At 35.1% G+C, this 55,589-nt stretch overlaps 4 protein-coding genes and 2 pseudogenes across 24 annotated transcripts; 4 read left to right on the forward strand and 2 right to left on the reverse strand.

The window, feature by feature from the left end:
• Window positions 1–2,536: 2,536 nt before the first annotated feature.
• Window positions 2,537–4,501, reverse strand: LOC142642989 (uncharacterized). 2 transcript variants are annotated; one of them, XM_075817461.1, is made up of 4 exons: window positions 4,387–4,501; window positions 3,752–3,920; window positions 2,889–3,100; window positions 2,638–2,777 (listed from the first exon to the last, which is right to left on the reverse strand). In XM_075817461.1, the coding sequence occupies exons 2-3, from the start codon at window positions 3,873–3,875 to the stop codon at window positions 2,889–2,891; spliced, it is 336 nt and encodes a 111-aa protein (XP_075673576.1). In that variant the 5' UTR covers window positions 3,876–3,920; window positions 4,387–4,501; the 3' UTR covers window positions 2,638–2,777. The 2 variants fall into 2 exon arrangements, with proteins under 2 accessions (XP_075673575.1, XP_075673576.1); XM_075817460.1 differs by having other exon boundaries at window positions 2,537–2,777; window positions 3,752–4,417.
• Window positions 4,502–14,685: 10,184 nt separating this feature from the next.
• Window positions 14,686–17,668, forward strand: LOC142643317 (large ribosomal subunit protein mL102 (rPPR5)-like). The gene has a single exon (XM_075817886.1). The coding sequence runs from the start codon at window positions 14,966–14,968 to the stop codon at window positions 17,252–17,254; it is 2,289 nt and encodes a 762-aa protein (XP_075674001.1). The 5' UTR covers window positions 14,686–14,965; the 3' UTR covers window positions 17,255–17,668.
• A 269-nt stretch (window positions 17,669–17,937) lies between these two features.
• On the forward strand, window positions 17,938–30,362 carry LOC142644488 (30 kDa ribonucleoprotein, chloroplastic-like; annotated as a pseudogene).
• On the forward strand, window positions 27,546–30,240 carry LOC142643318 (protein CNGC15a-like; annotated as a pseudogene).
• A 1,786-nt stretch (window positions 30,363–32,148) lies between the features above and the next one.
• On the reverse strand, window positions 32,149–36,837 carry LOC142642990 (uncharacterized). The gene is made up of 6 exons (XM_075817462.1): window positions 36,587–36,837; window positions 34,724–34,892; window positions 33,836–34,029; window positions 33,463–33,703; window positions 32,795–32,931; window positions 32,149–32,702 (listed from the first exon to the last, which is right to left on the reverse strand). The coding sequence occupies exons 2-6, from the start codon at window positions 34,845–34,847 to the stop codon at window positions 32,475–32,477; spliced, it is 924 nt and encodes a 307-aa protein (XP_075673577.1). The 5' UTR covers window positions 34,848–34,892; window positions 36,587–36,837; the 3' UTR covers window positions 32,149–32,474.
• A 5,683-nt stretch (window positions 36,838–42,520) lies between these two features.
• Window positions 42,521–51,059, forward strand: LOC142642991 (disease resistance protein RGA2-like). Of its 20 annotated transcripts, XM_075817471.1 has the most exons (13): window positions 42,780–46,074; window positions 46,451–46,570; window positions 46,918–47,000; window positions 47,227–47,318; window positions 47,451–47,540; window positions 47,628–47,689; window positions 48,313–48,366; window positions 48,503–48,577; window positions 48,999–49,084; window positions 49,472–49,584; window positions 49,688–49,794; window positions 50,022–50,125; window positions 50,250–51,059. In XM_075817471.1, exons 1-2 carry the CDS (start codon window positions 42,796–42,798, stop codon window positions 46,475–46,477), a joined length of 3,306 nt encoding a protein of 1,101 aa, XP_075673586.1. In that variant the 5' UTR covers window positions 42,780–42,795; the 3' UTR covers window positions 46,478–46,570; window positions 46,918–47,000; window positions 47,227–47,318; window positions 47,451–47,540; window positions 47,628–47,689; window positions 48,313–48,366; window positions 48,503–48,577; window positions 48,999–49,084; window positions 49,472–49,584; window positions 49,688–49,794; window positions 50,022–50,125; window positions 50,250–51,059. The 20 variants fall into 20 exon arrangements, with proteins under 20 accessions (XP_075673598.1, XP_075673586.1, XP_075673591.1 ...); XM_075817476.1 differs by having other exon boundaries at window positions 47,227–47,358; window positions 48,999–49,584; XM_075817466.1 differs by having other exon boundaries at window positions 47,451–47,689; window positions 48,999–49,110.
• The last annotated feature ends 4,530 nt before the right edge of the window (window positions 51,060–55,589 follow it).

Genomic DNA, 55,589 nt, shown 5'->3' on the forward strand with positions numbered 1-55,589 from the left:
TTCTTTCTTGGCCACTTCAATAGTTTACCATAAAGATTTTCTTCCTATGCTAAGATATAAATCCTATAGTTAGGAATTATAACACCACTTTACTTGTGTATTATTCAACTACTAATTCTAACTTTTACTTTTTAAAATTTATTTATCCATTTTTAAACTATATGGTTCAATTTTGTTACATTTTTTAACTATATAATTTCAATAGTAAGTTTCCTTGAAGTACTATCAGTAAATTGTCAATACCAAACTTTGAGAGCTACCATTCAACCCAACTTGTTTGTAGGGCAATTGCAGTGCCCTTTTGCTTCAATAAATTCTTTCACGAGGGTAAGCAAGAACCATGTCTTAGCAATAAAGGCATAGGCAGTAGACAATACGGCTATGATAGCTTCTGAAATAATTTGTATTTTGAAGTAGATGCTTCTAAAATCATCTCATTTCCTGTCACATTGGCAAATCACGGCCCCTCTTTTGCCTGGATTCTGAAACCATTCTAAAGCACACTGCTTGAATAACAACATTTTAGGGATCAATCCTTCGCTTAATTCAGGATTGGACGTTGATCTTTCTTCTAAATTGACCAAAAATTGATAATGTTTTTGTTATTAGATATTACTATACCGTAATTTTCCACATAGAAATAGGTGCATTGGACTTGGTCAATGACGAGGCCTCGTATTAAAATTTGCAAATTTGGCATTATGTAGGCACAATAATTACCTCAAATATCCGGCAAATATGACATCTTTTTTACATGAGGACCTATAAAATTGAAGCTCACATAGTACGAGATAGATGATACGTATATTATATATGTAAGTTACCTTCTCAGGGAGGATGTTGCAACTTGCAACAACTAAGAATAAAACTTAAAAATTGAACTAGTCCTCTAGCTGTTCCCTCGTCAACAAGTAACTTACATAAATTTAAATTTGAAAGTTTTGCACAATCACTTTACTTCCACACTAATGCATATCAATTTATCATGCTCTGACAACAGGCTAGGGGAAGAATGATAATGGTCATTACCATCCAACCTACATTAGTAAATTTTGGAGAATCAAATTTTATACATTTCAGTCAAGGGCATTAACTCCATTTGATAGATGGGTTGTCCAAGTAGACAATATCGTCACAACACAGTTCATTACTCTTTGGGTTCCTTCACCATCCTAACAATCTTTTCCTCTGAGGTCTATGGTGCCTTTGGAGATGAAAACTCACAACTTAAGGCCCCTGATATAAACCAGATACACCACAGGAAGCATTGCATTTCTTCAATAGCACTGTTCCTTCCCATATTGGAGACTTGAAGCATCACGGTAGAACTCAGGATCGGCTTCTTTCATTCTGTTTAGGGTGTGGAACCAACCCGCCAAAACTGACTCGACTCAACTCAACCCGCTGGGTTGGGTAAGTTTTTAGGGCTTGATGGGTTGGATTGGGTTACAATTTTTTTTTTTTTGCAAGCGGGTCAGGTTGGGTTTGAGTTATAAAATTTCAAACCCGCCAAAGCTGACTCGACCCACCTATATATTTTATATATATTTAAAATATATTATATAATTTATAATTGTTAAAAAATAACTAACTCTTCCTATCCTCTATAAAAGTCAATTAATTCACACAAACTCTAATAAATTACTATTGTTGTTTAGTCATTAGTGTTATTTGTCTTTAAGGGGTTACATTAATACTAATGTTTGGGTTTTTCAAATATATTTATATTTTTTTTCTACTCAATTTAATAATAATAATAATAATAATTTGTCCAATCTATGGATTCAACCTAACCCAACCCGACTCATGTGGGTTGGGTTGGGTTGAATTTTTTTTGACTCACCATGATGAGTTAGGTCAAAAATTTTCCTTAACCCGACCCAACCCGACCTATACATGCCCCTAATTCTGTTATATTCTTCTAAGTCAACCTCAACATTCTTTGTCCATTTTATGTACGAATCATACAAAGTTTTCTGATTGAAAACTGTTAAAGAAGATAAATGTTAGTAAACCTTAAGTTAGGTATTGTAGAGAAGAAAAATGGAGATTAAGATGGATGATTTTGAAATCATTATACTACAACAAAATAAAAGCGGTCTAAACATTCATGTAGAGAAACAAGAAGTAATGTCCTCATCTGATATTACACTGTTGTAGAAATATATTTCCAATGAATTGTCAATTTGCTTAAAGCTCCTAGCATGAGCAGCAGAACTTGAATGATTTCCTAAATCTATGGCCTAGACATGGCGCATCCATTTTCACTACTTCACTAGTGAAGTATTGTCATACGTGTAATATTGCTAAAGCCCATTTTAAGTATAAAGCACAAAAGGTGAGCAGATGAAACTTGATCATAACACACATTTATTAATTATGTTCACAGCATGTTATATTTTCCAAGATACAGACTTGTATGAGATCAATAAAGGAAAATGGAATTTGTGCATGTCAGTATGAACATAGCATAATTTAAAAGCGTAATCAACATGATGATCATGAAATAAATTAATAAGAACATACATAAGCATACCATCCCAACCATATGGAGCAGGATCCTTCTCCCATTTCTTATATTTTCCCTCTGCTGACTCTTGTGTATCTAGCATATAAGCCTTTGTCATATCCAAACCATTTGCATCTAAAAGTTTTCCAATTTTTTTCTACCTATCGTCAAGCTATTTTTGTTTAGAAATGCTCCTTGACTCAGTGGGAGCTTCCATTCTTTTCTTTAGAGCAGCTATTTCTTTTTGATTGTCACCTTTGGTCTTCATCTGCAATCATATAGCCATAAGCCAATTAGTTTTATAGATTATTACAAAATTTGAAAGGATAGAATTAAATTTTTGCAAATCAATGAATTTCAGAACAAGACGCTTATTTACTTAAGTTAAAGATACACTCATAATATTTTTCAACTCCCACAATTTCTGCTTTCTGCCAGTGAGATTTGTGACATCTACACTCTCCACAACAGGATATTCTCTATCACCATCAGCATGATCATCATAATCTTGTCTGTCATCATGTAAATCTTCATTTTGCTCTAGAGCACCAGAACTGGCCTGACCAATCCCACCACCAGCTTGCACTAGTGCTGATAGAAGTAAATAAAGTGGTAAGTATGGAAAATAGAATTAAAGGCAACATAATAGTGTAACAGAACATTATGGTGAAAAGTAAAAGTGTAGAATTTTCCATGACATGTACAAACCCATTTATCATAAAATAACCTACTGTGCATATTTGAAAAAATAAGAGAACGTTTTAGGCTAAGCAGGGCAGAGCTCTAGGTAAAAATAAAATAAAAACATAGGCATACCAACAAAATACTTACCAAATGTAAGTCCCTAATCAGCTTTTCATAAAGATAAGAATTCAAATACTTCCAATGACCCAAAGCATATCTCCGATAAGGACTAGATCATGATGAACACAACTTCCATAGACCAGTTTTACAGCATCAAGTGCAGCCCTCAACGATAATAGAGAAGTAAATGTATAATTTTTCAAAAAATCTTAGACAGTGAATTCCAAGAAACTGTTGAAGCCTATGGCAAACTTCAAAATCCAAACAATAATAATAAACAAAGGTAGCACTTAAAAGTTAAAACTCTTAACAAAGTTGAGGTTTGTTAAGGGGAATTCCATAAACCTAGATACAAATATGATAATATTTAAGCTAATAACAAACACAGTTACTTCAATTGATGCAAAAGGCAACAGACATAAAGAGAAGACAGACAACCTGATCCCCTTTGCTCCATCCGAGCCTTGGCTTCAGCGATGATCTGGAAACAATACTCGCTGCATTCATGGTAAGGATTTGATGCATTTCTGCAATCTGGGTGCACACCTCTTTCATCAGTCATTTTTTCACCTTATGTTCACCTCTTACTATCTACCACTTCAGTTACCTGAATAATACAACCCAATAATTAAACCTTTATTCCTCATTCCAATAACCAAACCCACTACATAAAAAATAAATATTTCCTAAAGCAATTAAGCAAATAAAACCCAAAGCCCCCTATTTTCACATTTTTTATATTGAAATTTGAAAACTAAGCAAGGTTCTAGTACTTAGTTTTGTTTCTTCTAATTCATCCTGGAATTGCAAAGGGAGTTCCAATTGCTATACATACATACTGATTAAGATATCCCCTAGAGTTCTTTGGGTAACTCCACCATGGAGTTTCTAAAATCCTACACATCAATTTTGAAATGAGTGCATTGGATTTTGCTATGTCGCCAATAATATTCTTTGATAAATAACTAATTTTATTCCGAACGAACTACCTAGCAAACATACAAAGTATTGTATCCAAAGAATTACAATAAAATCATATTGAATTAGCGAACTCAGTGAGACAGTGATAGTACCACTGTCACTTAGAGTTAGAGGCTTAGAGCCAAGACAATTGACCATTCACAAAGTAATCTAAGAAAAGAAAAAACCCTATTTTTTCGTAAAATTCCACACCCTCAAGACTCAAAAGTACAGGAATTCCACTCCCACCACAAAAGGCATATCATCAATAATTTAAATAGATAGTAGGTGCTGAATTGGTGATAGTCAACATTTGTTTAAATTTATTTTTTTTGGATAATGCAAGGAACCTTACTAAAGAAGAGGACCTTTGGAGTCGCCTCTAACCAATAAAATCTAAGGGAAACTAACCCACCTGCTAGAACCAATTACCATGTAATTCAAGAGCATTCACCCTTGATGGGCTAAGCAGGTAATTCAAGCTGACAAGGGTCCCCTCTTGAGCCTTTGATCTCAAGTGTATGGTTCAAAGTTTTGTTTATCAAAGTGCTTCTTTCTTGACCACTTCAATATTTTACCAAAAGATTTTCTTCCTATGCTAAGGTTTAAATCCTATAGTTAGGAATTATAAGTTTATAACCCCACTTAACTTGTGTCTTGTAAATTTTAATTCAATTACTAATTCTAACTTTTACTTTTTAAAATTTATTTATCCACTTTAAATTATAAGGTTCAATTTTGTCACATCTTTGAACCATATAATTTCAGTGGTAAGTTTCCTTGAAGTACTATGAGTAAATTGTCAATACCAAACTTTGAGAGCTACCATTCAACCCCGCTTGTTTGTAGGGCAATTGCAGTGCTCTTTGCTTCAATAAATGTGTTTTATTTTTAAGAGAGTAAGGTGATTTTATTAATTCAAATCAATCAAGTACAAAGGAATAAAGATCCACAAGTTTTAAATCTTGAGCTTCTTTAAAGCTCTAGAAATTATAAGATTCTCATGTTAAACCACGTCACTTATCTACTATTTTACTAAAAGACTCCTATTTGTTTAAAATTGCTAAATCAGAAGAAAAAAAAAATATAAACTGACTATTGACTTAGCAATTTTAAACAGGTGAGAGTGTTTTAGTAAAATGGTGAAAAAATGACATAGTCCACCATGAGAACCGTATAATGTTTCTCCTAGCTAATGAATGTGATAAGCGTCTATTTGGCATTCCGTAATTTCAGTAGTTTATTTATTAAATATAATAAAAAATTATATATTTTTAGTAATTTTTATACTAAATATGTGACAAAAACCTAAACGTTAAATTTTTTTAAAGCTATTTTTGTTATAAACAAATTAAGACAAAAGGCAAATGCTAAAAATTAAAAGTATTTTACATGAAAAAATAAATGAGTCCAGAAAAATTGAGCCAATATCTAAGATTCAGTGATGAAGTTGTCGTAAAGAGTCAACCATGGTGAATGGTGATCGCTTCTTCAAAATATGTTTGTAAGGTCACAATTTGCACCCAAATCTAACAGTGTGAAGGGGACAGGCCCAAAAAGCCAATACATTGAAATTTGTAGAGAGTGAGCTTGAAATCTAGGTTCTAAGGATGTTGGATAACAAAAATGATGGGCTAGATTACTAAGTCACATGCAATGAACTCTTTATGTAATAGAATTTCACATAAGCCGAGGACAATTTGTATTATCTTTCCTTCTTCCACAGATAAATCACAATTAAGGGTGGTGGTGTATACAGTGTTTTTCCTCTTTCTTCCCCCTCCCCTGAATGCCTTTCTTTTCCTTTTATATCATCCTCCTTCTTCTCTCCATCCTCCACGTGTGGATCAGATCACCGATCAAGATACTTATCACATCCACTCCCTCTTGAAGTTTTCAAATAATAGCTGTAAGGTTGATCACCACTATTCAGATGTCACTTCTTCATTAATGCGGTCAGAGAGGTTGGTGCAGAATCTTTAATGCGGTGGTAGCAGTTTTCTCTAAGATATTTCTCATTCGTTCTTCCTCTCTGTTCCCTTGTGAAACACATCTTCATCTGCAAGACCTTCTAGAATATCATTCTTATCACCATGGCATACCATCTGACCTTCACTTCACTTAGTCAAGGAGTTGCCCCTCCTTGAACTATTTCCATCAGCCTCTTTCTCAACAGTTTGCTTGTGGGCTTTTAAGTTTGATATCGTTACTACCACTAACCCTCCTCGGATCAAGCCCAAGGCCCAAGGCCCAAGAACATGCCCTGGACCTTTTGTCCTCACAATGTCAATCAATATAATTTCTAAATTCAATAGGACTTTAATACATATGTTATATCTAGATCATTTTTTTTTTTGTTATCTTATTATATCTAGATCATTTTTTTTAGGAAATAGATCATTCTTATTTCATTGTACATGCCATGTTTTCTATTTATACAAAAATAAAATCATCTATCTTCCCATAAAAATAAACCATCTATCTTGTTTTAAAATTTGATTTCTTACTAAAATATATCTTTGTTTGTAGGGTAAATTGCAAAGTACATTCCTAACGTTTAGGGGTGATTGGATTTTACACTCCAACGTTTCAGATATTTGATTTTACACCCCAACGTTTGGTCCCGTTAGCAAATCACCCCCCGGTTAGTTTCTGGTGTTAACTGCCATGTCATCTTGCTGAGGTTTTTTTTTTGCCAAATAAGCTTAAAACGACACTGTTGCAAAGGAAATGAAGTGATGAATTGGCAATTGCTAAACGGCACCGTTTTGCCCACCCAATGAGAAAAGAATCAAAATTTTGTTACGACACCGTTATGAACTCAAAATCCTAAAAACTAAACCCACGAACCTAGGCCTTAGCTCCCTAACCCTTATGAACTCAGACCACCACATCAGCTCTGCAACCAGCTCTTGCATCGTGAACCTAGGCGTGAGTAAGTTCATTGAAGGCTCCAGGTCAGCTCTAAGGCGGCAACATCAACGATGACGGGTACGGCCAAGCCAACAGTTAGGGTATTTCTCTTCTCAATGGCTCTCTTTCTCTCTCTGTCTTTGGATTTTTTCTTGCCATTGTTGTATTGGAATTTTGGGTTTTTTATTGGGTTTGTTGGGGCTTTTGTTGTTTGGGTTTGTTGAGATTTTTGTTCAATTTTTTTTTTTTTTTGGGATTTTGTGTTAGGAATAGTGCCCTTAATCCTATTGTATGATACTATGTATGATATTATATATGACATTATGTATAACATGATGTAAAACTTAATATTGTGATTGATAAAGTTATTTTATTATTATCTAAAATAATGGTAACATGAATATGGGACATTATCATATAGTCCATAAGATGCATTGTATGTGATTTATGTGAAAAGTCACAGAAGATGTAAATCACAAGTTCTTTGTAAACTCAGAATTTATAGTTCGTAGTCGGTGATGAAATTGGGCATTTCATCTGCGAAGACTATAATGTGTCAACTAAGATGATTTGCCTTGATCATGGAAGTAGAGAATTCTAGTTAATATGTTTAAGAGTTAAAACATATTGAACAGGACCGCTGTAAGATTTATTATTCTCCTAATGACTGTCAAATGAATAATAAATCTTACGACTTCTATTTACATGAACTCTTAATCCTGAGAGAATAATGGACCTGATCATGAAGTGTAGATTGCTTTGATATATCAGGAGTGAGATCTGAAGTGATGGTCAAAACCTCAGTATGTTGGGCAGCCACATTTAGTGTTGATGGAACATATATTTTCAAGATGGAATTTGTGGGGAGTAAAAGGACCCAAGTGGGCATGTGGGCCTTTGGGCTCTAGCAAGGAGGGCTGATCTGTTCATAAGCTAGGAATTTGTTAGTACTATGAATCAGCCCATATGCCGAAGGTCCGAGGATACAGCCGAGGGTGAGTTCCTCCTCGGACCGTTCCAAGAGAACTCGGAGATTCATTACAAAGGTCAAGGCAGAATTCTGGAAAGACTGTTGGTTAAAAGGGGGAGACCCTGAACCTTCTAGATGCACCAGTGTTAAAGAAAATATCAAGAGCAAAGGCTACCACCTCTGCATTAAAGACTCTGCACCTACCTCCCTGACCGCATTAATGGGGAAGTGACCCCTGAACAGTAGGGCTGAAACTTCTAGTCACTATCCAAAAAGCAAGAGGGAATGAAGTATTTAAGGGGGGTGAAGGCCAAAGAGAGGGGAAAGTCTATAACTAAGAAAGAAATTAAGAATTGTAATCTTTAAGGAAGAAAGAGAAATAGTAAAGAAATAGTCCTCGGCTCAAGTCCGAGGAGATCCATTTGCAATTATCATTCATTATTTACAAGTGTTTGCGTATAAAAGCCTGTTATCAAGTTCTCAGTACCTTTAATCTAGAGTTCAAACCCACACTCTACAAATTTCATTGTTTAAGGCTCATTGGGCCTGAGCCCATAATCTTCTTTGGGTCCAGGTGCAATTGTGTACTTACAGAATTCATAGTTTCTTGATGGAGATATAAAATATTCCCTTGAGATAAGTTTAATGGTTCAGTTATTCAATGAGTTAGGCCTAACCACTTTAGTAAGAAATTACTAAAGTATATATTTATGAAATTGGATTTCATAAATATATAATGAATAACTTTAAAGGATTAAACCGGGTACTCAAGGATAAGATGTAGTAATTTACAAAGTAACAGTCTATATTTATGACTTTGTGTTACTATGAATATTTTATGAAGGGGTTACGTGTATAATAAAGTCTTGGGATATAATTTATTAATAAGACCTAGAGTGCAATTATATTTATATAGTGGTATTAAATATAATTAATGGTAACTTTGGACTTGTCAAGAGTTGACGGAAAAGCCCAAGGCCCATTGGAGCTAGTGTCTTATTGGTCCCTTTTGGTCCCACTTCAAGCCACACATTAAAGCCCAATTGGAAAGACCCAATAGGCCAGACCAATTAGATAACCAATTATTTATAAAAGGAGAAACATACAGAATTTTTATGAGTAAAATAAGAAACGGTGTGTGAAAGAGTGTGAGACACACTTTCATTCTCCCTTTGAAAAACTGATTGAGAGACCACACATCTTGGACGTAAAGTGGAATTGGAGTGAAGATTAAAAGTGTTCCCAAGTGCTTCTAATCTTTGTTTTGAATTTCTCCACACCAAGGTATGCTATCTTGTTCTTAAATTCTAAAATTTACATAGTGCACGTTATCAATCATAAATGAAATAGATCCTTATTTGTTGCTTCCGCTATGTGTTTTGTATGAGATACAAAACCAAAATTTTTCCTTCATTTTGTTGCTGGATGCATAGAATGCTTAGGGTTTTTGTTAAATTTTTTGCATCCCATGAAGTATAAATATACCACTCACAATTCTCACATTTGTAACTCATCTTGCGAGACTCATTCTTAACAATTAACAATGGATATCCGTGCTTGATTCTATAAGACTGCACAGCCCTCTTAAACTCTTTGTGGTTGCTAAACAACATCCCTTTCTCAAAAACGAGGTCGGGCATATCCACCTTAGCTCTAAATTCAATGTACTTGGGGTGTTTTTCATCATCCTCAAAGCTGATAGGTGTGCACAAAATGTCAGAGTATCCATAATCACTTTTCTCACTTTTTATATTATGCCCCTCATCACTAAAGAAAGTGGGTACCCAATTTGATGTGTTTTGCTTATAAGGGTTTACGTTTGATTGGTCATAGGCAGTGGTTTGGACAATGTGAATGGATGGAGCAATGTAAGTGGATGGGTTAATGGGGGAGGATGATCTTTCATATCTATCAAATTCACTGTCACCTACCAAATCAGCATAGTCCTCATCAAAAAAATTGTCATCTACTCCAGCTCCTTCATCAACTTCTTTATGAAACTCATGCTCATCATCACCTTCATTACCTTGATCCTCATCAACTTTTTCCTTAATAGCTTGTTCAACATGCTCCACATGTATGTGTACTAACCTTTCAGGTGCAAATTCTAACCAGTCACGTACAGCCCTAACATCATCATCTTTTTTCAATGGAAATAGGCCAATATGAAGTTCCATATGAGGAATTTGGTAAAAAAAAAATTTGCTACATTCGTAATACCAAGATCTTTGGCATACTTAGGCATATCAAAAATAACAAAAGTGTCAGGATCAACATCTGAGACCCTTGATAGTCCCTCTAGCATATTCAACATGTGTATCACTATGTGTAATGAATACCCCTCCATGATGTATAGACATATCAAATGGTTGATCCATATTCAAAGTCCTGCACACACATATAAATGCATTACTAAAATATTACATTTAATTAATAAATTAATAAAATATTACATCACCATCTTCTTTCAATGGACATAAGCCATTATTAAAATAAATATAATACTATATGCAAACAAGAGCTATAAAGCAAAACACATGGACCACTCAGTTGGACCACAACCATCCCACTTAGTCAATTTACCAAGTAAAAATGTGCATTATTTTACATGTCACCCACCATAGAGTTCCAACAAACCCCACCACCACCCAAAAAATTTAACAAAAACCCCAAACATTTTGTGCATCCAACAACAAAATGCCAAAAAAAAAAATTGAACAAAAACCTCAACAAACCCAAACAACAAAAGTCCCAGCAAACCCAATAAAAAACCCAAAATTCCAATCCAGCAATGGCAAGAAAAAATCCAAAAACAGAGAGAGAAAGAGAGCCATAGAGAAGAGAAATACCCTAACTGTTGGCTTGGTCGTACCCGTCACTGCCGTTGTTGCCACCTTGGAGTTGACCTGGAGCCTTCAATGAACTTACACATGTCTAGGTTCACGATGCAGAGCCAATGCGGTGGTTTGAGTTCATAAGGGTTAGGGAGCTAAGGGCTGGGTTCATGAGTTTAGTTTTTAGGATTTTGAGTTCATAACGGTGTCGTAACAAAATTTTGATTGTTTTCTCATTGGGCAAAACAACGCTGTTTAGCAATTGCCAATTCATCACTTCATTTCCTTTGCATCTGTGTCGTTTTGAGCTTATTTGGCAAAAAAAAAAAAAATACCTTAGCAAGATGACATGGCAGTTAACGCCAAAACTAACCGAGGGGGTGATTTGCTAACGGGACCAAACATTGGGGTGTAAAATCAAAGATTCGAAACGTTGGGGTGTAAAATCCAATCATCCCCAAACGTTAAGGGTATACTTTGCAATTTACCTTTGTTTGTAAGATATCCTAATCATTTTTATCATGTTTAGAGTTAAACTCGAAAAGTATATATCAACAGTATCTTAATTCATATAGCACACGGTATTCACATATTTCTGCAAAGAATATGAATCATTTTTATTTGGAAATAATTTTCCTCTAAATTAGTTTAGATGAAAATTATTTTAACTCACTATGTAATGAGTATTTACATGTATTTTTAAGTCATTTATCTATACTATTAATAACAGGATTTTGGTTTGGTTTTCAACTTTTTGCATATCAAAATACTCTCACACAAATTTTTAAACTCTCTAAAATACCCCTATCATTTAGCTAAATAATTATAAATTAAAAAACACAAACTAGTTAAAAGAGTAATTTACTTTTCCTAAGTTTTAAGTTTTTTCATTTGTCTTCTTCATTCAGCTTAAAACTTAAAACCTAAAACTTAGGAGATTATCTCCATCTTATTTTTAAACATTATTCCATGTTACCTTATCTCTTTCTTTAAAAAAAAAAATACACACGTTTATTTATATATTACTTTTAAACATTATAACACTAAACCAAATAAATAAAAAAGAAAATTTTTGCACAAAGCACGTGTAATGAATCTAGTATTATACATTTAAAAGTAATATGACTTAGTTAATATTACCTAATGAGTTCTTTAAATAAAATATAGGCGAAAACCACATTTTCGTCTCTACATTTTCAGGCGATTCTCACTTTGATCTCTAAATTTGATTTTTACAACATTTAGGCCCTAAAATAAAAAAAAAAAAAGATCTCGTTTTTGTCCCTACTGTCATCTTACGAATGAAAATAGTCTACGTGGCAAATGGAGTGCATCACTGACACACTAAATGCTGATGTCAGTATTAAAATAATAATATAATATTCTATTTAGCATTTTAAAAATGCCACGTCATCTTTTAAAATCAAAAAATTAATTTATGAAATTTAACTAAATGAAAAAAAAGAAAAGAAAAAAACGGAAATGAAAACAAAAAATCATATAAATTGGGATCTAGTTTTATCTTGAGGAAGAACAGGCAAGAACAAAAACCCAAAAAATTCAAAATCCAAAAACATCTAGTGGACTTTAGAATCGTTTGATCTTAATCAATTATTTGTTAATCTAATTGAAGAACACAAAAGTAAGAAAAGAAGAAAAAAAAAAGTGGTAGCTAAATTCTAAAACACACAGATTCAAACACACATAAGAGACAACTTGCAATATCAAACACAAACACAAATGATTAGCCAAAACCCAAAAATACCATTGATTGGTTAAAAAAATATTTTTTGAAAATCTAATGTGAGATGAGAGAAAAAACCCAGATTGAGCAGAAAAATAAAAACCAAATTGGTATTTTGAACAAACCCACTTCTGAACAACAAACTTATTTTTGTTTAGTCCAAACTTAATAAGGAGTGAAACCGGATGACTTTTGAGGATTTGGATAGCTCTAGTGATCAGTTGCTTGTTTTTTTTAGTGGAACTCTCTTTGATTGGTCTCGCACGTGGGGACTCACGTCTAGTGATTTCCTCCCTTCTTTTCTTTGCTCCCTTTTTCTTTTGTAATTTACGTGTTGTCTTTGTTTCTCTTTGTTTTCTTCTTCTTGTATCTCCTAGGTTGCTCTCTGTTTTTTTAGGCATAGAGTAACATTTCGTTTATATATCATTCTTACTTATCAAAAAAAAAAAAAGGAGTGAAACTCTATATATAGAATCGAATCATTTGAAACTCCCACAATTTTTTACGTTAGCACAATATTTAAATAAAATTATTTTTGTTTAGTTCAAATTTAACTAGGAGTGAAACTCTATTTCTCTAACAAATCCAACTTAAACTTAAACTCATCATTTTTTTTAAACAAAATTATTTTTGTTTAGTCCAAACTTAATAAAGAGTGAAACTTTATCTCTCTGACAAGTCTAATTTAAAGTCAAACTCATTATTTTTTTTAAACAAAATTATTTTTGTTTAATCTAAACTTAACAAGGAGTGAAACTTTATATCTCTAACAAGTCCAACTTAAAGTTAAACTCAAATGTTGATAATCTCATATCAACAACATCATGGCAAATTAACGGCTCCCATGAGTAAACCTACAATTTCCAAGCATGTATGTGATGTTTAACAATACCCTCTTCATACAATATCATTAAACTACATGACAGTGACATTCCAAATCTTCAAACTATCTTCCAACCAGAAAATAGGGTCCTTGATTGCTTCTTTGATTAATGGATTTTATGTTGTATTTGTTTATATTGTTATTATTAATGAATTTCAATTCAACATATGTGGATATTTTTTTTATATTGTTATTAATGAGTTTTATCTTTTATGTCGAATTTTTTATTTGCTTTCATATGTGCCTGTAATTTTTTTTCTATCTTATTCTTTTGTTATGTTAGAATTGATTTTCTTTTGAGTATTTGAGTTAATCTTCATATTTATATTGACATTGTTTTTGTGGATTTAGTTTTGGGTTAAAATGTCTACTAATTATTTCATATTGTATATGACAGATGAAACATTTTTATTTTTATTTTTTGGAGAAAAATCAAAACTATAGCCAATGTTTTCCAACCTAGGGAACGATAAAATTTATTTGGTATGTTATATATAAATTTGTTTAATTTGAAGGGTTTTATTTGGTTTTGACGTAGAATTTGAAGATTTTATAATTTTGAAGTTTTAAATCTTGGGATTTTTGGTATTTACACCTCAGTAGGTTGATCTTAATTCTTTACCTTAAATACTTTTTATTTGGATTCATGTGATTTTTTGTTTTTTTAATTAAAGTTATGTTTTTTGGTTGATTGATTATTTGTTTAGTTTCAACATAAAAGATAATGGAATTAGGTGTTATAATTTTGATATTGTTTCATGTTTTAATATTTCTTCATTTTTTTAAAATACTAACTAACAAAATGTCTATAATATGCATATTATTAGCCCAATTTTCTAAATTGCTAAAATTTTATTATAAATAATTTTTTCATGCATAAACAACATTCTACAACTACCCATCAAAATTGTAGCAAAAAAAATTGTAAATTTAAATTCTTTACCCATTGTTGGATTTTTTTCATAATCAATAGATTTCATAATCAATAGTTGTGGCAAAAAAAAAAAAAAACATAACCTCAAAAAAACTATTCACGCAACATAAAACTTTTCTAAAACCCCATAAACCCAAAACCCCCGATCTCTGCCTTCTCCTTCCTCAATCAAAACCCACCATACCCGTTCCCCTTCTCCTTTCCCGTTTCACCCACAACCACCACAACTCAGCAGGCAGCAGTAGCAGCGGCACCACCGCCCACAACAACCGCAACACACAAACCACCATAATCAGACCATATCACTGCTGAACTTCGTTCCTATAACTCCAGAACACCACCGTGTACCACAGAAACACCACCAACGGCAACGGTTCAAAACCCATTTCAGACTCACTTCTCAAAATCCTTTCAATGGCTTACATTTCTGTATCTAAACCCTACCAATGGTCTCCCAGGGTTTTTCCCACCATACCCAGAACCTTAAACCCTTCCTCCACCTTCAATCTCCTCCGCTTCTTCACTACCACCGACGACTCTGCCTCCTCCGTGGATCAAAACCCAAACCCAGTTCCGGGTCCTGAAGCTCCACGGCCCTCAAACCCGAACCCGGAAAATGTGGAGCCAAGGGTGATTCAGAGAACCCCACGAGGTAATTTTCGAAACCCAGAAAAGATAGAGGATGTTATATGTAGAATGATGGCGAGTCGGGCTTGGACGACCCGGTTACAGAACTCGATTCGGGCATTGGTGCCCGAGTTCGATAATTCATTGGTTTGGAATGTGTTGCATAGTGCTAAGAACTCGGAGCATGCGCTCCAGTTCTTCAGGTGGGTCGAGCGGGCCGGGTTGGTCCGCCATGACCGTGATACCCATTTGAAAATGATTGAGATTTTGGGCAGAGCTTCGAAGCTCAACCATGCTAGGTGCATACTGTTTGATATGCCAGAAAAAGGGGTGGAATGGGATGAGGAATTGTTTGTTTTGATGATTGAGAGCTATGGTAAAGCTGGGATTGTTCAGGAGGCTGTTAAGATTTTTCAGAAAATGAAGGAATTGGGTGTGGAGAGGACTGTGGAGTCGTATGATGCTTTGTTTAAGGTGATTTTGAGGAGTGGGCGGTATATGATGGCGACGAGGTACTTTAATGCCATGTTGAATGAAGGGATTGAGCCAACTCGTCATACTTACAATTTGATGATTTGGGGGTTCTTTTTGTCGTTGAGGTTGGAGACGGCAAAAAGGTTTTATGAGGATATGAAGAGTAGAGGGATTTCGCTGGATGTGGTCACTTATAATACTATGATTAATGGGTATAATCGGTTTAAGATGATGGATGAGGCAGAGAAGTTGTTTACGGAGATGAAGGGGAGGAACATACGTCCTACGGTTATAAGTTATACTACCATGGTAAAGGGGTATGTTTCGGTTGGGCGAGTTGATGATGGGTTGAGATTGTTTGATGAGATGAAGTCTTTTGGTATTAAGCCTAATGATGTTACGTACACCACCTTGTTGCCTGGGCTTTGTGATGCAGAGAAAATGCCTGAGGCTCGAAGTATATTGAAGGAGATGGTTGAGAAGCATATTGCTCCTAAGGATAATTCCATCTTTATGAAATTGTTAACTTGCCAATGCAAGTCCAGTAACTTGGATGCGGCTACAGATGTGCTAAAGGCGATGATTCGGTTGAGCATACCCACAGAGGCTGGTCATTATGGTGTCTTAATTGAGAATTTTTGCAAGGCTGAGGACTATGATCAGGCCATTAATTTGTTGGATAAGCTTATTGAGAAGGAAATCATCTTGAGGCCACAGAGTTCTTTGGATATGGAGCCTAGTGCTTATAACCCAATGATTCAATATTTGTGCAAGCATGGGCAGACAGGGAAAGCGGAAATCTTTTTCCGGCAATTGATGAAAAAGGGTGTTCTGGATTCAGTTGCTTTTAACAATTTGCTCTGTGGTCATTCTAAAGAAGGGAATCCTGATTTTGCTTTTGAAATTCTAAAGATCATGGATAGGAGAGGGGTCTCTAGAGATGCGGATTCATACAAATTGCTTATCAAGAGCTCCTTGAGCAAAGGTGAACCGGCTAACGCCAAAATGGCTTTGGATAGTATGATTGAAGCTGGGCATCTTCCAGATTCATCACTATTCAGGTCAGTCATGGAGAGCTTATTTGAAGATGGGAGGGTGCAAACTGCAAGCCGGGTGATGAAGAGTATGGTGGAGAAGGGGGTGAAGGAAAATATGGATTTGGTTGCTAAAATCTTGGAAGCCCTCCTCATGAGAGGTCATGTTGAAGAAGTCCTGGGACGCATTGATCTATTTATGCATAACGGGTGCTCACTTGATTTTGACAGACTTTTGTCTGTTCTTTGTGAGAAAGGGAAGACAATTGCTGCTCTTAAGCTGTTAGATTTTGCTTTGGAGAGAGACTATACCATAGACTTTTCAAGTTATGACAAGGTTTTGGATGCTCTTTTGGCAGCAGGGAAGACACTCAATGCATATTCAATATTGTGTAAAATAATGGAGAAAGGAGGGGCCTCTGATTGGAGTAGTTGTGCTGATCTGATCAAGAGTCTTAATCAGGAGGGAAACACAAAGCAAGCAGATATTCTCTCTAGAATGATTAAGGGTGAAGAGAAGTCCCATGTGAGCAAAAAAGGGAAAAAACATGCTACTGTTGCTGCCTAATGTCCTGTCTCTTCACTTTTCTTCTGCTGTTTTGAGTTGAGAATTCACACATGAACTTTTTTTAAATGATGAGAAAAGTTTCATTCTTAGGGGAATAATTCGTTAGAATTGAAATGTAATCTGTTAGTGGCTTTGTTTCAGTTCTGGGGTTGTAATTCCTCTTGGCAAATTTCATGTTTTCCTCTTCAAATTACTGTTGAAGTCTTACAAGAAAGAGAGTAACTGACCTTTTTTGCAAAATTTGGATATTAGTTACATCAATCTTCTTGAGGGTTTTTTTCCCTCCTAATTTGTTTATTTGATGGGTCTAGTGCCATCACATACAATCCCTTGGTCTTTTGCAGTCATAATTTTGGTCAAGATTACTAGCTGCTTACTCAGCTTGCTAGAGTTTGCACAATATCAGTGGGAAGACTAGGCCTGGAACTTGGTTCAAGCTAGGCCTGGAACTTGGTTCAAATTAAAAGTTTTATGCTAAAAAATCTGACCAAGCTTTGCTTTGATCGCTAACTATGCAATAAATCTGGAAGGCATCAGCTGTTGCTAAATAATTCGGCTGCAAGCTGAAGTCTTTGAGCTCATTTTGGCAGACTTGGACCTAAATAAGCAGCAAACCGTGATGCCCCGAAGCCATAGGCCCATACCCCCTGATCCTTTTCCTTTCCATAAGATGTTAATCCATAAATCCTTTGTCAGTAGAATATCTCAATGGTTTTGTCCATTATCTCTTCCACCCTCTCCCTCTACTCTTGAGTGATGAAGACGTGCCTGGCTTTGCACCTGATCTCAAACTCGTGGGTAATCTTCCTTTCAGTGTGAACAGTGCTCAACTCACCAACTTGTTTGAAGGTGCTGGAAATGTTGAAATGGTTGAGGTGCTATACTAATGTAAATTCCCAACTTTTCTTTTTTACACTATCTGTGTATATGTGGTGAAAAAGAAATATGGGTTTTCTTTTTTATTTTGTTAACCCCCCAAAAAAAACAAAAAGAGAATGTTTGAAAGTAAAGAAACCCAATTGGTTAAATGTGCTGTTGTTGTTGTTGTTGGTAGGTGATTTATGACAAGACAACTGGAAGAAGCAGAGGGTTTGGATTTGTGACCATGTCTTCGGTTGAGGAAGTTGAAGCTGCTGCTTAACAGTTCAATGGCTATGTTAGTAAATCATATTCTATTTACTTGAGTTGGTAATGAGTTCTATTTCTTTATGGTATTGTTACTACGGTTTTTAAAGTAAAAAAGACAAATTTATGGCTTTCTTATTCCATTATGTTCCTTTTTTTCGGGGGTAGATCAACTCCTCTTTGTTTAATTGTTTTACTGAGTTCAAGCTCAAAAACATGCTTGTGGCCCCAAATTAATTATCTAGAGAGTTTGGTGTGATGGCAAGAGCCTCTCACCAAAAGCAATAGGTCACATGTTTGAGTACTGGTTTCAGCCTCTCCAAACATTAATTGGGGGTAAGGTGGTCTACCAATCACCTCTCCTAGACCTCGCAAAATTGGGACCTTTGTGCACTAGTTACAATTTTTATTTGTTAGAAAGTTTAATCAGAGCTAGAAATTAGGCCAATTTTGGTTAAAGTTGAATAATATTCGGTTTTGAAGCTTTTTTGGTGTGAGGCAGGTGTTGCATCCGGATTTTGATTGTAGTAATTGCTTAATGGACAATTTTTTAGTGTACTTATATTATGGTTTATTCTTCTTGAGCATGTGACTGATATGGTTACTGCATCTGATCATAATTTCATAACATTTGGCAGGAACTTGAGGGAAGGGGCACTACGGGTGAATGCTGGACCTCCTCCACCTAGGAGGGAGGATTCCTCTTTTAGAGGTGATTCTTCTTTTAGAGGTAACAGAGGTGGGGGAAGTTTTGGTTCTGCCAATCGTGTTCATGTGGGTAACCTTGCATGGGGCGTTGATGATTTAGCACTTGAGAATTTGTTTAGCGAGCAAGGAAAGGTTATGGAAGCAAGGGTGGTTTTTGACTGGGAGAGTGGTAGATCAAGAGGTTTTGGTTTTGTAACCTACAGTTCTGCTGAAGAGGTCAACAGTGCTATTGAATACTTGAATGGTGTTGTAAGTACAGTATCACTCCTATCTCTCTCTCTCTCTCTGAGGATGTCATTTTGTGGGCAGATATGTTGTTACATAAATGTATGTGGGTTTCTTTTATTTGAGTTGCTTGATACAACCAGAAGTCTCATAGAAATAATTAATTATCACAATGTCCCATATTGCTAATTAGCAATATTATTTAGTTTCTTTTCTTTCTTTTTGGTCCATTGTTCAACAACATTTACCACATTACGAGTCTTAGTGTATAATTAAAATTATTTGGTAGCCAGTATTTGCTTTATGATAATTTACCTGTTTGTCATCTGAATGATGGTTATGCAGGGCACTTGATTAGTTGATGTTCACTGAAATAGTAATTTTACAACCAAAATTTTTGTCAACATTTTCTGAATTTCATTCATGTTCAGTCCACGAGTGGGGTTGTAAGATTCATTAAATTCATGCTCTATGCTTGTGTGTGTGTATATATATTAATTATGAATTATTTGATTGTATCTTGTTACTAACCAGATATTAGCAATCTGATACATATATCCAGGCTAGGTTAATGAGAACTCTTGATATATCAATATAGATAGTCACTAATGTTGATGGGCATATAACTCTGAGGATGCAAACTAGTTTGTTTGATATGTGGTAGGCTATTTTAAAAAATGTTTCAATTGAACTGATACTAATATACGATATGTTTGTAGATGAGTGATATATTTAAATAATGTGCATTCTCAGATTCTAGTGTGTCATTCATTCTGCAAAACTGAAACTCTCTTAGAGTTTGGAAGTTATTTTTGACATAACATTGAAATATTTTAAGATATGGTAGATAGTAAATACGTGTTACATGTCTGATCTCATTTCTTACTGCTGAATCGAATCACCATTCATAGACTGGATTTGATTTTGGTGACTGCAGCTATGCGATGTCACAATAACTTGTTTATATCTTGTTTCCAAACTTATTTACATTTTGCTCTTTGAAAATTTGTTGGTGTAGGACTTGAAAGGCAGACCACTACGAGTCAGTCAGGCAGACGCTAAGCCCCCAAGACGTCAATTTTGAGTTTTGACTCATTCGAATGTCCTTGACCATCACATGGGGTATAACTCTTAACCTACTGTAAATTAAATTGGGTTTAGGAGTTATTTATTTCAAGAAATCATTGTGTTCTAGCCCCTCCGTTCTCAATCCTGTGATTGTGTTTACTTTGATATGTGTAAAAGAGAGAGAAAAAGGAAAAGGAAAAAAAAAAGCTGCTGTAGATCTTTTATTTTGTTTTTGTTCTTTCTTTAGCTGCTCAGGTTCTGAGGTACTAACCGTTTATTTTCTAAATGGTTATGAACTTACCTGCTTGCCTTGGTGCTGCAATTTTGCACCCAATGGGTCTTGAATTCACAACCCACAATTCACCTTGAACTTACATGGGGAAGAGTTGCCAATTGAGCTAGAACTCATTGGCATTTTTTTTTTCTTTTCAAAACTATAAAATATGCTTATCTTTGTTACAGAGACTTGAAGTTGTGCAAGCTGGAACCTACTGATGTCCATCAAGAATGTACAGAAAATGGTCCTCGCACTACTGTAGTTTCTGGGCCTACAGATGGACGAGCTGATAAATGTGTTTTTTGAAAGATGATTATGTAAGTTCTGAGTATCATAATCCTGATAAGAAACTGATATGTTGCCTATCTGTTTGACTTTTGGCTGATCCAGTACATGCGTATTTTAATTGTTTGTCTTTCCCAAATATGTTTTAGATGATTTTGTAATTGTAGGATGAATGAAAGAAATGAGTTTGTTAATTTCTTGGATGAGTTTTCTAGTCTTCTAGCTCTGGTCAACCATGAAACTCTGAATCTTGTGAGAAAAAGTACCATGCTTTCTTTTCATGGTGAGCCCACTGGAAGGCCTTATTGATTTCACTGCCAGTTTCTAGGCCTTGGCCTGAAGAAATGACCTAAAGATATATATAGGGAAGAAAAGGAGTGTAGCGTTCTATTTTTGGTTTTTGGAAGCTAAGAGGAGTGGAGCTTTAATGGTAGGGTATTGGGGTTGCATAGTTTTAATAAGGTCTTCAGGTTTCATTTATATATTTTTCTCTCCTCTCCTTTGTGAATAGTAGGCTGTTGTGTTGAACTAAAGAATTCCTTAGAGAACGAGAGATACTAGCTGGCTATAGAAGAACGCTTAATAAACTGTAATAGTGAGTGGCTCACAATCCATGTGATTGTTAGTGTGGATGACTTTGGCATGAATGTCTTAATTTCTTGTTGGTTAGATTAATATCTATATTCTTTGGCAACTTGGGTGCCTATGGATTGTCTTTTATGGATGTTATGGTTTTGGGTGTAACTGTCTAGATGATGACTTAAATGGACTTGAGATGATATCAGTTTGCACAAGCCCTTTGGTTAAACCCAATTCAGCCCATCTGGGGGTTCCACCCAAAAAAAAAAAAAAATTTACATTTGGAAGTTGAATTGTCAGTCAACAATTGGTCAGCGATAATCAATATTGAAGGAGTTTATTATTGTGAAACTGGTTTGTGGTGATTTCTTAAGGTGTGATATTCTGAAGAAAAAAAACCTAATTAAACTGTTTTCTATTGTACTAAACTCTAGCAAATGCGAAAAATGTTTTCTGATCGAAACAAAATGGAACTTACAGTCACAAATTGAGTTTATCAACAAATAAATTAAAAAAAACTTACAGTTACAAATTGTTTCTTTGTTATGCAAGCACGATTTACATGTTACTTTGGTTAAAACATATACACATTATGTCATTATCTGTGTTTTGGTATAGTTTTATTGACGCCTCCATTTTTTAAGTTCTCAATTTTCCTAATCATACACTTTCTTTGGCACCAATTGTTTGTTCTGATCAATTACTTTCTTCTACTTCGTCAAAATTGTTCTATATCCTGCTCTATCTGCTAGCTGGAAGAAAATAAAAAATGTTGTTTATTGATGGAAATTAAAAAGAAGCTATTGCCTACTGGTGCTTCACTAGGCCTGTTGGGAATTAATACTAGTACTTTTGTTTCTCCATTCTCGAATTAAATTTGGGCAGTTAAGCTTTGATGCATGGCCACCTCTGTCTTCAGTGCAGGTCGGTCACAGTTGTGCAGTCACTCATCTGCCTTATACTGATTCCCCTACTCCCTTTCATATCACATTTACAATATTTTTCTTCTTCTATATATAGCCATAGAATTAGAAACCAAAAAGTGGCTTTTCAAAGAGCAATGAAACTACTTGTATTTATTAGTTTGTGCATACAAGAACATTGATTGGTGATCTCAGACTTCTAGAATTTCAAGTTTTAGTGTCGTTTGGCATGATTAATTTTGCTAACTTATTTTACTATTATCTTATTTTTGCTATTATTTATGGGTTCCATTGCACTTTTTGGTACTATCCATAGATTCCACTATACTATTTTAGTTAATTTTTACCTTTATTTACAGTACTTTCAGCAAAAAGTTTTTAGTTTCAGCAAAATATGTGGATTCCAAATAGATTCTTAGTGTTGATTTTTACTCATACAGCAGGACTGCAAAATTGTCGTTTATTGTTTATTTAAAGCAAGCCTAAGTTCAAAAATTGGAACTCTGACTAACTAGATTATTGTCTTGGATTCCTACACTGTATACCATGACAGTGATCTAACTCTCCAAGGCTATAGTACACAAGCTATAAAATCATGCAGGTTTATAACAAGAAGATTATTAAGTCAAACCCAATTACAGCAGGGTTTAAAGTAAAGCTAAATAACTCTTGCACACACTAACATACACATTACACACACCGTACATACAGCCTTTTTTTTAACTGAAACTGTGAAGTCATGATTTCAATTAAAAACAAAGATGTGTGTAATAACCATTGCTCATAAGTAAAATTCTGTCTAAACATTGGACCCGAGCTTAGTAAACGTTGGTAATGATAGTAAATGATGGATGGAGATACACAGCTGTAAAATGACTTTGGAAGATACTCCGTGTGACCATGTTATTGTCATTTTACTGTCAAAACCATAGTCCTTCTAATAATTATGACATCCCAAGCAATTCTTAGTACCTCACTTTCTATTAGAATTTTAGAACTTAATTGTCCTCTTCAATAATTTTTCCACTGGGGACTAGTAAACTGTTTTAGAATGCTAATCTCCCAGTGGCTAATATTCGATCTCCCGAATCAAAGTGTCATTTTAAAACGACACAAGTTTGACTCAAACGCCCACGTGAGAAGAAGATAGATACTATATAATCTAATAAATGGCAGCTGACTTTAGTCTTTACCATGTCTTTATGAAGAATCTTTCATCTTTCTTACATTTTTGCTTAATAGCAAATCTATAGCTTCATGATGAAGTTATGTACGTAGCTTTTGCAAATTACTTTATTCTGTACAACCTTTATTCCCTACCACCATAAAAAATATATGTATGAAACTAATCTTACTCAAGATTATATTGAGTTTTACAGTAAAATGACATTATCTAAAATACAGTAACTATATTTGTGACCAGAAAAGCCAATAAATTTTAGCTTTTCCAATATATATTATCTAACAGGTTATGATCAAATAGAAATGGCAGATTGTAAGCTTTAAGGGGAAGCATATCAGCATGGCTTGGACTTTGGTGTGGAAGTCAACGAGCAGTGACCTCACAACTCTTTTTTTCATTTATTTATATTTTTTCAAAAATTCGATTCCCTCCTCTGTCAGTAAGGAAATAGTGAAAAATGAAGTCCCAACTCAACAACAAGTGGGTCCTCTACTTCTTATTAAATCCGCGTGCTTCCCATTTTTTGGCTGGAACCTGAAGCTAAGTTTTAACTCTTTCATTCACCTAAATTAAGGTATCTTCTGTGTCCCTGACCACTGGTTTTAGTACTTGGGTACACATTTCCATTGCCAAATGTTGTACAGTTTTAGAATAATTCACTTTCACACATTCTTTGCCACAATTATCTTACGCGATAGATTGTAATTTGTTGTAATATGTATGAAAGTATGTGATACTTGAATTATTCATAGTTTTTATGTTATTTTTCAATGGCCAAGATGCTAAAAAATAGATAATTTTGAAACCCAAAAGTCCAAAACAAGTTGGCGTCGACAAAAACAAGAGTGGTTACTAAAAAAAGTAAGAAAATTACAAACTAAAATGAGTTATACGTTGTAGTTATGTGAACTGCCCCATAATCCTATATGCCTTCACCTGTTTTATTTTTTATTTTTGTGGGTTTCTTTATACATGGTTATAAGTTCCATGAGCTTCACACTCCCTTATAAAGGTTCCCACTGAAATGGTGAAAACCCATAGATGAAGATATAGAGAGAATATTCAGCATTCCTTAATTGTAAGTTTTCATGTCTGTCCTTTTGAATTGTTCAGTGGACTCTGTGCCTGCTTCATTCTTAACTTCATGGGTTTTGTTTTGTCTAATTAATAGATTGTTTTTTCTTCTTCTAATTTTCTGCTTTATTATTGTTATTTTGAGAGACCCTTTTCTCCTTTAAGCTGGCATGTTAATGCAAGAATTAGCAATGACCACTTTACATTGTTCAAGATTTTTGTGGTTCTGGATTGCATCTGGTGTTACTTTACACTTCATCTGAACATGAAACAATGTTATGAAACAAACTAACACATTTATTTTGTTGCAACTTGCTAAGAGCTAATGTGACGAAACTCACAGGTTAACTTCACTTTCTACATGAAAATGAGATAGTACTTTTGGCTTATAAAAAATGAAATTATTCCAGTCTTGTTGGAGTGTTTTGAAAAATGAAATTATGGCTGTATTCCACAACTTCCATTCTCAGGCGGTGTTTGAGAAGAGTCTTAATGCTTCATTCCTAGCCCTTATTCCTAAGAAAGTGGATGCTGTGGAGGTCAAGGATTATCGGCCTATTAGCTTAGTTGGTGGGATGTATAAGATTATTTCTAAGGTGTTGGCTAATCGGCTTCGTAGGGTGGCGCATGGACTTATTTCGGATTCACAAAATGCTTTTGTGAAGGGCAGACAGATTTTGGATTCCGTCTTGATTGCTTCTGAATGTATTGATAGTAGATTGAAGTCAGGAGTTCCGGGGGTGTTATGTAAGTTGGATGTGGAGAAGGCGTATGATCATGTGAGTTGGGATTTTTTAATGTATATGCTGCGGCGTTGTGGTTTCTCAGAAAAATGGAGAAAATGGATAAGGTATTGCATTTCAACTGTGAAGTTTTCCATTCTGATCAATGGTAGCCCATCTGATTTCTTTGGAAGTTCTAGGGGGCTTCGGCAAGGGGATCCCTTATCTCCATTGTTGTTTGATATTGTGATGGAGGCGTTGAGTCGTATGTTGGATGTGGCTATATCCACTGGGCAATTCTCAGGCTTTTTTGTGGGCCGTATGACTGGTTCTTCAGTAATGGTATCTCACCTTTTATTTGCAGATGACACGTTGATTTTTTGTGATGCTGAACCTTCTCAGATTGCTAATTTGAGGGCGATTCTTGCTAGATTTGAGGAGGTGTCAGGGCTTCGTATTAATTTAGGGAAATCTGAGTTGGTACCTGTTGGAGGGGTACCCAATTTGGAGGCTTTGGTGGGTTTGTTGGGGTGTGGACTGTCTTCTCTGCCCTTGAAATATTTGGGCCTTCCTTTAGGTGCAAAATTCAAGGACTTATCTGTTTGGAACCCTATTCTTGAGAGAATGGAGAGGAGATTAGCAGGTTGGAAGAGAATGTATTTATCTAAAGGAGGTAAGGTGACACTCATTAAAAGCTCACTATCGTCCTTACCTACATACTTCCTTTCCCTTCTTCCTTTACCGGGTAAGGTGGCTAAGCGTATGGAGAAGTTACAAAGAGATTTTTTATGGGATGGGATTGGTGGTGAACCTAAATTTCATTTAGTTGATTGGGCCAAGGTTTGTAGGCATTTGCAGGATGGGGGGGTTGGGTATAAGACAGTTGAGTAATTTTAATTCTGCCTTATTAGGTAAATGGTTGTGGAGGTATGGTACCGAGACTGATGCTTTATGGAGGAGGGTTATAGAGGCAAAATATGGGAACATGTGGGGTGGTTGGTGTACGAAGAAGGTGACAAGTCCTTATGGGGTCAGCTTGTGGAGATATATTAGAAGTGGCTGGTTGAACTTCTCTAAACTTCTTGTTTATGATGTGGGGGATGGTACTAGAGTAAAATTTTGGAAGCATGTGTGGTGTGGGGATTGTACTCTCCAAGAGGCCTTTCCGGAGCTATATTCTCTTAGTAGGTCCAAGGACTCCTCAGTAGCTGAAGTTATGGGTTGGTCTGCTGGGAGGTTTCATTGGAATGTGCAATTTCGTCGTCCACCACAAGATTGGGAAGAGGAAGCCTTTGACCGGTTTATGGGGCTAGTCTATTCCTCGTCAGTGAGAGGGTTTGGTCCAGATAAGGTTTGTTGGAAGTCTGCAAGGAATACAAGATTTGAGGTTAGAAGTTATTACAGTTCCTTCTACCCTCATAATCGTGTTTCCTTTCCATGGAAAATGATATGGCAATCGAAGGCACCTCCAAGGGTAGCCTTCTTTTCTTGGTTTGCTTCCTTAGGTAAGATCTTAACAACAGACAACCTTCGTAAAAGACGAGTGATAGTTCTTGACTGGTGCTTTATGTGTAAGAGGTGTGGGGAGTCGGTGGATCATCTTCTACTTCATTGCACCATAGCTTGGGAGTTGTGGTCTTTGGTTTTCTGTTTGTTTGGCATTCAGTGGGTTATGCCTCGTACTGTTATTGAGGTGTTTGAGGCTTGGCAAGGAAAGTTTGCGCGACATCGTCACATTGATGTTTGGAGATTAGTACCTCATTGCTTGATTTGGTGCATTTGGCGAGAAAGGAATGCTAGAAGTTTTGAGGGTTGTGAACGATCTTTGCTGGAGATTAAGTCTTTTTTCTTACACACACTCTTTGAATGAAGTGTGGTTTTTTCTCATTTTTCTTGTTCTTCCCTTTCTATTTTTCTTGACCGTTGTTCTTTTGTTTCTTGATTTTTGTACCCATAGTACATCCCCAATGTACTCGTCTTGGCTTTGTCTTTATTATCATTAATAATATTCTTACGTTATTTATCAAAAAAAATTTGGTATACTTTTCCTTTCACATGATTCGTAACAAGTCTATGTACGGAAAAAGTTGCTTGACTCATGTGTCTTGAGCGTTCTTGTGGTGGTTAATAAATTTGGTGCTGCGGTATATTTTCATGGTAGATCAAATCCACTGATTGAAGACACATGACATCTCCGCTTTTTCTCAAACGCTATGGCTACTGGTAGATCAAGATCTGTGAGGTATGTTTGCTCTAGCAAGGATCATGACATAAAGCTGATAATATTTTAGTTATAGCATGCGCTGATAATCACCTTGAGCATTGATCATCAAAAGTGTAGAGAATTTGGTACTCACAATTCCCTATTCAATATTGTACTGAAATTCTTAATATTTTGAACTTTCAGATTTCGAGATGATCTTGAAACTGCAAACTGTACACCACCCAATGATAGTCATTTGTTAATGCCAACTCATAACATCAATGATAAACAGGCACCTGATATGTGCCTTAAGAGTACTGAGGAAGATGCAATAGGCAAGTACTCTCTCGGAAGAGAACTTTCCAATGTCTTCTCTGAGGATTATGATGTGGTGGAGAAGATAATATTGGATCCTCGGGGACCTGTTTTAAACAGATGGAACAAAATCTTCCTGTTGGCACGTTTGCTTTCTCTTTTCGTGGACCCCTTGTTTTTTTACTTACCAGTGGCTAAGGAAGAGGCGTGCATTGAAAATATGGAGTCCCTTGAAGTAGCCCTTACTATCATTCGGTCAATAATTGATGCGTTTTACATTGTTCAGATTTTTGTTAGATTTCGAATGGCTTATGTCTTCCTCTCGAGTATTTGGGAGAGGAGAGCTTGTTATTGACCCTTCAAAGATTGCTTCAGGATACCTTCGCAAAGACTTTTGGCTAGACCTTGTGACTACCCTACCCCTTTCACAGGTATGTAGCTAGTTTCTGTACATTTATGCTTTGAATATACCAAGATTGGAATTCTACTTCTTCTTGGGCTCTTGTGCACACATTGCCTCGAAAGAATTCATTCTTCTGCGTTCCTTTGCATTCAGAAAGTGCATAAAGGCCTGTTTGTAGGTATTCTTGGATACTATCCAATTATACTGTCAAAAAAGGACATGATTGACTCAACAAAAAAAAGGGGGACACTATTAATTGATTAGTCCTCTTCTGATTTTCTAATATATGTTTTGAGAATTTATATTTTTTGCCCTTTGCTAAATTAAACTTGCAATGCCACCATTACAGAGAATGCTAAGTAGGTTCACTAGACACAGTTGTAAACTTGTAATATATATATATATATATATATATATATATATATATATATATATATATATATATTTTAAATTTTTATTTGGATGAATGTAAACTTGTAATTATAAACATCATAGCCTCATATGTTTAAGCTTCCATATTATGGTAGATATTGATTTCGGCTGCAATCCCAAATTTAAGAGGTTCAGAAATTACCCCAACAAGTACTGTTGTTCGCTTCCTTATCATTTTCCAGTACCTCCTGAGAATATATCATATCTATCCGCTCACATCTGAAATTGTCAAGGCCAATGGGGTTATGATGGAAACAGCATTGGCTGGAGCTGTATACAATCTGATGCTCTGTAAGTTGGCAAGTCATGTAAGTTACAATTAAAAATGACTTTCTTGACTGAGACTTGTGATGCAGTCAATAAGTACCTGTAAATGCTAAAGTATTTTCAGACAGTCTGCATTGTCTAAAAGATTTTATACTGTTTAATGTTTGTGAATGTGGGATTTCTTATGAGCTTAATTGGTTTCTGTGACTAGTTCAGAATTATGTAAATTTGACTCCACTTGTTCTTTCTTTTTTGTTGAAAAGGTTTTAGGATCCTGTTGGTACCTCTTATCCATTCTACGACAAGAAGAATGTTGGATGAAAGTTTGCAGTCTTGAACAACATGATTGCAAATATTGGTTTTTATATTGCAGTGATGCAGATAACCCTATAAGAGCTGCTTGATTCAAATCCAGCAATATCTCAAGTCTATGTGATGGAACTAGTGACTTCTTTCAGTTTGGCATTTATGGTGAGGCAGTGACTTCTGGAACGACAGCCTCAAGGTTCTTCAATAAGTACTACTTCTGTCTTTGGTGGGGCCTGAGGAATCTGAGGTAACTATCTCTTTGGCTGGACTAGACATTACAGGATGAAAACTGCCAACTGTTTCATTACGTTACTCATTAGTTGAAGGAAATATCCATCCTTAAAAATGGTACTATTACAAGAGAGAGGATCAATATCAATCCCAATAATAAATTTGCAAAAACCTCATCCTTTTGAAATTATGAGAGTGAATTGAAATTTGTTAAGTAATAGTTTCATCTCAAATGCTATTAGAAACAAGATGCATTCATCCTTATGTTTTATTCAATGCAATATAGAATGGTTTATATCAAATCTGATCTCTCCCCCCCCCCCCCCCCTGCTCTCAGAAAATGAAATTCACTCTCCCATGTTTCTTATTCTAACCAAATCTATCAATTTTGCAGCAGTTTGCGACAGAATCTCGTCACAAGCGCTTATATTGGAGAAATAAGTTTTGCTTTTGTCATTGTGATCCTTGGATTGGTGCTTTTTGCACTGCTTATAGGGAATATGCAGGTAGGTCTAGCTGTTAGAGAACATCTTTTCAGGTCCTAGAAATTCATCTTCAGAATGTATGGCTCTGTGCTGCTAGTGTTAGGCCTCATAAAAGGTTCACACCTAGATAAATATATATGTTTTTATGCAAGGTTCATGCTAGTTCTTAGTTGATGCTACATTCAATTAATTTCAAGTTTCTTTGGTGTTCTGTAAAATCATTCCATTATGACAAAGAAATAGATGTTAAAACAGAATTGTTAATTAGAAATTGGAAGATTGCTACTTTCAGCACTGCTCTGTTAAATTTTTCAGTTAAGTTTCTAACTTAAGCTGCTGGATCTTGGATTTTTTTTTTCCAGCTGACAGAGTTCATTTTCCTTTGAGTTTTGGATTTTCATGTTGATTTACTTTTCAATACTTTTAAACTGTTTAAAAGTTAAAAACTGGTCTTTGACTACATTAAACTAGGCCAAAATAAATTATTAGTACCAGTCTATCAGCCACATGAAGCTTTTTAGTACTATCAACAACTTTTGCCATGTGTATGAAGGCATGCAATTAGGACACTTTTGGAAAAATTGAGCCCGTATGATTATGCTTAAATGACTTGATTGGTAGTTACAGTTATGCTTTAATTTGTTGGTAATCAAGTCAAAAAGAAGCAAATGACCAATCAGACATTATAGGTTTTTGTTGGTATGAGAACCCTCTGAGACAGGTCTGCTTTACATTTGGTATTTTGGTTTGACACACAGACCCTTCTCTTGCTCCATCTTTCTTGGACCAAGCCAAGGAAAAGATAAAAAGAGTTGCAATTTTTTTAAATAAGCACACTTGGATAAAGGTGACACATGTCACTTCTTGTTGGGGCAAGAAACAAAAAAACCCCCAACAAAATTATATGCAAATATGCAACTTCCTTCCATGTCATTTGCCAACATAATTAGTGAAAAACATCTTTTTTTATTTATTTTTAATAGATATGATAGAGTTTTAACCTATGATATATGCTCTGCGATGATCATTTTTTATCATTAGACAAAAACATTAATTAATTTTTTTTATATAAGTGGGATTCGAACTTGGAATTTCTTATTCGACGACATAGAAATTTACCAGCTGAGCTAATTAAAACCTGCAATTAGTGGACGTCTTAAGCATGACCACTTTTCAAGCAAGAACTAAGTAATTATGCGATGGACGATTATCATGGCCAGCCTTCAAGACAAACATGACTGCATTGCAATATGGTAAGGTTATAATATATGGCTGTCTCTAGATCTTTGAGTGAGTGGCCCAAGGAAAAGTGTCCAAGAGTATAATTGCTGCTGCTAATTGCGACCTATTAAAAAAGAACAAAAAAACATGGATCCCTTAAAAAAAAAACTACATTGTCAACTTGTAAAGAAACTCACAATTTACACTTATTATAGTGTTGGCTCAGAGAGATCCCAACACTCGAATTCATCAGTTTTCAAATAATTGACTGTATTATTAATTTATTATATGAGAATTCAATTCAAATTAATAAAAAAAAAATACCGCAATTCCTAGCTCCTTCCCTTTTATTAAGAACTATGTCTTAGCAATAAAGGCATAGGCATTAGGCAATATGACTATGAGTCTATGATAGCTTTTGAAATAATTTGTATATTGAAGTAGATGCTTCTAAAATCATCTATTTTCCTGTCACATTGGCAAATCGCTGCCCCTCTTTTGCCTGGATTCTATTCTGAAACCATTCTAAAGATTACTGCTTGAATAACAACATTTTAGGTATCAACCCTTTGGTTAATTCAGGATTGGACGTTAATCTTTCTTCTATATTAGTTACTACTATACCATCAATTTTCCACATAGAAATAGGTGCATTAGACTAGGTCAATGACGAGGCCTTGTGTTAAAATTTGCAAATTTGGCATTATATAGGGGATAATAATTATCTCATGTATCCGGCGAATGTCTGGCAAATATGACATCTTTCTCACTTGAGGACCCTGTACAATTGAGAAGCTCACATAGTATGAGATATACGATACATATAAATAAGTTACCTGCTCAGGGAGGATGTTACAACTTGCAACAACAAAGGATAAAACTTAAAAATTTAACTAGATCTGTAGCTGTTTCCTCATCAAGAAGTAACTTACATAAAAATTTAAAAATTCATTTGAAAATTTTGCACAATCACTTTACTTCCACACTAATGCATATCAATATATCATGCTCTGGCAACAGGCTAGCGGAAGAATGATAATGGTCATTACCATCCAACCTACATTAGTAAATTTTGGAGGATCAAATTTTCCACATTTCAGTCAAGGGCATTAACTCCATTTGATAGATGGGTTGTACAATTAGACAACATCATCAAAACACAGTTCATTACTCTAGGCAATCAACTTAGTCGGGCAACGCAGTTCCTCTCTCAAGATTGTTCTTGATCTCCAGCGTGTATCTACCAAAGGCTCGTTCAATCTTCTTGTTGAAATGCTCATTACGGTCATTGATTGAGTCAATATCCTTCTCTTCATGGAATTTTCTCCTCCTGCTAAATGACTTGCGCTTCTCGTCCCGATCTTTGAGTTCCTTCACCATCCTATCAATCTTTTCCTCTGAGGTCTTTGGTGCCTGTGGAGATAAAAGAAAACTCATAAGTTAAGGCCCCTGATATAAACCAGATACACCACAGGAAGCATTGCATTTCTTCAATGGTACTGTACCTTCCCATATTGGAGACTTGAAGCATCACGGTAGAACTCAGGATCGGCTTCTTTCATTCTGTTATATTCTTCTAAGTCAACCTCAACATTCTTTGTCCGCTTTTTGTACGCATCGTACAAAGTTTTCTGATTGAAAACTGTTAAAGAAGATGAATGTTAGTAAAACTTAATTTAGGTATTGTAGAGAAGAAAAATGTAGATTAAGATGGATGATTTTGAAATCATTATACTACAACAAAATAAAAGCTGTCTAAACATTCATGTCCTCATCTGATATTATACAGCTGTAGAAATATATTTCCGATGAATTTTCAATTTGCTTAAAGCTCCTAGCATGAGCAGCAGAACTTGAATAATTTCCTAAATCTATGGCCTAGACATGGTGCATCCATTGTCACTACTTCATTAGTGAAGTATTCTCATACATGTAATATTGCTAAAGCCCATTTTAAGTATAAAGCACAAATGGTGAGCAGATGAAACTTGATCATAACACACGCATTTATTACTTATGTTCACAGCTTGTTATATGTTCCAAGATACAGACATGTATGACATCAATAAAGGAAAATGAAATTTGTGCATGTCAGTATGAACATGGCATAATTTAAAAGCATAATCAACATGATGATAATGAAATAAATTATTAAGAACATACATAAACATACCATCCCAACCATATGGAGCAGGATCCTTCTCCCATTTCTTATATTTTCCCTCTGCTGACTCTTGTGTATCTAGCATATAAGCCTTTGTCATATCCAAACCATTTGCATCTAAAAGTTTTCCAATTTTTTTCTTCCTATCGTCAAGCCATTTTTGTTTAGAAATGCCCCTTGACTCAGTGGGAGCTTCCATTCTTTTCTTTTCAGCAGCTATTTCTTTTTGATTGTCACTTTTGGCCTTCATCTGCAATCATATAGCAATAAGCCAATTAGTTTTATAGATTATTACAAAATTCAACAGCAGAGAATTAATTTTTTGCAAATCAATGAATTTCAGAACATGACGCTTGTTTACTTAAGTTAAAGATACACTCACCATCATATTTCTCAACTCCCACAATTTCTTCTTTCTCCCAGTGAGATTTGTGACATCTACACTCTCCACAACAGGATATTCTCTATCACCATCAGTATGATCATCAGAATCTTGTCTGTCATCATGTAAATCTTCATCCTGCTCTTGAGCACCAGAACTGGACTGACTAATCCTACCACCAGCTTGCACTAGTGCTGATAGATGTAAATAAAGTGGTAAGTATGGAAAATAGAATTAAAGGAAACATAATAGGGTAACAGAACATTATGGTGAAAAGTAGAAGTGTAGAATTTTCCATGACATGTACAAAATCATTTATCATAAAGTAAGCTACTGTGCATATTTGAAAGAATAAGAGAACGTTTTAGGCTAGGCAGGGCAGAGCTCTAGATAAAAATAAAATAAAAACATAGGCATACCAACAAAATAGATACCATATGTAAGTCCCTAATCAGCTTTGCATAAATATAAGAATTCAAATACTTCCAATGACCTAAAGCATAGCTCCCATAAGGACCAGATCATGATGAACACAACTTCCATATACAAGTGTTACAGCATCAAGTGCAGCCCTTAAAGATCATAGAGAAGTAAATGTCTAATTTTTCAAAAAGTCTTAGACAGTGAATTCCAAGTAACTGTTGAACCCTATGGCAAACTTCAAAATCTAAACAATAATAATAAACAAAGGCAGCACTTAAAAGTTAAAACTCTTAACGAAGCTGAGGTTTGTTTAGGGGAATTCCATAAACCTAGATACAAATATGATAAGAGGTTTTAACTAGAATACGAACAAGATATGAGGATGCCCCAATATTTAAGCTAATACCAAACACAGTTACTTCAAATGATGCAAAAGGCAACAGACATAAAGAGAAGACAGACAACCTGGTCCCCTTTGCTCCATCCGAGCCTTGGCTTCAGCAATGATCTGGAAACAATATTCACTGCATTCATGGTAAGGATTTGATGCATTTCTGCAATCTGGGTGTACTCCTCTTTCATCAGTCATTTTTTCACCCTATGTTCACCTCTTACTATATATCACTTCAGTTACCTGAATAATACAACCCAATAATTAAACCTTTATTTCTCATTCCAATAACCAAACCCACTACATAAAAAAAAAAAAAAAAAAAAAAATTCCTAAAGCAATTAAGCAAATAAAACCCAAAGCCCCCTATTTGCACATTTTTATATTGAAATTTGAAAACAAAGCAAGGTTCTAGTACTTAGTTTTGTTTCTTCTAATTCATCCTGGAATTGCAAAGGGAGTTCCAAACTTCCAATCACTATACATACACACATACTGATTAAGATCCCCTAGAGTTCTTTGGGTAACTCCACCATGGAGTTTCTAAAATCCTATACATCAATTTCGAAATTGAATTTTGCTATGTCACCAATAATATTCTCTGATAAATAACTAATTTTATTCTGAACGACCTACCTAGCAAACATACAAAGTATTGTATCCAAAGAATTACAATAAAATCATATTGAATTAGCGAACTCAGTGAGACAGTGATAGTACCACTGTCACTTAGAGTTAGAGGCTTAAAGCCAAGACAAATGACCATTCACAAAGTAATCTAAGACAAGAAAAAACCCTATTTTTTTGGTAAAATTCCACACCCTCAAAACTCAAAAGTACAGGAATTCCACTCCCGCCACAATAGCCACGTCATCAATAATTTAAATAGATAGTAGGTGCTGAATTGGTGATAGTCAACATTTGTTTAAATTTATTTATTTAGGATAATGAAGGGAACCTTACTAAAGAAGAGGACCTTTGGACTTGCCTCTAACCAATAAAATCTAAGGGAAACTCACCCACCTACTAGAACCAATTTCCAGGTAATCCAAGGGCATTCACCCTTGATGGGCTAAGCAGTTTATGCTCATGCCCAGGGGCAAACGTTTGTTTAAATGTTGATGACATCAAAAACACAGGGTAAAACTTAGACACATAACCTTAGGTGCAGTACATTAGGTTCCCGAATTGAATTCTAATACTTGGGTGAATTGACCAATAAGATAAGAACAGTTTTATCCTTTTCCAAGAATAATTACAAGCAACATAAATTACAACCACATGGTTATTCCAAAGTTTACAACAACTAAAGCATTTTAGGCCATACATAGCGGTGAGCTTGGTATGACCTGGTTAGGGGAAGAATTTCACACCGAACTGAGCCCTCAGTTTTATGCACCCCTGCACTGAAACTGACCCAATACCAATATGTATTTAAACAACAATTGTGGGAGCTGGGTGCGGTCAGTTTGGGCATGAGCTAAAAATTTTAGCCAGAGATAAAAAAAAAACTAAATGAAGAATCTAATACAAAATACAAAACAAAAAGCATTGAATTTCCATAAAAATTTGCAAGAAGCTTTCAATTTACAAAGATTAGGTCAGAAACCCAAAACAAAAACGAGAAAAACAAAAACAAAAACAATAATATATGAGAGAGAAAAATCTCAACCATTCCCACAAGCACACCATATTGTTGAATTCATCACAGTGGAGTGTCAAAAGTAAAAAAAAAAATTGGTGCCAATCAATCAAAAACCCTAAACTTCAAGCTCGTAATTCCTATCTTTTCCTACGCCCTACGGTTTCTCAGCAAAATCAGATTTTTGCAGAGAATCAAAACCCTAAAAACAAAACCCAACTAAAAAAATCGAATATTTCACACAATTAATTGCTACAACTCAAATTCAACAATACATAAATATAATTTCAATTACCAGTTTGAAATTGGACTTGTTGAAACGAAGAATCGGAATCTGATTCACAGCGAAAAGAGAGCTGAGGCTTCGAAGCTATACGATTTGGTGAAGAAAGCTAGAGAGAGATTGAAATATTAGGGTTTTGTATATGAGAGCCTACAACTACGTCGTTTTGGTTTACCAAAGCTAATTAAGAAAAAGCAAACGCAGAGAGAGAGTGAAAGAGATGGGTTTGTGAGGATAAGAAGATGAATCGGAACTGTGGGCCGGGTTAACCGTCAAGCCCAGAGAGACGAGTGAAGAGGCTCTGGGTCACTCTTGTAAGGCCCATGGTTTTTCAATTCTGTCAGCCGACAATGTAGTAATGCACACACACACTAGACAACAAGGGCATACGGCAGTCCGGAGCTCGAGAAATTATAAGGTTTACATAGTAGATAAGTGACGTAAAAAACTTATATTTGTTTAAAATTGCTGAGTTAGAAAAATTTTTAAAATAAAAAATGATTATTGATTTAGTAATTTTAAACAAGTGGAAGTTTTTTAGTGGAATGGTAGACAAGTGATATGGTTTATCAGAGAACTGTATAATTTTTCCTGTAGCTCTAGGATTTTGAGCCATAGGCTCTGAGTTGAGCAAGGGAAAAAAGTCAAAAAACTTTAATAAGTGAAAAACTAATTGTTGTTACTAAGTAAAGATGAAAACTAGAATCTGAGTAGTATGCATGATGCATTAATTGTAAATTTAATATTTCTCAATTTATAGATTTACTAGTATTCGATTATAAATTATCTAATTTAAAAGAAATTAAATTTTGTAAGGATGTGGTGTAAAACTTATGTTTTACCTTTCCAATTTTAACATGTCACATTATTTGATCATATATTTAAGAATAAACACAATTACGTCCAATCAGTTTTAATATCCATATATAAATCTAACCAAATTGTGAGTTTATTGAGATATTATTAGGTGTGGTAAGATGTACTGAATTTTTAGTAAAATACTGATTTGGAGATTTTTTTTATTGGGTAGTGTAAAACATGAATTTTACGCCTCATCCTTACCGAATGCGAACTCAATTTAAAAATATTAGTTATAGCATTATGAATTAGCAATGTGGGCAAGTCTCCAATTTTATATTGTTAAATTTGTGTGACATTTTAATTATATTATGTTTTTGTCTCTTTATTTTTGTCACTTACCCACTGCCCCAAACACACATATTACAGATTCTCAAATATATGTTAGATTTTAAAGTTTAAGGAGAGAAAAAATACGTGATGGAGGCTGGAGGCAGCAGCAACTGGTGTCGAAGGCGTGTGTGAACTCTCTCTCTCTCTCTCTCTCTCCAATTTGGTTTAGGTTGTAACCATAGGGTGGGTTATTTGGGTTTTTAATTTTTTTTGGGTTGGGCTGTTATGGAGGGGCTAAAGTTTTTGAAGAGAGGGCCCAATTCTAAAAAATTTAAAATATACTTAATAAAAAAAATTGGGCCTTCTTCTCAAAAAAGAAAAAGAAAAGAAAAGAAAAAGAAAGGGTCTCCACACTTGTCAAAGATAATGGAACCAAGGCTTCCTTTTAAATGATACTTTCTCACAGATGCATGAATTAGAATGCACTCAAGAACAAACATTTAGTATATGCATTGTGGTTCTCTGAAATGATCAAGCATTTCAAAAGTCACCAATAAAGGTCCTTGCTAGTATCAAGCTATTTGGATATTTACCTTATAGGGCTACAAAACCAAGAAACTAATATTCACTTTACAAGCACAGTTCTTCGGATTGATTTTGTACCTGTTGCAGTATCCAAATTAGTACTTCACACAACAAGCTAAAATGATAAAAGAATATTTATGAATGAGATAAAAAAAAAATCACATATCTACTGTTTAGATTTCACTGGGCATTTTAATCAATAAAACCATGATTGCACACCATCTTATTAAAATAGCAGAGCCCAACAGGAAATTCACCGGATTTAAATTGCACCTAAGATCTTAATGAACAATTAACTTAAGCTGTTCAGGTTAAAAAATAATGGGCATAGAAATATCCTCTCAATGATTTGAAACGACTATGACTACAATTTTTCTCAACTATAAAATCACAGCTTACATGTCATAGACCTCACTCAATGCTCTACCTGATGGCAAGCTTATTTTTTAGCATCAAAAGGGGCTAAAACTTTTTCATTGGCAATTGTAAATGGTATATGAAGGGAAAATTTAGCATAAAGGCACAAAAAAGAGCCTAGCAACCGGATTTGTAAAATCTTACAATTGCAAATTTTTTTGCAATTGTGCTACAGTGCCATCCTAAATGTAAGACGACACTGTAGAACTTTAGTAAAAATTATAATATATTTTAATTGATAAAGTGGAAGAGAGATGGGGGAAAAGAAAGATAGAGAGTTGTATTTAAATATATTATATTATTTTAGTGGGTAATATATATTATTTTAATGAGTAGAATAGGAAAATAAAAGTTGAGATGTTGGGTGTATTGTAAAATGGTATGATATAATTTGATAAAGTAACTTTTTAGGATGGTAAAATAGAATATGATGACATTTTTCATTATGAATGCTCTACTGTACACTAAAGTATCAACACATAGCTTTGAATCCTCTTAGGCTGTAGAGAACCTTTTGTAGGTGCCAATCTCTAATTCTCTTGCAAGATGAAGTGCCTAGAAGAATGCTTTAGCCTAAGCAACTTTTAGGGTTGCATCTTGGGATTTGTTTTACCTACTCCTTGATAAGTTACCATTCCAATCATGCAACACAACTAAAATATCATCCCTTACGAAGGGTTCATAATAGGGATTACAACAAGATGAGATGAGTTAGGATTACAAATGTCTCATTTCCGTCTTGTCCCAAAGAGTAGCCAAAACTCATGTAAAACGAGAGCATGGTAGGTGATCAAAGAGGGGCATAGGGTCGAGACATTTTGTGGCCAGGGTAGATTGTTGTTTAGGAGTAATGTTATTATTTGTGCTCTAACATTCTAGAGTGCAAATAGATTGAAAATATTTAATTTATTGGTAAGTTACACACGTGACCATAGATCTTGAGTCTCTCAACTCTTAAATGAGCAGGCTCATGCTATAGTTTATTGGCTAAAGGATTGAAAATATGCTCTTCTCATCCTCATATAATCTAGGCAAGGTTGTGATCCTTGACCTTGTCTCTAAAGCTTGAATGCTTGATGTTGAGATTTATGAAGAGGAAATATGGAGTGAAATCACAAAAAGGTAGTTGAAGGAATTGACTATTACTTGATTAAAATAAAAGGCTCCTATTCAATTGAAACCTTATATTGAAGGAGTTTTATGACTAAATTGGATTTTGGAGCTGACTAGCATGATTTTATCAAGTGGGTTAGTAAGTTCTCATTCGTTAGGGCATTGTGACTCTAGAAACTGCACATAAATATTTTTTAAAGATCAGAATATTCCATTTACTCTCAACCAAGGTTTATGGCATTAATTTTAGGAAGTGTCATTGGTGAGATTTGACGTATATCCTATTCAGCTTTAATTGCTAGTCTAAAGTTTGAATCCATTTGCTTCTTCCTTGGCCTAAAACGATCCAAACCAGTACCTTGGGTTCAAAACAATCCAACCATGATCTCTATAACTCAATCCTCAGATAAAAAAAAAAAAAAATGATCTCTATAACTCACCTGCAAAGATCATCATGTAATCTCCACGAACCATTCATTGCAACCATTTGCGATAACCTTGACCCAAATTGGTGCAACCAAACAAAACCATGGGTTGCCATCATATTGGGGCCATATATTTTTCGCTGGAAAGCTTGTTTTGCTCTAGTTGCCATCTTCTTCATGGGCTTGGGAGGAACAAAAGTGGAAGAGTGATGAGTTTCGTCGGAGGCGTTAGGCTTGGTGGCAATGGTTGGCCATGACAGTAGTGGCTTTCGTCGAAAGTGGTCGTGGGGCAATAGGAATATGGTGGGTTATTTATTTATTTTAGGTAACTGAAATAATAAAAGACATAAAATTAGTATTTAATAAAATAAATGAACATAAGTATATTTTTATTTGTGAAGTATAGAGCGAAGCAATAAGAATAAGACTAAGGACTTGGACTGGGGATGTTTTACACTGAAGTGTTACGAAGTCAAATCATTTTCAAATGGATTTGGTCCAAGTCCTTAGTAGCAAGCCCATAAAAATAAGAGCCCAACAGTCTGACGCTGGTGACTTTATTTTAGTATAGGGCTCGAGACTAACGAAGTCCAAGAGGTTTAGGGGCATTCGGCTCTAGATGGCCCAAGATTTTTTAACTCTATTTCTGACCATAGAGAAAAAAATTATATAAAAAATGACAAGAGTTTAAACCATGTATAATTTTTTTTAAAAATAAAATCAATATTCAACACACAAAACTCCTTTTTAATTCTAAAAAAAAAAAACTCTCTTTTTGTAGCGTTTAGAAAAAGTTATAGTTACTTTTTTTAAAAAAAAAGAGAGGTTATAGTAAGCAGTCTTAACCATTTTTTAGATAAAGTAAAAAAAAAGTTTTATCAATTAAAAATTCAAATTTATGAAATTGTTTCAATTTGATTCTCTAACATCCAAGGATGATACAAGCACCTCCATAAAATCTAAGCCACAACATCCTCAAGTCCATATATTGCATGATCCAATCAAGAGTTTTCTAGTGTGTTTGTTATTAATCAACATTGATGATGCAATTCAGGGAAAAAAAATTATTATTATTATTATTATCCAAGATAGAATTTCTATTATAGTCTAATCTAAGTGTATATATGTGTGAAACTCTCTCCTGGAGATTTGAACCTCGGCTCTTGCCCCCCACACCCACAAGTATTTATACTTGTAAAATGACCACCGTACTAAGGGAGAGCGGTGGTGGGAAAAAAAAATTATGAAACATCAAGAAATAGGAATAAAGCAAACTTCAAGTGTTGAGGATGTAAAAACATATGATGATGATATATTCCTCACTAGCATGGCATGTGTCTCCAGACCACTAAACACAATTCATTGAGCAAACCAAAACTATGATTAAGAAAAGAATAAACTAATTACACCACATGATAAACATTTATAATATAGTTGGGATGAAAATTCTTTTATCAGTATTTAAATAAAAATTCTACATCATTTGCTATATTTAGTTATTTACTAATATTCCTTTATTATTGGTGTTCTTTTACCTTGTAATTGTTACTTTAAGTGAACAATTGTGATGGAAATGTTTGTGCCATTATAAACTTTTATGATGATGAATGTATTACTTCAACTATTTTCTATTTCATATAACAATTATAATATACTCTCAAATACTATTGTATCCTGTTTATTTGATATTACTTCAATTTAATACAAACATTTTCACGTTATTGCGATATTATATTATGCTTATGTCACCCATCAATAAGACCCTAATTGTTGCTGTTTTTATTTTTATTTTTATTACATTCCTAACCAAAATGACCCCAAAAAAATCAATAACAAATAATGTCCCATTAACGAGTGCCCGCAACGATTAAACGTATTTCCTTTTATTCATCTACTTGTTCCACCGTGACTCTTGGCATGCATTCATGTTACTTAACATCTTGAACTGGGTCATATCTGCAGGTTTAAAAGTTATCTAGTTCGAGTCATGAGCTTTGCAAAAATACTGCGCTATAATGTGGATAGTCCTAACACACCCAAAGATATCTCACGCCAAGAGTTATGCAGACTGAAGTGAACCGGGTCAATAACAACATAAGAGTATAAGACCTTTTTTTTTTAAAAATTTTTTTATCATTGAAAAAAAAAAAAAAAAAAAACAGAAAGGAGAAAAAAAAAGGGACCACTTTGGTGTTTGGTCCACACGGTTTTCTTTCGGTGAAGAAAGGGCCCAACGCCCGACAAGAGGTACCCTTTGGTCCACACGGTTTTCTTTCGGTGAAGAAAGGGCCCAACGCCCAACAAGGGGTACCCTATGGTCCACACGGTTTTCCAGTGTGTCCTTTCGGTGAAGGAATGGCTTTCCACGTTAAAAGTAACTCGGTCCTCCTCTTACTTTTATCAACATTGAAGCATTTCGCAGTTCACACCCACCTTCCAGCTTTCCATATTATCCTCTTACTTAGATCAACATTGAAGCATTTCACACCCACCCCTCTAGCTTTCCTCGCTCTTTTACTTTCAGTGTTTCTTTTTGCCCACTAAGAAGAAATGGCCGAAGCAATCCTCTTTGGCGTTGCACAGAAAATGATTGTAAGTTTGGGATCTCAGATTTTCCAGGAGATTGGATCGCTCTGGGGCGTTAAAGATGAGCTTCAAAAGATCAAGAGCGCTGTTTCCAGAATCCAAGCTGTACTTCAGGATGCAGCAGAGCAGCAAAACCACAACCATCAAGTCAGGGACTGGCTCGAGAAGCTCAAGGATGTTGTTTATGATGCTGATGACTTGCTGGGTGAATTCTTCACTGAAGCTTTGCGGCGAAGAGCAATGAGTGGGAATAAAATCAAAAAAGAGGTACGCACTTTTTTTTCAAGTTCAAATCAACTTGCTTTTCGTATTGAGATGAGTGGTAAAATAAAGGCGATGAGGAAGAAGCTAGATGCCATAGCAAAAGAAAACAGAGACTTCAACTTGAAAGTAAGCCCGCCAGAGAATTACAGCTTGAATATGCAGAGGGAAGAGACTCACTCATTTGTACCTAATGAAGAAGTTATTGGGAGAGAACATGATAAAGAGAAGATCATAAAACTATTATTGGAGCCTAATAATGAAGAGAATCTTTCAGTTATTCCCATAGTGGGAATTGGTGGGTTAGGAAAGACCACACTTGCTCAATTTGTCTACAATGACGAGAACGTTGATAAACATTTTGAGCTAAAAATGTGGGTGTGTGTCTCTGATGCGTTTGAGTTGAAAATTATTGTTGAAAAAATAATTGCTTCTGCTGCTTGTAAGAAGCCAGAAGACCTTCATATGGATGAATTGCAAAAGCTTCTTCGTGAAAAAATTGATAAAAAAAAATACTTACTTGTGTTGGATGATGTGTGGAATGAAAGTCGTAACAAATGGGATAACTTGAAGCGTCTTTTAAAGGGTGGTGCAAAGGGAAGTAAGATTATAATAACGACACGTGTCCAATTGGTTGCTGAGATTACAAGTCCAGTTTCAATACACACCCTTAAAGGTCTCTCTGAAGACGAATCTTGGTCTTTGTTTGAACAAATAGCATTTACAAAAGGAGAAGAGACCAACAATTCTAGACTAAAAGAAATTGGAAAGGAAATTTTAGTCAGATGTCAGGGGGTACCCCTTGCCATAAAGTCCATTGGAAGTGTATTATGCTTAGACAAAACTGAGCCTAAATGGTCACGTGTCAAGGATAATGTGCTTACAAATATACTTCAACCCGGGGATGACATATTTCCAATCCTAAAGTTGAGTTATGATAATTTGCCCTCACATTTAAAGAGTTGCTTTGCTTATTGCTCTGTGTTTCCAAAAGATTGTGAGATAGAAAAGGAAATGGTGGTGCAACTATGGATAGCACAAGGGTTTATCCAATTGTCAAACACAAAACAACAATTAGAGGAGGTTGCTAATGAGTACTTCAAGGATCTGCTTTGGAGGTCCTTCTTTGAAGAAGTAGGGGGTGAGTTTGGAAATTTAAAATACAAAATGCATGATCTAATTCATGATCTTGCAGAATCGGTTGCAATGGTGGACTGCAAGCAAGTTGATAGGGACAGCAAAAATGTTGATGAAAAAATTCGTCATGTATCTTGTGAATTTTTTACTGGCTCCTCTTTTAATGAAACTTTAAGCTTATTGGTTAAAGCAAAAAAAATACGTACGTTTCTTCTAACATCAAATTACTTCAATGAGCTGGATGAGCCAATGTTGAATACAATTAATTTGAATTTCAGAAGCTTGCGTGCATTAGATATAGGTCAGTCGGAGATCACAATGGTGCCAAATTCTATAGGGAACTTAATACATCTCAAATACCTTGATCTTTCTAGAAGCTATGATATGGTCACTCTCCCTAAAGCTATTACTAGACTATGGAATTTGCAAACACTAAAAGTCTTTTCATGCCAGAGTCTTAAAGAATTACCTAAAGACATTAAAGAATTAGTCAACCTCAGGCACCTTGATGACAATGACTGTGATGCTTTGAGTAATATGCCTCGTGGAATAGGGCAACTGACTTGTCTTCAAACATTACCATTATTCGTTGTGAGCAAGGACTCTTCTTCCATCTCCAAGCACGTTGGTGGCCTAGGCGAATTAAACCAGCTAAACAACATCAGAGGAACACTAGAGATCACACATTTGGAGCGACTAGAAGATGCTAACTCAGAATGCAAGGCTGCAAATATAAGTGGAAAACAGCATCTTGAAGAGCTGAAGTTAAGATGGGATCAAGAAGGTAATATTAATAATGACGATGAGAAGTCATTAGATGGCCTCCAACCACATCAAAATCTCAAATATTTGTCGGTGCAAGGGTACGGGGGAGTGAGGTTTTCTAGTTGGCTTTCTTTGCTCGCCAATCTGGTTGAAATAGAAATAAATGGTGAAAGATGTCAACATTTGCCACGGTTATCTCAACTCCCCTCTCTACAATCTCTAGACCTTTTTGAAATGATGGATTTGGAGTACATGTCAGATGGTGATATAAGTGAGGAGGTACCTGCTTCATCCACAGTGTCGTCAACACCATTCTTCCCATCGTTGAAGTCACTCTCAATCGTACAATGCCCTAAGCTGAAGGGATGGTGGAGGAGTGCATCAATGCAAGATCATCATCACCACTCATTGCCTTCATTTCCTTGTCTTTCTTATTTACATATTTACGAGTGTCCTAATCTGACTTCCATGCCTCTATTTCCATATCTTGAAGAAAATTTATATCTGGAAAATGTTAGCTTCATGCCTTTGCAAGAGACAATGGCAATGGCTTCGTTGGTGCCCCCCTCATCCCCTCTTTCTAAATTAAAGATTATGACTGTGTCTTTTAGAGAGGATGAAGTACCTCTGCTAGATGACTGGCCGTCAAATCTAATGTCTCTCAAGAAATTAATGATCTGGTGTAGCCCTGGACTAACATCTCTCCCTGAAGCTGTGCGATATCTCACCTCCCTCCGTTCTTTGGCTTTCAAAGATCTTCCGAAACTGGAGTCTCTCCCTGCAAGTCTTCAACATCTTACCAACCTGCAAGACCTCTACATTATAGACTGTCCCAGTTTAACGATTTTGCCAGAGTGGATTAGCAAGCTCACATCACTTGAAACACTTGGAATTGATAGATGCCCTAATTTGGCATCACTTCCTGATGAATTGCAATGTCTTAGGTCTTTACAAAGGCTAAAAATTGTAGATTGTCCTCTCTTAGCAAAAAGGTGCGAAAAAGGAACCGGTGAGGATTGGTCCAAGATTGCTCACATCCCCAATATTAACCATACATGGGAATACATTAGTTTTTCTACGGTACATTCTCTAATCTCAATCCTATGGTGCAATCAAAGGAAAGAAAATAAAATTTTTGGAATCCTATTTTTTAGGTTTTGTTGATTTCCAAACTAATAAAATTTTAGGTTTTTTTTTTAAAATTTTTTTAAAATTTTATTTTATTGTATTTACTTTTATTTTATAATTTTTTTTTGGATTTCCAATATATTCAACCATGGTATATAATTGAATTGGGTTCGGTTTAGTGAAGTTTTGGGTTTTGTTGAGTTTTAAAAATCATAAATTTTTAATTTGTCAGCAACCAAACTGTTGAATTTTGTTCCTGAGCTCTACTTTGATGGGTTATTATTATTATTTTAATTACGTTAAAGTACATGTTGTGTTCTGTTAACAGCATTTTCGGGCCAAGCTGAAGAATTAATATATATATATATATATATATAATCTGTGGAAATATGGTGATGGGATGCATTGCTTGGATACTTTCAGGATTTGGGAAGCTAATGTAGCTAAGGTACTTGGTTACACTCATCTATCAATTGTTATTCATTTCTGATTTCTCTGATTTGTGACATTCAACACTATGGTGGTTGAGTTAATTGATTTCCTTCCAAATCAAAGAATCTAAGCAGTAGTATTACGAAGTCAGCAATAGGGAACAAATAGGGTCAATATAACATTGCTCACTTCCCAGAGTTGGGAGGGGATGACTGGGTTCTTCTTCAGTGTTTTCACACACATTAATTATTAATCCTAATCCTTCTTAGAAGCTCAAATGCTAATGATGTTAATTCCTTCTTTGTTTGTGTGTTGTGATGACTTCTCACTTTATTCAATCCTGGATGTGGAACAAATTGGAAGCTTATAAAAAAATGAGGTGTAAATATCTGAGCATATCCGGAACCTTATGGATAATGGACAAGTGCAACAAGTTAACAGCTTAGGTGATTATTTTGTTTAGTGTTTATTATTTTTTTTCCCTCACATAAGATTTAAATACTAGATATGATTCACACACCCAAGAGGAAAGATGCATTAATCCTCTGTTTGTTTACTCTTGTGAATTCTCTCATCAAATGCAGAGTTCTTCTCTATACACTAAACTGACATAAACATAATATTAGAAACTTTGTTATTTGTTCTGTTCCTCACTTATTGGAATGATGCCAGGCAGAAATTGGTGGGAAATGGTCCAAGACAGCACAAATACAGAGATTTAAATGTATTGCAGAAGGATGATGTGGTCCAGAATGTTTCTATAGGTCCTTTTTCCTTTAAAATTCAATCCTCTATATTAATCAAGTATTGAACTTATTCTTGTTTCCCTCAATTAAAATCTGTTTCCCTCAATTAAAAGTAGAAGCAATTTATTCACCATTTGATTCTGTGTGCAGAATATTAAAAAACGTGGCATATAAAAACAGACAAGAGTTGGTGATTCTCCATAGCGAATGTGTACTGTGATTATATAGCCACAAATAAAAGTATGTTCGGTGAATCTTATATCTATTAGTTTGGCATGGATAAAGATCACAGCCTGACATTAATAGTATGAGCTGTTCCTTTTCAAGGATGTCTTCATCATGTGTGCATCAGTCTTCTGTTCATATTGAAATATTGCAAAGCTAATCAGGTATAAATTATTAACTCACTATAATTGTTTTTTAAGCAAAACAGATTGGCCATGATTCTCAGTTTGATGCTTTCTACTCTGTAACATGCTTCGCTCTGTAAATATATGAATCATAGAATTAGTAATTATGCTATTCTCTTACAATATAACTATAATCAATTATTTACTTTTTATCTCATTATTGTTTTTGGGGAAGGAAAGAATTGTTTTTCACTGTTAGAATAATGGCTAAATGATTAAATTCACCATTACCTAAGCTTTTGGGAGAATTAGTAATTTATCATGGTCTCAGAGCACGAGATCCTAAGTTCAATCCCTAGCTTTATTCTACATCTCATTCAAAATGTAAAAAATCTCACGTTATCATTCACTTTGGCATATACTTCACAATACCAATATTTTGAATTTATTGAAAAAAAGAAAAGACAAAATAAGGTAAAGAAGAAGAAAAAAAAAACTTGAGATCTGGTGTCAATTGGTCAGAGGGATTTAACTCCACTGTTTCTTACATTCATGTATCTGTTTTCTAAATTCACTTTGAATTTATCAAATACCAGTCTGGCTCTCTTCATTCTTCCTTTTTGTTTTAGATTTAGTGATCAGTTATTGGATTCTGTATGCAGGAGCTTGAATTTCGAAAATATGAGTATACTAGCATGTCTCTTTTTACCTTGCAGGTAATGGGAATTTGTTGCAGGCTACATATATATATATATATATATTTATATAAATTTTGGAAATGTGAATGCAAGAACTACTATTATTTTCCTCTCTTTTCCTTTTTAATTTAATTCTCAAACTTATTTTTGATAGGTTGGAGATGAACACTAAAAGCTTGGTGTCAGCAACAAGATTACTACCTAGCCTCAATTAGAGCTTAATTTCAGGGTAACTGATTCTTGGACTTCTCAACAACCCTGTGAAACATAAGCTTTATGTTCATTTCAAAAGATTGCAAATATTTATCTTAGTGTAGTTGTTTTACTGGTTAAAAAAGTTTGTGGTGAATTATTTTTAATGCTTTTCCTATATACATAACAGTACTTAAAAGCATCAGTTTGAAAGTTACTTGCTTAAAAGAACTATCATGAGAAATATTTTACCTGGGACAAACTTGTCAATTACAACAGTGTTTTGAGTCCTAATGTTTGTTAGTTTCTCTTCTTCTAAAGTCCAGATGTGTATGTGCTTAACTTAGTGTCAAAGCAATCAGTTCATAGTGCCTGAGTGATTGGTACAACTTACTAAAAAAGAATTAAGTGATTGTCAATTTTATTATTCATATTAGACTGACTTGCTGTTGGTACAGGGCAAAAAAAATGTGATCTTCTCAATCAGATGGCTTTTTAGGACTTCCTTTTTTTTTTTTTGATGGGAAGGACTTCCTTGATAAAGGTTTGTTTCTTCGGTGCTTCTACTCTGTAAGCATGCAATACTCGTCTTTTAAGTATCCTTACATTCTTGGATATACTTGGCATACCATAAAGTTATAATCTAGCCATTGACAATTTAACTGTATGAAATATCATATGAATCAAGCATAGAAATTCACGGGGTGTCAAAAATCTTTCGAAGTGAATCCTATATAAATATCTATTGAATGGAGAGAAAAAAAAAATTATCATTTTTCTAAAATTTGGGAACCACAGAAAAATTTATCAACAATGCCCAGATACTAATTAGACCTTTTTCATGTTACCCCCAAAAAAAAAAAAAAAAGACCTTTCATGGATGGTTTCTTTTCTAAATATATTTTCCAATTATTTTTACATTTCCTGGTAGTGGAGCTTGTTGTCTTGATGATAATGGATTTGAGCACAAGTCCACAGAAGATATATTCCGTTTAACAACTTATTCTTTGAACGCCCATGCAAGAATCTGCTTTTAAGGTGAAGGTGAGACCCTTGCACAATTCTACTGAACAAAGTTCTTTTGTTTCTACCTGAACTCTTATGCCAATACTTGTTCATCTTAGAAATATGTGGAAATTTCCTATAGGAAAAAAAATTTCTGTGCAAGCAAACATAAAAGCTTTCTTCCAACAGTACTGTCTAGAAGCAGTTTTCAGATACCAAGAGAAAGTGCATCTTCGGGTTTAATTAGAAGTAAGTGACATAACTATATATTTCCTTTCAAATTATGAAATCAGTCTCAATTGGTTAACAAATAAATTAGAGTAAATCCTAATTCTTTTCCATCCAAAGGATATTCTATTGATCAGACGACTTGCATATGGAGTTAATCAAATGATTTCATTTGTCATACTGGTGAGGAGCATAGATTATAATGTGGAGTTTTGTCTTAACTAAGCCAGGTGACTCACATTTTGTAGGTTACTTGATGAAAGCCACCAATATTGTCTTTTAAAACTACGCATTTTCTGCATCAACAATATGAGTAGGCTTGTGCTTTTGTGCATTAGAGTGGCAAAAAAAGGTAATTGTAGATGCTGATTAAATAACCATGTCTACTTTTTTTTTTTCTTTTTTTTTTTTTTAAAAGAGGATTGCTTTGGCATAATATGTTATGCAACTTTTCCCATGACTGCTTTATTGTCCAGGATGCATTAGACATTTATAGGTCGCATGTTGGAGCAGATGATATATGCAACCAATTGCTGAGTTCTGCATTACTGGCCTGCAGGAATTCTCATTAGCTATCAATGGTCTTGCAATTGTTTGCTTTACAAGAAGTGCATATTACCAAAGAGAGAAATTATGTCACTAAGATAAGGTTGGAACTTCTGAAGTTAGTTTGAAATCCATGCACTAGTGACAAGGGGTAATTAAGATCACAATGTGATCATACTGCTGATCTTTTTCCTACTGAGAACGTCACCCATAACAGTTGCCTAGCCCTGGTTTACAAGAACTGCGGATTACCAAAGAGAGAAAGTATAGCACTAAGATAAGGTTGGAACTTCTGAAGTTAGTTTGGAATCCATGTGTGAGTGACGGTGTAATTAAGATTACAAAATGATTCATGCTGCTGATCTTGTCCTACTGGAAGTGTCACCAACGACAATTGCTTACACCTGGTTTTAGCCATTTCGTGATAAACTGAACTTTTAATCAAGGTTTTTTTATTTTGGTTGGCTATGGCAAATCTATGTTATTGCTGTAAGGTAGATCATGAGTATTTCATAGGTTGCTTTTATCTTTCTTAGTCATTCATAATTTTAGACATTGGTGTATTTTGGTGAATCCATCTATAAGTACGTCTTTGTACTTGAATTATGGTGAGGAAATTTAGGAAACTCTCCATATCTGTCAATTACTTATGATTTATAGATAGTGTAACTACTATTATCATCATGTATATACACCATGGGTGCTTGACCTAAATGAAACGAGCTTGTAGTTTGTTTGTATCGAATGGATCACAAAGAACTCTCTGATCTCATTCAAAGACCACAGCAGCATAGAAAAAATGCACGATCTCATTCAAAGAACAGCTACTTTCCAATTGTCATGCATGGTCTTCCATGTATCGAAGTGTAGCACGTCTGTCTCACCCAATTTCCAGCTCTAGTTAAGGGAAAAATGTGTGTGTTTGTTCAAAAAGAAAGAAATCTGAGTGGTTAAAGACTAAAAGTTTGATATATACGCTTTTTGTTGCTACAGTGAGGGGACAAGCACCCCTAAGGATTCAAACCTGTGAGGCACAACCCAAGCCAAGGGGCTCAGTTGTAAATTTGATACATGCACTTATTATGTAATAACAAGGGCCATGACTTAAGGTTCCATGATGCAGAACTCTTGAAGCTGTCATGGTTTCTTTCAGTGCAAAGGGGTTCTAAAGCTTTACATTCACATATTGTATCTTAAGCTTTTGATGCAAGTTGTGGGAATAAAAACATATAGCTTCCATATTTTGAACTTAATGGCTATATCTTGCTAGATTTCTCTTTTGGTTTGGTTATTTGGATATGGCTTATAAAATACAAAAGCCTTGTATTTTTTTTTTTTGAGAAACCGAAAGCTTTGTATTTAGATTCTTGAAATTATCTTTGCTTTCATTTAAGACTTATAAAATAAAAGGCTCAATAACTAGACTCTTGATGATTTACTAATACAAAGAAAATAAGGAAAACTACTAATCGTTTTAAAAACCGGTACGTTCAAAGAATTGTTTTTGCTCTTGGTTCTGGTATTGACCAGTTTTAGGAGTTTTATCAGATTGGATTGGTGCATAGTTTTAAAAAACCAGACTGAAACAAGCAGTTGAACTGGTTCAATAGGGAATGGGCATCAATCCGGTCCGATAAAAACCCATAAAATTGGGAACCAAGAGCAAAAGTGGTTCTTAAATCATAACGGTTTTTAAAACCATGCTTAGAAGATAAAAGTGAGTTGTTTCTAAAAGAAAAAAGAAAAAAAAAAAGAAGAAGATAAAAGTGAGTTGAAACCTGCCACCTCCACTCCACTTATATGATTTACCAATCTTTAAAAGAAATTACTTTCTAACACAATTTATTTTAAAAGAACAAATTGTATGCACTCAAGAACTAATGTGATGTTAGAAAGTTAAGATGCTGTTATTGGTTAAGGAAAAACATAAAATATTAAAATATTTTATTCTTCCTTAACCAATATGCATTAAATATTTTATTTATCCTTAACCAATCTGCATTAGATGCTCAGTACCATTAAGCTTATAAAAAGCTCGAATTTCTTCAACATCCCCCCTTCACAAACCATTAAAAAAAAAAAAAAAAAATCTTCCAATTCAACATTTGCACTTTGCTGTTTAGATTTTCATTTATGTCACGGTTTAGTATAACCCCCTTAACACACATTGCCTAATGCAAATCAAGGGAAAAGAAATTCGGTATTGGTCTGCTGCCATTTCCTATTTATGGTCTTGGAGGATGAAGGAAGAGCATGAATATCCTTTCCCAAGACAAAATTAGCATTGCCACTAAGTGACAAGATCTCTTAATGAAACCTTCAGATTTCTAGCCAAGAAAAATAGGAAACAAGTGGTAAAAAATGCATTTGATAAGGATTGATGACCATGCAGTTGTTTTTATGACATTGTAGATTACCTTATCCTAATTACCAAAAAACCCAATAGGTTCATATTACTTAAAAAAAAAAAAAAAAGCAATAAGAGTTATAGAGAAGCAAATAGTCTTCTAATATGCAATTATAATAAACAAAGACATTTACCTCAACATGAGTAACAATTACAACATCCATTGAAAAATACATAAATTCAAATAAATTCATCACCGTCAGTTTTGCATTTTAATTCAGATATGGTGATAGGATTTAAGATGACTTCTATCACCCTTCCAATCCAAAATGAACCGTAGTGGGTTTGTAGTCAATCACTAGGTACTTCTCCACATGAGGCAAGAGCACCTTTGCGTATCAACATGAGCAGGATGAGCAATATACTCTGCAACACCCTCCATACTCTCAAAGGTGGATTCCAAGACATAAGTGAAGCCTTGATTTTTGTTCACAGCACTCACATCCTTGCCTATGTTAATCACATAACATGACCAAAAATCATTTACATAAATGAAGTCTGTTCAAGGTCTTAAACCAGTGTTACAGCCACCAAAGTTCACTAAAAAAATTTCTTAGTGCTGAAGCCTTAGAGCATCATTCCACCAACAGAGTGAAGCAGCTTTTGGTTACAAAAATTTAAAAACATATTATACCCATGATAAGCTAAAAAGCCATTTTAGAATTTGAAAGATGTGCACAAAAAGTTCTTTCAGTCTTTCGTGTTTTTTGACTTGGGGTATACAACAACAATATGAGAAGTCATTGGAACTCTTTTAGGAGATTCTTTATGTTGTAGCATTCCTACAGTATTTTCCTTCCTTTTGAAGGGAAATGCTATCTGATTCTTGCTTACAAAGCATAAAGATTATCAAAATGATCGGAAAAAATTCTCAATCTTAGAAATGACCAAATACTAAAAGCGCCAAATAGGACGTGCAAAGAAAGCTTTCACCTAAATGACCCTTTAGCGACAGATGGAAGATGACTTGAATAGACAGTTAAAGGAGAGAGATATAGAATTATAATCATAATAATAATAATCTGTACTTTAAGATGTATACTAGATCATTTGACAAGGTACTATATCAAATTTGGCTTCACTCTAATACTAATCTCTTTCTTCCATATGAGTGCTGATTGAGTATGGATTGTTGTTTTAAGTCATGCAATAAATACTACTAACAAATAGGAGAAGTTTATGCAAAATATTGTTTTCTTCTTTTAGAGTGAAAAACAAATTTGAAGTCTGGTTTGAGGACAAATTAAGGATTCAATCCATGTGAACTGATGGATTCCCTTGAACACTAACCAGGGAGGTATGCCAAGAATATACTCGAGATGGTAAAGCTAGCTTACAAGTTGATGGAACTTGTTGCTCTAAGCCTAGGCTTGCCAGCAGATAGGTTCCATGGCTTCTTCAAAGATCAAACCAGCTACATCCGACTCAATCACTATAACCCTTGCCCTGCCCCTCATTTAGCTCTTGGTCTTGGTAGACACCAGTATAGTGGTGTCTTGACCATCCTTAACAAAGATGATTTTGGAGAATTGGAAGTGAAGCGGAAAACAGATGGAGAGTGGGTTCGAGTCAAATCCACCCCAGATGCTTATATCATCAACATTGGTGACACTACTCAGGTACAATTTTCAACTAATCAAATTAAGTTTTCTAAGTACGACATGCTTGCTGTCACATAACAATTACTAGGTGCATGATTTACTTGAAAACCCAAGGAACCATTTACAGGCAAAGTTCTTCCTTGGAAAATTGAAAGATATTACATAATAGGATTTGACAGAAGTATGTCGTCTACACTGTCTACAATGTCTAAAGTAGAGTATATGTATAATCATTTTATGAAGACGACAACGCCTATGAGTTGCTCCGGCGCCGGGCTACGGCTGCGTCGCTCCAGAACTCCACCCATCTCGATGTCCTTGCTCCGGCCGATCCAACTTGGTACAGACTTCTCCGTGAGAAATTGGAGGACGAACCGGCCGATTTCTCGCTCACGAATCTTTGCCTTTAGAGAATTTGAGGATCGGACTCGGAGCTCCGGAAGAGACTCGCGCTCGAAGAAATCGGATAGATCCAAACCGCAACAGAAGATCTGATTCTCGTCCACGAAGAAAATCGCGTTCTCAGCTAAAGATGGGTTACAAGGAATGTAGCAATGGTTGAAGATAGGAATCAAGAGCGGAGCTCTCTTTAGAGCTAGGGCTGTCCAGAAGGATCCGGTAACCCGATCCACCCGAAAAACCGACCAGATCCGACCCGAATCCGGTCGACCCGACTGCTCCGGCGAGTCGGTGGCGGGTCATCACCACCAGAAACCGATTTCCGGCGGGTCGGTTTCGGTTTTCCTCTCCTAAAACCCGAAAAAACCGAACCGACCGAGAGATTTCCAGATGCTGGCGAAATTTCCAGAATCCGGCGACTTTTTTCCAGAATCCGGCGAAAAACCCAGATTCCGGCGATATATTTCCTTAGATCCGATGAGATTTTGACTGGATCTGGCGAAATCTCATCAAATCCGGTGAGATTTTCGCCGGATCTTGCGAAATCTCACCGGATCTAAGAGAAATATCGCCGGTATCTGAAAAACTTCGCCGGATTTGTGTGTTTTTTCACTGATTCTCGTCATCTTCTCAGATTTATGATTCCGACCGACCCACCCGCCACCCGTTGATGATATGAACCACCCGACCCGATTACTCCGGCGGGTCGGCGGCGGGTGTGTTTTTCCTCCACCCGATTCCAGCGGGTCGGTTCCGGGTTGGGCACAAACCCGACCCGGACCGACCCGTGGACAGCCCTATTTAGAGCGTTCCAGGCTTTTTCAGCGAGTGATTTGGGTGCGGAATGAAATTTTTTTTTTTTA

Source organism: Castanea sativa, chromosome 7 (assembly GCF_040712315.1).
Source record: "Castanea sativa cultivar Marrone di Chiusa Pesio chromosome 7, ASM4071231v1".
Classification (NCBI taxonomy): Eukaryota; Viridiplantae; Streptophyta; class Magnoliopsida; order Fagales; family Fagaceae; genus Castanea; species Castanea sativa.

What these genes read in the sequence shown, in the direction of transcription:
- LOC142642989 (XM_075817460.1), bottom strand. Translation starts at nt 3,875, where the DNA reads ATGACTGATGAAAGAGGTGTGCACCCAGATTGCAGAAATGCATCAAAT. An exon ending in GATGGAGCAAAGGGGATCAG is followed by an intron (nt 3,101 to 3,751) that starts GTTGTCTGTCTT and finishes TACTTCTATCAG; the next exon opens with CACTAGTGCAAGCTGGTGGT.
- LOC142643317 (XM_075817886.1), top strand. Translation starts at nt 14,966, where the DNA reads ATGGCTTACATTTCTGTATCTAAACCCTACCAATGGTCTCCCAGGGTT.
- LOC142642990 (XM_075817462.1), bottom strand. Translation starts at nt 34,847, where the DNA reads ATGACTGATGAAAGAGGAGTACACCCAGATTGCAGAAATGCATCAAAT. An exon ending in GGGAGTTGAGAAATATGATG is followed by an intron (nt 33,704 to 33,835) that starts GTGAGTGTATCT and finishes ATATGATTGCAG; the next exon opens with ATGAAGGCCAAAAGTGACAA. An exon ending in TGCTCCATATGGTTGGGATG is followed by an intron (nt 32,932 to 33,462) that starts GTATGTTTATGT and finishes CTTCTTTAACAG; the next exon opens with TTTTCAATCAGAAAACTTTG.
- LOC142642991 (XM_075817483.1), top strand. Translation starts at nt 42,796, where the DNA reads ATGGCCGAAGCAATCCTCTTTGGCGTTGCACAGAAAATGATTGTAAGT. An exon ending in AATACATTAGTTTTTCTACG is followed by an intron (nt 46,075 to 46,450) that starts GTACATTCTCTA and finishes TTCTGTTAACAG; the next exon opens with CATTTTCGGGCCAAGCTGAA.